This window comes from Dermacentor albipictus, chromosome 1 (assembly GCF_038994185.2).
Source record: "Dermacentor albipictus isolate Rhodes 1998 colony chromosome 1, USDA_Dalb.pri_finalv2, whole genome shotgun sequence".
In the NCBI taxonomy this organism is placed as follows: Eukaryota; Metazoa; Arthropoda; class Arachnida; order Ixodida; family Ixodidae; genus Dermacentor; species Dermacentor albipictus.
The window spans coordinates 509536696-509601690 of NC_091821.1; the positions used below are offsets into that span (position 1 = coordinate 509536696).

Below are 64995 nucleotides of genomic sequence, written 5' to 3' on the forward strand. Positions count from 1 at the left end.
TTAAGTCTGGAATTTAGAGGTTCGAATTGAGGTACATTTGAGAAGGCTCACGTGTGGTCGCCAGAATGGAAAAAGTGGTGCTTGAAGATATTAGTTTTTTCTGGACGCGTTCAATGAGGTCAGAATTAGATTTTCACGTGCACCCCTTCCTGTAGAGGCATACTCTAGTAATGGGAGGCGCACAGCAGAATTTGAGAAACACAACAGGTGTGTGGAAATCATGCAATATACGGCATGCAATTCCAAGAGCATGAATGGGATGTTGTGTAATTATCTATGTGAAGAGAAGCCTGGCATTTTGTCGAAGCACAGACCAAGATCTTTCATTTTATCGACCCTAAGGAGTGGAGCATCCCGTACGGTGTATGAAAATTTCACATGGTGTGTTTTCTGCATATAACTGAATGTACACATTTCAATACATTTCATAGTATTGGAAGCATTTAGGAGTACCTATTGTTTCTGCACCAGTTTGAAAGTGAAAAATGTCTTTTTGGAGGTTGATGCAGGGGTGAACACTGTTGACAGTCTCAAATAGTTTTAAGTCGTAGGCACACAAAGCCCTGCTGTTCATTTATTAAAATGCTCTTAGCACTAACAGAAGGCAAGGAATCCAGTACCCATTCAAACACTTTTGACCCACTGCAGAGGATAGATACAGGCCGGCAGTTATTAACTGCTCATCTAGCACTCGATTTGTGCACGGACAATGTCCATGCTACTCTCCGAGTGCTAGAAAACGTACTAGAATTCAGGGAACTTTTGAAGATGCTTGTGAGACGAGGGAACAAGCACGCTTCCATACGTCTTAAGCTCTGCGGAAGAAATAACATCACCACTACAAGAAAGGGAGGGTTTGAGGCACTTCATACATTTGAAAACAAGGTTTTCATTTACTTATAGTGTACATACCGTGCCAGACTGAGAAGCAAGGTTACTTGAAGCATATTTCGCACCTTATAGAGAACATAAATGCTCTGCAATGGCATCAGCAGTGTTCGAGATATCACGATTTTCACCAAGAAGACATACATCTGCTTTGGCACTCTTTTTAGAAGAGTGAGAGCCCACGAAGTTCCAGAAACATTGTCAATAATGTATGACGCCGGTGTCAACACAATCAATGTAGTAGTAGTAGTAGTAGTAGTAGTAGTAGTAGTAGTAGTAGTAGTAGTAGTAGTAGTAGTAGTAGTAGTAGTAGTAGTAGTAGTAGTAGTAGTAGTAATAATAATAATAATAATAATAATCTTTATTAGGCACACAAGAAAATCAGTAGAGCAAAACGGGCCCATCTGAGCATATGGTGACTTCTGTGACATGGCCCGGCATCGTCAGCTAAGTGATGTGGTGGCAGTATCAAGCACACATTTCAAACCAACAAAGAAAATGGAAACAAATGAGCGTGATAAACGTAGATCAGGTTTCCAAGGCATCGAGGCAAATCATTGAGTAATCACAACTGCGACAAACAAAAGGAAAATAAGTACATGCATCTGTATTACATGTGTAACAGACTCTTCAATTTAGACCGACACCCCACAGAAAAATAGTCGTCTGACCAATTATTAAATATCTTGGGGACATACACGCAGCGTCTTGCTGCTCCGTATCTAGTAGATACGTGCGGTACAACGAAGTGCTTTTCTTTGCGCAGTGGTAGCGGGGAGGCGTACAATTGCTTAAATTCATCCGTCCAGAAATGGCGCAGCACAACCGTAGAAATGAATAAAGATTGAAAGGACGGGAAACCGAGATCATGAAAAATATCTTTTTTTGATGGTGTCACGCGATTATACGCCACACGTTTTAATGTATTTTGTAAGAGGTTATCAAATCTGTCCTGCCAACGTTGGGAGCAGAAAGCGAAAATCCTTATACCATACCCTAAGGTGCTGTATGCAAGGGAATGTAATATCATTTTGTTTAGTCTGAAACGGCACCAAACTTTTAATGTTAAAAATCAAACATGCGACATATCTTAGTTTGGAGCATACATGCGCCCCATGATTATGCCATGACAAGTCACTATCGAAATGAATGCCGAGATATTTATTTGAGTTTGTATTTTCGACAGGAGTACACTTACAGGATAAGCAGTCTTGGGTATGAAGATACACTGGAGTTACCATGGTTCCAATCTTTAGGGGATGTTTGAGGCATGCAATTTTTGTCTTTTTTGATTGATTATAAGTTTGTTTTTAAAAAGCCAGACCATAGCGTCATGCACCGATTTCTGCAGATATTCAACAGCCTTTTTGTAATTAACATGCTTTGTTAGAAGGACGATATCGTCTCCATACTGATACACTTTACCATTTGGGATTACTGAAATGAAACGTTCACAAATATGTTAAACCGAAAGGCGATAAAATTGACCCTTGAGGGACACCAGCACCAAAGGGTAATTTGCTGATATATTATTTGGTACCTATAACAACCATTTGAGACCTGTCGGTGAGATAGTTTTGAAGTAGAGCATAGAAGGGGCCCCTAAAACCAGTAAGATATAGTTTTCGAAGTAATATGTCATGGCAAACTGAATCAAAGGCTTTGGATACGTCGAGAAACAAAGCACAGCCGAAGAGATTGAGTTCAAAAGCAAAATACAAATAGTCTGCAAATTCTTCCAGGTGCGATATTGTACCCCGGCCTTTCACGAAACCAAATTGTCGGTCCGACAAAATTGAAAACGTTTGAATGAAAGAAGTCATAAGCTCAAGCAAAAATGTTTCTATAACCTTAGATAATACGGGCAAAATGGATATAGGCCGGTAGTTTTCAATAATAAATTTCTTTTCTGCCTTATGAAGTGGTTTAACTAAAGCAGTTTTTAGATTTTGTGGCAAAGTTCCAGTATCTATGAAGGCATTTAAAATGAAAAGCACAATATCTGAAAGCGCCTCAAAGTTTCTTCTCAGCAAGCTTACAGATATTTCATCTACTCCAGGTGGTTTATTCGTTCGAAAACTGAAAATGATCCGGGCAAGGTCGGATTTCGAAAGCTGCGGTAACAATGCAGGTGCTGTCAAAGAATCACCAAGCGTCATATCTTGCCGAGGCTTAGATAACGGCTCTGTTGAAGTATGACTGAAGAAATGATTGTACAAGTCAGCTGTTTTCGACAGGGTTTCTAGCAAAATGTTCTATCACAGATTTTTACATTCTCGAATTACCCTCTAAGATGGTTTATCAGCGAGCAAGTTTTTTCTAGCGCTTTTGGACGATTGTATAAATTTGTGTAAGAAGAAGCGACGTTTTGCACCACGTAGAAGAGCAACTACTTTATTTCTTGCAATCTTATATTCTAATTGGAGGTCTTTATTGTCAGGGGTGCGTTTACTTTCTTTTCAAAGTCAATCCCTGTGAGATATGGCTTGCATAATATCGGAATTAATCCATGGATATCTTTTCCTGCACTTTTTATTCCTGAAAAATGTGCACTGCCAGTCGAAATGTGCTAGACGCTCACAAGAGCTATCGTACACTTCATTTGGGGGCCTACCGTCAATCAACGTAGACCAGGTAAAATTCACAATGAGACTGTCAAGTGTCTTTTGATTCACAAACTTAATCTGCAATTATGACGTGGTTCTGACCTTGTCACTTGTTTACTGCGTGCCAACGAACGATGCACTTAGGAATACACGGCAAGTGGCAGGATAGTGGTCAGATAATTTATGAGTGATAACACAAGAATTGAGCGAGTGATTAGGCGCTCGAACTGCAATATGGTTAAGCAAGACGTTACAAAATGGCCATTCAAAATTTCCTCTCTTGTCGGGGCAATCACTGTTGGCGTGAAACCATAAGATTCCTAAACGGATAAATAATCTGATACTAAGGTGTTTGTAGGAAACAGAATGGTAATATTGAAATCCCCTGCCAGGCAAATTTCATCTATTCATGACCAGCTCTTCAATGCTCCTTCTAGTTCCAACACAAAACGAGTAGCACTATTACTTGGGGGCCGGTACACCGCTAACCATAAGAGTTCATAATTTACACAATGAACATTTACGGCGACGCATTCCGCATGCCTGAAAATTATGGGGTTTTACGTGCCAAAGCCAGTTTCTGATTATGAGGCACGCCGTAGTGGAGGACTCCTAAAATTTTGACCACCTGGGGTTCTTTAACGTGCACCTAAATCTAAGCACACGGGTGTTTTCGAATTTCGCCCCCATCGAAAGGCGGGCGCCGTGGCCGGGATTCGATCCCGCGACCTCGTGCTCAGCAGCCTAACACCATAGCCACTGAGCAACCACAACGGGTATTCCGCATGCCTGAACGTAAAGTCTACCAGTGAAGTGTCATATACTGAATTTACAAATATAGCAATGCCGCCGCCTCTACGGTTAGTCCGTGTTGTACCGCAACACCTGTATCCATTTATCGAGAACATGTGTGGGAAATATTCTGACACGTTGATTTCTGTGACTACAACAGCATCTACAAAATAAAGCAAAGATTCAGCTAACACTTTTAATTCCTCCGCGTATTTACGTAGACTCCTAATGTTTATGCTCACATGTGTAAACTCGCGCGGTGACATGCGCCCAAACGATTTCTTGAAAGAGGTGGAATCGGATAACTCACTGAAAGTAGCTGCCATTCTGCTTAAGCAATATTTTTAATGTGAGCTTACCGGTTCACACGAATGAGAGAGGCATTTGAGTATTTTTATGCGTTAATTTTTCCACCTTTCACCCAGGAGTACTTGAATCCTTTTTCTTTCGTTGCCATGCGTGTGCGCTAGAACAGGTCCCGATTCATCTTGGTTAGATGGTCGTTGAAGAAAAGGTTCAAGTCTGAATCAGTAACACATAGCTGTCGCAGTTTCTACACGCGTCAAACCACGCCTCTTTCACTGATACTGTCGAGAAACAGATAAGCACAGTTTTGTTATCTTTTTTGCTAGGCAGCCGATGGGCTGCTTCTATGTTTGAGATCGAAAAGTTCAGCTGAAGCTTATTCGCATGGTCAACCAGTTTTTCCTTCAAGTTCTCATGTTTTTCTTGTTGCAGTCCTTCAATCTCCAGATTAGATTTTCTGCTATATTGCTCATTTTCGTTTTGAACTCCACGTAGAGCTTGTAGTTCCTCTGCCTGTGCTTGCACCGTCGCTTTCAATGCGCGAATTTCCGCCTCGTGTGCTGCCTTTACCGGCTCAAGTGCCGAGTCATATTGGTTTGACATAAACGCGACTGATTCATCCAGTTCTCTGACAGTTTTAGACAGCTTGGGGAATTCTGCCTTAAACAGCAAGAGCGAGTCAACTTTCTGGTGCAAAATTGGCAGTGATGCTGGGCTAGCTTTAATCTCCCGGATTTCGCGCAGCAGTACCTGTCCAGATTCAGTGATTTTCCCTGCAGGAGCCGCTTTTGACTGGGAAAAGGCACGTTTTTTTTTTCAGTTCGACACGTTTTACAAATCCATTAGACCTTTTTCGCTTGTCCCATGCCCATGTAGGTACTACTAACACCGGAACATGCCTGTCCTAGGTGGTAGCCGAGTTTACACTCGAAACAACACAGATACCGTCCATCGTTCGGTAGCACTTCTTGGCATGCAATGCAGTCGGCACAGTCTTCTAAATGTGACATAGTTCGAGACGATGCCGGGCCACGTCACACAAGTCACCATTGGCTTAGATGGGCCCGTTTTGCTGCACTGATTTTCTTGTGTGCGTAATAAAGATTATTATTATTGTTATTATTATTAGTAGTAGTAATATTATTATTATTATTATTTGACAGTATCGAAGTGTATGATATTTCAGTATGCAGATGACACTGTCCTTTTAACTAAACATATCTGTTACTCAAAAGCACTTGCGTTACTTCAAGAGAGTGCGTGCGATGAAGTGACCTGGTTTGCGAACAACTGTTTGTCAATAAACAAAGAAAAAACAAAAATGCTATGTTTGAAAGATCCACCTAAAAGAACGGTTACAAATTTAGCCTTGTTTCTGCACTCTCGTACTTGCCCGTCATGTCAGTGTGCCCCCTGTAGAATATGCAAACTCCATTCAATACCTTGGTGTTTTCTTTGACTGTGACTTCTCATGAAATGATCACAGGACATATCTTTGCGGCAGGCTCAGAAGTGTTTCCTCGCTGCTTTTTTAACATTAAATCCATTGTTCCGATGCCTGTAAAAATCACTGTCATGCACGACTTAGCATACAGTGTGTTACGTTATGGCGTTACATTGTTCGGGTTTTGCTCATCTCAATCGCTCTGTCGAATTGACAGAATTCTAAAAAATTATGTTGAAGTCCATTGCTTATAACTCTTCCGCGGCCAACGATGTGAACTTGTTTATACATCTGGGTCTTCCGTCATTTAAAACTTTGTGCACTCAAACGGTTGTGGTAACACATTTTTGGAACCCTGATTTCAAACAAGAATATATTGCTCCCTGTGCACTGCGGAAAACATTGCGTTATAGTACCGCACTGCAACACAAGATTTGGTAAAGCTAGTAGGTATGCTTATGTCCCAAGAATATTCAATGACCTACCTGATCATATATTTACTGCAACTTCGAAACGAAACTTGAAAAAAATGTTGAAAGCACTGTAAGATATGTATAATACCACACGTTCTTTTTTCTTGTTTTTTGTATTTCTTTTGTCACTGATTTCAACTGAGTTTCTGTTTCACTTTTGTGTGATAAACTTCACCAGTTTTTCATTTCTGTACATGTTGCCATTTTGACTTTGTTTGCCGACATGCCGGGCCAAGTCACGCAAGCCACTTCCTTGGCTTTGACGGGCCTGCCTTCCGATGCACGATAATTGTAAGATGGCAACAATAAATATCCTTCTTCTTCTTCCTTTTATTTTTATTCTTCTTCTTGTTATTATTATTATTATTATTATTATTATTATTATTATTATTATTATTATTATTATTATTATTATTATTATTATTAATATTATTATTATTATTATTATTATTATTATTATTATTATTATTATTATTATTATTATTATTATTATTATTATCATCACTACGATTACATTGATTGTGTTGACGCCAGCGTGACACATAATTGAAAATGCTTCTGGAGCTTCGTGCACTCTCTCTTCTACAAAGAGCTCCAAAGACGACGTATGTCTTCATGGGGAAAATGGTGACGTCTCGAGCAGTGCTGATGCCTTAGCAGAACATTTCTGTTCGCTATATGGTGTGAAATATGCTTCAAGTAACCTTGCTTCTTACATGAAACCTTACATGGAATGATCACATTGATGAAATAATTTCGAAAGCAAATAAAACACTTGGATTCATTAGGCGAAATTTGTATTTAGCAAATCAGTCAACTAAATTATTAGCTTACACAGCTCTAGTTCGCTCAAAGATTGAATACGCTTCCATAGTATGGAATCTAAATCAGACTTACCTAATAAACAAGCTGGAATCTTTACAAAATAAAGCAGCACGCTTCATCACTAAAACATACTCTAGAACATCCAGCATCACGGCTATCAAAGAGTCCCTCCAATTACCGTCTCTAGAAACACGACGACTGTTAGCATTACTTTTCCACTTCCACAGATTGTATCATACCCCGTCATCCTTTACAGCATCCCATATCAAACCCCCACAAAAGATTTTCGCCCGCCTCGACCATCCCTTCAAAGTGCGTCCCATGTTTGCGCGTACGAATCTCCTGCGACAATCACCGCTCTTCCTAGCTATTCATCACTGGAATAAGCTGCCGAAAGAAATTGCTTCTATACGTGATCATGACTCATTTGTAAGTAATTTGAAGCGTACTTTTACGCATGTTGGTAAAAGCAGAATTTTATGCCTTTGACGCATTGTAAGTGTATCTACATGCTTTGTACGGAGTGTTGTTGTTGTTGGGTTTTTTTTCATCAATGTATGCAATTCTCTCCTTTTTTTCTTTTTATATTTTCTTGTTGTATTCGGTGATCTTTACCACGTTGTTCTATATTGCCTTCCCCCCCTAATTGTGTTTGAAATATCCTGTTGTTAACCCCCCCCCCTCCCTATGTAATGCCCATAAGGGCCTTTAGGGTATCTGAATAAATAAAAAAACCTTGTTTTGAAGTGTATGAAGTACCTCAAACCTTTACTTTCTTGTGGTGCTGATAGTATTTCTTCCGCAGAGCTTAAGACGTATGGAAGCATACTTGTTCCCTGTTCTCACAAGCATCTTCAACAGTTCCCTGAAGCCTAGTACGTTTTCTAGCACTCGGAAAGTAGCATGGACATTGGTTGCCATGTTATGCTTCTTGGATGTGACGATCTGGTCAGCTGCATTGGGCAACAGTCTCGCGATGTAACCATCTGCTCCTGCAGTCGACACAGCGACAATGACTCCCAATTTACAGACACCGTAATTGGTGCTCCCCGTTCGACCTTTCATGCTGCAGCAGTGGGCAAATTGTGATTGTGGGCCTTCATCAGACGTGATGTGGCGTGAACGGAAACCAGCATACGTGATTACATAATCCGAAGTGTATGATGTTGATAGCAACACGGGTGGAAAGGCCTCTGCAAAAGTGTCTGCAAAATGGCCCACAAAACCGTAAAATTCAAACAGCGCTATACGACAGGACCAGAAAGAGGAGGAGACAAGAACCACCTCCTCTTTATGGTCCTCCTTTGCTCCTCCTCTTGTCTCCTCCTCTTTCTGGTCCTGTCGTCTAGTGCTGTTTGAATTTTATTGTTACCATGGAACACCAACTCGCCCAATCCGCTGCCCTTCCACAAAACTGACCATGCCCATATTGAGAACGTGAGGCACCAAGTGCGAGTTACACATTAGCGGCACGCAAAAGAAAAAAAAAAGAAACGTGCAGGTCGGACAGGAGATAAAGCTAAGATGCCGGGTAGTCCATGCCGCTTTTCTGGCTGCGGCAGCAGATTCCTGCGTCACCTGGTTGCTTCGCAATGCAAGTTGCGGTGACTGTCGATGCAAACAGGTGGGGCACTGTCCAATTTTCTTGCGCTGCTGATTGTCGCTCGTTACCAGACCGCCATGTGCGACGACTTAAGTGAGCTTCTCAGCGCATCTCGAGACGCAAATTTTATTTCTGCTGTTGTACGAGATGGTGCACTGCTTTTCTTCTGCCAATAAAGTCGCACGTCTTGTTCACTCACTTTTAGGTTGTTTGTATGGGCGTCAGTAGATGCTCTTTGGTCTCCTGGCCATTAGAACGCACCAGCTACGCGGCGGCCTTGGCAATGAGGCATGCTGCATAGGCAGCAAGGCGAGCACGGCGCGTACCAGCGCACGCGACCGGCGGAAAGCGGCCATATTGGATTTTGCTCTAAAAATACCACTTCCGCTTCCTGGTTGAGCATTTCCATCTGGCGTCCGGCCCACTAAGTTCCATGCGCTGCCACTGCTTATTTTCGTACCACTGCCGAAGGTACAGTTTCCCTTCTCTAAAATTGGTTTTTTATTCTATGGCTGCTGCGGCTCGAGGCTTACGTCGCAGACTATTGCGAGGACGCAATAGATTGAAGACCCGGCCGTGTTAGCTGAAGGACTAGCGGCACCTGTCGGCAAGCGGGAGAAGTACGGCGAGCGACTGGCAAGCGAGGCGGATGGAGACGTCGCGCTTCACGTGAGGACGAGCGTTCGGAGCAGGAGGACGCGCTCGCCGATAGCTGATCGCGCAATCTGCAGCCATCGGAAATAAATCCACTTGTTTTTTGATCATCGGTCGTCATTCGAATAGTTAACTCCCGTGTTTCTTTTATGCACTTAATTTAACCACCCCATTCGCGGCTATTCCGCAATAGTGGGTACGTGCCACAGCCACCTATGACAACAACTCTCGTGGTACTGCGCCATACGTATAGGGAAGAAGAAGAGGTTCCAACAAGGATCTACATCTACATCTAACGACATCTAGGTATCTACAACAACATCTAAGTATCGTTACATATTCAGCAACCAGAAGGCGCACCGGCAGCAGTTCACTGCCAAGTAAGCCTTTGTGACGTTATGTAAGACTTTTGTGACGTTATGTGTCGGCCTGCCATGCACGCTTCCTTTGCTCTGGAATTGCGAGAGAGACAAAGCACATTACGGCGGATATCCGACGCCACCAAATGTCTCTGGTGTTCGCTGTTTTATTTGAAGGAAGTATTCAACATACCTCAAGATTTATTTTTTTTTTTTCGTGTTTTAGACGGCCGCAACTTATAGAGAAGGCTGGTGTTCATGGCCCATGGAGCGAAGGATGCACAATTTGAACGCATGGCACGTCGCGTCGTTATGCTTTTCGCCATGAAAGGTTGAGTGTGCGCGGTTTGAGGATTGCACGACCTCCTGGTTTTTCTGAACTCTCTTGTGTTTGTCGTCTATCGAAGGTAGTGATGTTTCCTGCTGCCTGAGTAGCGCGATCAATACTGTTCGTTTGAGCGTTCCAGGAGTGCCAATCCCAAAAAGAAAGCTGACGAGAAAAAGAAACTGCGACCGACGGAAGTCAACGTCGCAATGCCGTTGAGCTGGTTAGGGAAAAGTTTTAACTGGGCTGCAAGCTTGCCGGCCAATCAATGATAAGAACAGCTTAATTAGCTTGGTTTTGTTGAGCTGCATTACCGGCTTGCACATTTTATAATACTGTTTCCAGTGCATTCGTACTGCTACTACCCATAAGAATCTGGCTATAACGACGTTGGAGGGGGAGCCACAGCTATTGTGTTGAATACATTACATTGTTATAACGATTTTCTTTCCTCTCGCGGCTGTCATCGCCCGAGAGGAAAGGCTGGGTTTACGGTTAGAAACCAGTAGGTAAGCCGACGGTAAGCCGAGCGAGATAACCGCTTTCACTAATGTAGTTGTCAATGATATTCTATATAACGGCGCCCGATGAAGCCTTGTGTACCGTGGCATTTGAACCCAGACTAAGAAGCGTGGCCCGTTTGGTGCGATTTAGGCTAGCCGACAGCTCACTGCAGTTTCGAACTGTTCATTAACACGCCTCGGGTTAGTGCTGACGTGGTATTTAGGCGTGCACGCGGTCACAACAAGGTGTTCAGCCAGGAGTTGAAGTGGCATCATCTACTATTACCTGTTTCAGCAGATTATGCGTCAAAAGGAAGCCCCGTTCTCGGCAATCCTTACGAAAATCGGGGCCCTCCAACCGTAAGAGCTGCGCGCATCGATACTCGGTTCGTCAGCGCTGATCAAGCCTTGGTTGTGGCGCCCGGTGCTGTGCGACACGTCTACTGCAATAAGGACGCCGATGCGTGCAACACCAATGTTGCCCTATAAGGTGTGGGAGACGTACACGAGGCTAGAGTAGTTCATGTGTACCTCGGATACAGCTCCGATGATAAGTGCCTTCGCGCACAGTTCAAGGTGGCCGGCAGCGCGCATGTCGAAATGGGCACTTTACCCCATACGATACGGTCGCTTTTTCCCCATAACTTTACCCCCCATAGTGTACCCCCCATACGATCGCTCAGTGCAAGCCCTACATGGTCACGTTCAACATCGACGTGAAGGATGGGCTGGTGAATGGTGCGGTCGGTGTACTTCGAGAGATCGCTTAAGGGAAGGCGACGCGCGTGATGCAGTGCGCATTTGGCTGAAATATTAAGTGCCACTCACTGGCCGTCTGGCTCAGATCCTCGCCAAGCCCCTCGCGCATGCTGTTTGCAGAAGGGGGATCAAGAACATGGCCGATCGGGTGTCCATCGAGTTGTGTACTTTCACCCACACCCTGGATAGAAAGACTGGACTGAGCTGCCGATGAAGGCAGTTTCCGGTGGTTCAAGCTAGTGCTTGAACCACCGGAAACCGTATAGACTGGGGACGGAATCGTTGTCGCCACCGTATACGTTCTTCACGGAACGTGAAAAAGGGACCTTGAAGAATTTATGAACAACACATTTGGGTGGATACTGCCGGTGGGCCCTCATCCTAACGTCATTGTGAGTGACTTTAGAGTCGATGTTTCTAGTCCCGAGGGAAATCGGTTCTTGGGGCTTCTCTTGGGATGGTTCGGCCTTCAATGTCACACCAAGACCAATGTCTCTATGACACGCTATCGGTCGCGCATAGACCTAACGTTCGCTAAGGAAATCTCTAGTGTCGTCACAGAGAGCATAGCCGTCTATTGTTGTGACCATAAAGCAATGATTACAGGTGTCACGAGGTAAACGTTAATATAAGTAAACAAAAGTGCATACTTGTGGAATATGCTTTCTTTCATTTTATTTTATAGTTATATACACCTCCGATGGTCACCTATCTTCAAAGAGTGGAATGGCTCTGAATTGTTTGGTGCAGCTTGATGCGACGTCGCACGTCGTTTCGTGGTATGCGGGATTCTAATGAATGTATGCGCTATGCGCATCACTTTGCTGAGTGCCTGTGGACTCTGCCTTGCATTTTTCCCTTGTCTAAGGGGGCTAGCAGTTATTTCGGATGATGATAGCTTTTGTACAATTGGACCGGACGACTATACTTTAAGGCGCAATCCTTTATTGGCTCTTTGCAATAGATTGTACTAGAAAAAAGCGCCGTCTAGTACACTGATGTAAAAATATCAGGAATGTTCGTACACCCGAAAGCAAGCAACGATTGGCCATCAGATATTACTAAACAAGATTAACAATTAATGGTTTAGGGGCACAATCCTGAACTTACTGAGAAGCCACCTTAGTAACCGCAAGCAGCATGTAAACTTATACGTCTACTTCACAAATCGTACTAACCGGCATGCCACAGGGTTCCGTTCTTGGGCCCATGCTCTTCTCACTCCACATAAATGATCTCCCTGCAGTGCTTAGGCATTCAGAGGTTTTGATGTATGCTTACGACACCACCCTTGTATTCACTGGAGACAGTCTGGGGACGTATTCTGAAACGTTCGCCGCCGCGAAAGTCACATTCGATAAGCCGACCGCCTGCTAACTCGTGACGTCAGCGTGCACTACCAGCGCGCGCTCTCGAACGCTCCACATCGCATGAGACATCGCGCCCGGCGAGTGTAGAACGACTCGGGTGTGTCGTAATCGAGTGCAGTGGCCGTCGCTCGGTTTTTGGCACTGGCCACGGTTGGCTCCGGTTGCTTTATGTAAAGGGGATGGGAGAAAAAAGTGAGAAATGTTATATTTCAATGAATAAATTGTGCTAGAACTGACATAGTTGCGAAGCAACATTTGGGTGATATCATAAACCGATGGTTTTTGTTTCTGCGTGTGTATGTCAATCATCAAGCACCGCCAGAGGGGCGTCATGTCAACATGGCGCCCTATATTGAATATGGGTAGAGCTGAGCAAACACGAAAGGAACCGGCGTAGCTTGTGTGCGAGTTTCATTGTGGCCGTTTCATTTTGAGAATGGGTGTGTGCAATGTTTTCGCGCACCGCCAAGGTCATGAAAAGAATGGCAAAGCTTTAGCGGAGCCCTCGAAGAAGACGAGCGGGACCCCACTGTATAGTCGTCTGCTGCCCTTCTGCTGCCGTTCAAAAATTTGGTAAGTGTGCGTTGCAAGCGTTGAGTTGTGAACAGACGGCAGTGTTCAAGAGCGTTGTTTTTCTACGAAATAGCAGGTTTAAAAAGAAGAAATAGCAGGAGGCTAATTATTTGGCGCAAATAAAGGCTACCATCCCAGAAAATGTGTTCATTTACTTGGCGGTCTTGCTCGCAGACGGCCAGTTTGCCTGTGTTTGTACATGGACGAAGATCATCACAGCACCATGCGTGCGCGTCAAATCACCATTCGGCAAGAAGAAATTGTGGTAAATTTTATGGAAAGTAACCCCCGGCTTGCTAGTAGGTCGGGGAAATTCGGTGGGGAATTTTCGGCCGCTAAAAGGCAGGATTTATGGAAACAACTGGCGGCACTTCTCAATGCAGAAGGGCCGCCAGTTAAGACAGAGCGAGAGTGGAGGCTGTGGTGCAAGTTCGTGTACAAATGCAGTCGTGACGCGGGCAATGTTTCGGCCGAGCAGAGGTGAGTGAAAAATAGGCTGTAGTGAATGCGGTTCGTATTCTTACGAGCGCACTGTTTCCTTGCAGGGCAACTGGCGGCGGCCGACTCGGGGGCATAAGGGGCCGCGTCCTGCAGCTTGTTGGGGGCGGCTGCGCAACAGGGCTTGGAGAGCCCTTTTTCGTATCGAGCAGCTCTGAGGTGAGGATACTATTTTGCAAGTGCACTCTTGCGTTTTGCTTTTCGATGCTGATGCCAGTGCCTAAGAAGGTCAGGGAAGTGCACTGTGGTTGCACACAGCAGGAAATACAGAGCAGCCTGAGGTGCGCACATTATGCCATCGTGGTGAACAACGCATGCCCTGCGTAGTGCCGTCTATCCTCTTAACTACTCGACTAAAGAAGTGGTAGTGCAGGGTGAAGCAATTCGACCTTGTGTTGAAATGTAAATTGTGTTGTCTGTAGCTGTACACTTTCCAAGAGAGGGTGCATGCAGGTGTGACACAGTGCAAAGTAGTAGCACATCGCATGTGGAATGCAATGTACAGGTGTTATAAAGGCTCCTTCTTTATGTTGGCATATTACTAGGCCAGCGATGCACCATCTGCGGCGCTGGACAACAGCATAGCCGAAGAGCCGCAGCCGGGCCCCAGTGCGGCAACAGGGAGGCGTCATGCGTCAAGACCCGCCCGGCCACGAAGGTCAAGGCCCAGCGAGGGTAAGCCACTATACGTATCACTTGTGGACACATACAATGAGCACAAGAAGTGTAGGTGTCGTATGCAATTTTTTTTCGCCAGGCCAAGCCGTAGGGTGCAGTTGCGCGAGAGGAGAGCTTATGGTGATGTCCACACAATGCGTTACACGAAATGTACGCACAGTGTCGTGCATGCTCCAGCAGTGCTTGATGCCGGCAGGTGCGACTAACAGCTGCATTGTTTGGAGGAAAAGCCTGAAAGGGTAGTGGTGTTGAGGAAGTTAAAATGATGCAAAAAGTTTTGCTTTAGCAATATGTCTAGTTGTTGTCCACTGTCCAAGTTGAGGTTGGCGCAAACCGAAGAGTGCACACAAAGTATAAATTAGAAACGTTTAAAAGAATGGACATGACAGCCAAAGTCTCATACTGCCGCCGCTCACATCGTGATAATCTGTTAAGTGCAAAAAATTAAGTCTTGTATAGTGTACATTGTTTTGCATGGAACTTGTTTCTTCAGAAATGCTTCAATATTATACAGTTTATTGCAACAACGCTGATAGCCTAGGGAGGAGTAACTGTCGGAGTAAACTGAGCCTCGTTAGCTTTGCACAACCACCACTTAATGAAAGAACCTGTGTAGCAGTGCAGATGACACAATTTTCTGGATACCGAGCAATGTGCACGAACTGCCGCTGTTGATTACATTTTCGCTTTCCGACCACCTTGACAGGCTAGAAAGAAGTTCAGCTATTGTATACACTCTTGTGCTAGGGAACTACACTGCCTACATATAGCAACGGACTACTGAGCCGAGGCACCAAATAATTCGCTTGGGTCGCGCTTGCAGTAGAAGTAATGCGCATCGACAGTTGGAAGGATTATATGTCCTATCACTGTGTGAGCCTCTGATGTGCCACGCATGCTCATTCTCCCTGTATTTGCAAGCATTCACCAAATGTTTCACCATTTTTTTAAAGCAGCTGGCGCACGGAGCAGCGGACCGACGTCAGAAGGAGAGCTGCTCCAGCAGGCAGTGCTGGATGAAGCGCGAACTGTGCAGGTTGCGCAAAGCCAAGCCACCATCCAGCGCGAATTGCTTGCGGAGTCAAGAAAGGTATGCACTTCTCATGAGTAATGGTTTATTCTGTACAGTCAGCCATCATAAGCAGTGCTTTCGTTAGGTGCCTGCCTTGGGCACAATTCTTTAAGGGAATGTGTGCTGGAAGGAGGATGGCAGTGACTGGCAGTGTAGTGGCTGATAATGAGCAGTAGTAGTGCCGTAAAAATTGGTAGGTGGTGCGACCAATAGGTTGTAGTGGCATTCGGCAAGTGAAAGACCACAGGGATAGCAGTAACATTTGCTCTCACCGTGCAGTGTTTAGCAGATCTGTGAGCTTAGTGAAATTGCAGGCACCGAAGTATGCTCGTGGATGAGAAGTTGCATGGCGGGATGTGCTGCAGTGTGAGGACGACACTGTTATTTTGCTGCATGGAATGAACGCATAAGGCGGTTAGTTGCACTGTACGAGGAGCTTGTATTGCTGTTTTATGCATCCTACAAGCCGTAAACTTGTAAGCACGTTATGTAGACTGCAGCATACATCTGAGGGCAGCGCCTCAATGAGTTTGTATTGTTGTGGTAGAGTGGGGTTCGTATGTGCTATTCACATTTGGACGAACGCTGCTGTTGCAAACGCGACAATAACATGAAATATAATTCTGTACTAGCGCTCCTTTGATATGCAGGTCCCCCATATAACCAGAACTACTGGCCGAAGTGTGCCAGACATGTTCAGCAACTTACATTGGCAGGTGTGGTCCTAGACGCAACTAGCTCAGTGAAATCTTGCGATGCGGGTCTGTAAATGTGACACGAATAAATTTTGTATTACACCTGCTACCTTAACCTGCGTACCGTTCAGGAGAACGCACTGATATCCATACAGCAAAAACGTGTCACTAAACGTTCACACTGGCATTTCCAGAAGTACACCCACTAGAACACGTCTAACATAACTGTGAGGCTCCAAGAGGGAACAGTGCAAGTTGGTTCAGTGTGAATGCAACAAATCGGACAAAGTAAACTTGTAAGTGCATGACGTAACATTACATAGGTTCTGCAAACCAAACGAACACAGCAGTGAACCCGCGTGAGGACACACCGTATGTGAAGTGCCTTTCTTTCCCCCTCCTCTCAGCAAACGGCCGCGATGGAGAGGACCGCCGACTCCTTAGAACGACTGGGCAACGTCATGGGGCGGCAGGAAAGCCAGCTGCAACTGCTCCAGGAGCAGTTAGCCCTAGTGTTGCATTGACAGTTTTCCTGCGGCAACAGAACCTGCCGCAGGAGAACCAGCCGCAGCAGCCCCAGTAATTTTTTTCCCGTTCATTCCTCCTGTGTCCACAGGACCTGACACAGGAGGCCATTCATTTGTATTTTATAATTATTGTTACTAATCAATCGCAGCACTTTGTTATGTATTTATTCATTGCTTATTGTTTCTTTTCGTTTTGTGTTACATGTTCCTTGTTCATTGCTTGCGTGTTCGTTCGTTCATGTATGACATCGAATAGGCCTGTATTGTTTGTATTGTTGGAAACATACGTTAGTGTTGGTTCTTTACTATAAAGTGCTTGGATGAGCCTTTTCGCTGCACAACAGCGGTGTGTGTACACAGCAGTGCAACACATAAAACCGATGATGCCCTGACCAACGAAAAATGCACTTGCCGAAACGTTGGTTTCCGCTTTCAACAAATGTGCACTGGAGAAAGACGAGACCACTTGCCAAAATGATGCCTCCTGTGCTCACCTTGTTCTCATTTTGCTCATTGAAATGAATGTCCATGTCTCGCGCTCACCCTGTTTTTGTCATGTTAGTGTGACAGCATTACGAGATTTCCGTATAGAGGTATGCAGATTCGCAATGAATTGTAAATGCACAGACACGGGCAAAGCATTTGATTCTGTCGAAACCTCAGCAGTCATGGAGGCATTACGGAATCAGGGTGTAGACGAGCCGTATGTAAAAATACTGAAAGATATCTATAGCGGCTCCACAGCCACCGTAGTCCTCCATAAAGAAAGCAACAAAATCCCAATAAAGAAAGGCGTCAGGCAGGGCGATACGATCTCTCCAATGCTATTCACAGCGTGTTTACAGGAGGTATTCAGAGACCTGGATTGGGAAGAAATGGGGATAAGAGTAAATGGAGAATACCTTAGTAACTTGCGATTCGCTGATGATATTGCCTTGCTTAGTAACTCAGGGGACCAACTGCAATGCATGCTCACTGACCTGGAGAGGCAAAGCAGAAGAGTGGGTCTAAAAATTAATCTGCAGAAAACTAAAGTAATGTTTAACAGTCTGGGAAGAGAACAGCAGTTTACGATAGGTAGTGAGGCACTGGAATTGGTAAGGGAATACATCTACTTAGGGCAGATAGTGACTGCGGATCCGGATCATGAGACTGAAATAATCAGAAGAATAAGAATGGGCTGGGGTGCGTTTGGCAGACATTCTCAGATCATGAACAGCAGATTGCCATTATCCCTCAAGAGGAAAGTTTATAACAGCTGTGTCTTACCAGTACTCACGTACGGGGTAGAAACCTGGAGGCTTACGAAAAGGGTTCTACTTAAATTGAGGACGACGCAACGAGCTATGGAAAGAAGAATGATAGGTGTAACGTTAAGGGATAAGAAAAGAGCAGATTGGGTGAGGGAACAAACGCGAGTTAATGACATCTTAGTTGAAATCAAGAAAAAGAAATGGGCATGGGCAGGACATGTAATGAGGAGGGAAGATAACCGATGGTCATTAAGGGTTACGGACTGGATTCCAAGGGAAGGGAAGCGTAGCAGGGGACGGCAGAAAGTTAGGTGGGCGGATGAGATTAAGAAGTTTGCAGGGACGGCATGGCCACAATTAGTACATGACCGGGGTTGTTGGAGAAATATGGGAGAGGCCTTTGCCCTGCAGTGGGCGTAACCAGGCTGATGATGATGATGATGATGAGACACGGGCCATATTCGCAGCAAAGAGGGTCTGCGAATCGCTTGGAGTGCGATGTGTCATGCCATATAACGCTTCGTTTATTGCGTGTGCACATTTTTTTTTTGGAGGCACAGCAGTGGAAAAGTTTCGTGCTGCAGGAACATGTCTTTCGTACCGTGCGCAACGTTTGGTGTGTTTTTTTTTTCAATGTACACATTGCTCAATGACATTGCATTACTGCACAACAAGAGCGTGTTATTGCTCAGCCGTCGGTATGACTGTGCAATGTTTGCATCGCTGGTAGGCGTTGTTCTGCAGTGCGCCGCAGTGTTGCAATTATTTCTTTGTGAATGGAATCAGTCTCCGCCTTACATGCATGAGTATGTGTAGCATCTACGCGGGACGCTTTGGAGCACTTCGTTGTACTTTGTAATTATTCCGTGAAATTTGCATCCATTAGCGCCCACTATTACTTACTGTACATACCGGTTTTAACCCTTGCATTTCTTATTGCCACTATGCATCAATGCAAACCACGGTGCCTATACTTGTGCAGCAGTGAACATGTATGCACACATATTCACATGTCGCGTGAGCTAGCAATTTTGCTTTGGCAGCATTTTGAAGTGAGTCGTTCGCTTACCACGTAAGTGTACGGATGCATGCAAGCAGTGGGGGCGGCACGATAAAAGCAGCGTAATGCCACTTTGATTGGTCGCACCTCCCCGTAAACAGCACGGCGAGGTGGGAGCAGTCATACATCATCTCCTTTGTGCGTTTCGCATGACTGGTGGCCGTTTCGGGTTGCATTAAGGACGTGTTTGCGTCTTGTTTTGCAATGACCAACAAACATAAAAATTTCCTTATCTCTCCTGCTTGAACAGCTGTATCCCGTTGCATGCACGTATTCAGGGAGCGCCATGGCCATGTGTGTTTACATGAAGCTGCACCTCCTCTGAACATGTTGATGATCGCTCTCCGTTAACACACACTAATGAGGTTTCATTGGCAATGTCATGCATCTTGACCATTGTTGTGTCCCGTTCGCATAACACATAACATCATGAAAGGTTAACCTTGTGTGATCCGTATGCATCGACACTGTACGGTTTTGCAATGAACGGGTGCTGGTCTCCGTTGCCAAGCAACGGTAACTGCATATCAGGTGAACTGATGTCGATAACTGTGTACATCTCTCTCAACTTCTTCAAGGCAGGTCTATTGTGGCTAAATGTGTAATGTGTATGTGCAATTGTGTTTTAGTTTTGTGAAGCGTTTCCTCAACAGCCGAGTTTGTGAGTTAGTGTGAGTACTGCAATCATTAACAGGGCGTTCCATATGTGCACAAGTTCGTGTAACTTGTGCCATGCTATTGTCCAATATGAATTGTTAGTCATGCAGACAATGCGAGGCATTATTTGGGATTATTGTGGGTGCATTGCGAACGCAGCCCGTATGATGCAGTGTGCATACACATCGATGTGGTGAACTGTTTTGTTCGAAATGTGCCTTATTTCTCGATCATTTGAACTAGTGCATATTGAGTTAGCGTGCTTACTATGACAATGTTGTGAACGACAACTCATGACTCGATTTAATTAAGCATTTGTACTCGAGTAACCACGTGTGCCCGAAGGAGGTGCTGCAAGCACAACTAAACTTGCATCATTTGAACACTGCGGTACATGATTACGTGCGGGAGGGAAGGGTAATTTATTGTGGTCGTGTAGGTATCAGCAGAACGAGTAACAGTTCTACAAGTGCGCGCATGCACAGGCCATAATAAAGAAGCAATAACGTAAAAGTCGCACCACAAACAGACACTTGCCACACGTACGAGTATAAGGGCAGAACACACGGCACTCCAGCAAACAGCACAGAAAACAGAAAAATCAGAAAAATACAATGCCTTGGCATTATCCTGAAATTAACACTTCTCAGCAGTGCATCGATGCTCAGCTTACCTGCGTGGCTTTACCACACGACAGATAGGATTGTGCGCCACTGTTGGAAGTGTACTAAATGAAATATAATGAATAGAAATGCCACAGTCCCAAGCAAAATATACGTGAACACAGAGAGGCACTGCACGTGTGATATTGAATTATATCGAGGTGAAAGTGACATTCTGCGAGACAATACGCAACATAGCCGGTACGAAATGCAATGTGGTCATTCGGAGTGTGCGAACCCCATTAATGACAAAGGTGTTTCGAGAAATGCGAAATCTTGCACACTGGCGAAAATACGAAGTGTGTTACGCTGCTGAACACTTGTAAACGGAAGGCATGTATCTGTGTCAATGTTTAACATTCCGCATCATTGCCACTCGAATGTGCCGAATGATGTGAGACTCTTTACAGGCTGTGCTGTAACTGCAGTGTGTAGCTGCGACATCAAAGGGATGCCTTTCGGCTTTCCATGTGCCGGGTAAGCGAGGTATTTGAGAACACTTACACCTATAGCCGCAGACCGCTGCATGCTCATGAAAACTATGTGTGCATGTGGCAATTCGTTGGTTGACCACCTATCAAGGAAAAGGAAGACACTGCTCAGAAATGGAAGAGTTTGGCGCAGAAAAGAAACGCCCTGCGGTCCTCCTCACCGTGGCTGCATACCACAGCAACTTGGAAATTGTTACCTTCCTGAATGAAGCGAAGTCTCGCTTGGAAAGTTCGGACAGAAGTGTTTGTCATTGCAGTGACGTGGCATTTGTGGCTAAAAGGAAAAACACAAAGAGTGGTCAGACCCTGCCAGAACCCCGGATTTCCACTGGCGGCTGCAAGTCATCGCGAGTGGCCACCCAGGGAAGTTGATGCAAGACACTGCAAAGAAACCCCAGGTGGCACAGTCGACTGCCAGGCTCACTGTGCACGACAGCATGCGGTACCATTTGTATGTGATGACAAGGGGCAACTTACGTCCGGTAAAACTCGGGAGGGTCACCTACTCGGTTGTGTTCATAGCGATTCCTGATTATGCTGGAGAGGCCCGAGGAGCCACAAATGCTGCGGTATTTATTTTCCGATGAAAAGAACTTTGAGCACGACCGAAAACTTTCCTGTCGTAATGGCAGGTCGCTTTGTGCAAGTTCCAATGAGTTAGCTGCAGTGTTCTACACAACATTTCTATCGTCAGCAACAACGCTAACACCATGCCGGCACGCTGATTTGCAGAAGGTGTCCGCATTAATGCTACCGCGTACGCAGAGGTGCACATCACTGCGACGCCCTGGACAGAGACTGTTTCTAGAGGAAAATGTTACGATGGTCAGCAACACCAAGCTCTCGCTCACGCCGCCTGCATTACACAGGAGTGGTTTGCTGACAGCTTCCATGACCCTGTCATTCCCAACTTGAGACCTCCTACCTCTCCACATTTAAATCCACTCGACTAGCTCATCTGGGGCGGCATTGCGAGAGGTGCCAAGAAACAGCCAAATAATACGAAACACTCGCTGAGGGCTGCCATAGTTGCGTGAATGCGAACATTTGTAATGGCCCTTTAACCCCTTCACGTTGCCTCGTGCGCAGTTGAATGTGTCTTTGCTGAGGATGGTGAATCTATTGAGCAATTGTGGGAATAAAGCATTACGGAAGTATTGCCCACAGTTTGGTTAGAAAAATCTGTGTTTTGCAATAGATGCTCTCCTGTGCGTGAAGGCAACAGTGTGCTCTCAGATACCTAGCGAACCCGGTACATATACATGCTGTTGAAAACGTTGCATACTTGAAGACGTGCATGCGCGGAAGGGTGGGACAATTGGGGAAAATAGTATGTTTTCATAGTGTAACACTCACATATGTTTTCAGGTGCTGCTCGTAAAATTAGCAAATTGTGAAGACTGCAATGTTGTGCATCACGTGCGTGCAGCAAATGTGAATGCGTAGAGCATGCAACACTACAACAGAGTATTTGCACATTGCCTGTAATTGGTGTTGTCCGATCTGAAAGACTGAAAATGGATAACAAAGTGCTATGGCCATTTCTTGTGCACGTGCTCATCGTGTGCACCTCATTATGGTCCCATCAGGTTCTTAGTCTTCATTGCATGTAGAGACCCATTATGAGACTGCTTTGTGCGTGCACTGTGATTGCAGCGCCACGTGTTTGGGGCGCATTTTAGGTTCCGTTAAGTGCTCCTCCACACGTGGTGTAGATGCTGGGTAGGAATGGAACCTGCCGATAAGTCAAGAGACTGCAGCTGTGGCGGTGTGATTCTGCGCTCCAGTGCGCGTGAAGAGGGGTTGGCTGTGGGTTCGCTTTCAAAGGTGTCCGGCGCCATTCGCAGAAATTCGTGATCGGCAAGGCGCTGGCACATACATATAATATCAGCAATGCAGGTGGGATCCTTGGTGGCCAACACATTCAAGGCTGCAGTCACAATGCCTTTGAGTACAAGGCGTACTCTGTCGCATTCCATCATCGAAGCGTTGACATGTCGACGAAATGAGAGGACATCATCAACATACAAGGTGTGGGACTTGCCAAGTTGCTGCTTTCGAGTGTGCAACAAACTGCCGGAGGACGAAAACCTTCTTCAAAGTATTCCACTCGGGGAAGTCAATCTTGTGGTTGAATGAAGAATCCTTCGCTGCGCCCTTGAGTTAGTTAGGCGTAGCCTAATAGCCTTGCCCCGCCGGTTGCGTGAACTTACCCGGGCGAAGTTGTCAAGCCAATCCTGCACATCTTCACTGTGAAGGCCAGCGAGCAGATGGGGATCGTGCGAGGGTCCAGAGATGATCCGAGGAGAGCATGTGGCAGACGTAGCCTAGATTGTAGATGTTGGTGTGTGTGATGGAGCGTCTTGCAGCTTGAGGGAGATTGGTTAATTGGCACTAACGGCTACCTGAGCGAAGCTCCAGGACGTAGAGCAGGCGAGAAGACGTTCAGGAACCTAGGAGCAACCTCCACCACGTGTGACGTAGCAGTTAACACGACCTTGAACACGGCCCGAACACGTTGCAGCACAATGAATGAATTGCCAAATTTGCATTGCGAAGTTTTCAGATGCGATATGAACTGGGATCATGAGCTGCCATGTGTGCTCGGCCCCAACGTTATGTTGGACTCCTACTGTGAGGTATGCAATGTGCAGCTCGGTGTGGTGGCCACTTTGTGTGGCTGCAACGCGCAACTTCATGCATCTTCTTAAATTGCAAACATGCAAGCTAAGTACCATTGATCTGTTCGCGTGACACATTCGTCTGCACCATAGAGTGCCTACTGGAAAATTGTGATCACAGACCAGGGCAAGTCTTGTCATGCATGCAAACTGAGAACTGTTCGATGCATGCTGACAAAGTGGCAGTGCTGCAGTGGGAAAGCTATTAAACATAATTTGTTACACATCAAAACAGCATGTGATCTACATGTGCAGCGTCTTTCACACAACATGTGTGTGATACATGGCGTGAAGTCGTTTTTGTATCACTGTACCTTCTGTTTACTCGTTAGAGAATTGGTGCACAAAGTGAACTTGATTGGGTCGTTTCATGTCGTATGCACGTGCATCACACCATCGACTCAGAGTCGTCAAGTTAGCTGCCAAGGGGGATGCAAAATGCGATGGTCCTCACGATGTCGCAATACATGTAGCATCACCGTTACACAAAGCAGGAAGTTTTGCTGTATGCGAACTGTATCGCTTCACCATGCACATGCTGACTGCTGCAATGATTCCTTCTGGGTAAAGCGGAACATACAATACAGTGCATTGCATGTAAATTCCTTGCTGGGATCACATTTGCAGCTGTCCTTGTGCTTCATGCTCTTCATCTTTGTATCTTGCAATCGAGCTTGTTGCAACATTTCTCATGCAGGCGTAGCCGGAGCTAAACATTTCTTTTCAATCGTCCTTGCTCTACATTGCACCACCTTCTCAAGTGAATCACTTCAGATGACCACTGTATGATACGTGTAGCGAATTGTCTGCAGTATAAGTTGCGGTCCGCTTGTAATGCCACATGCGTTGCCCTATCGGAGCTATGGCAAAATGGTTTGACCCCTGTTGCTTCTGTGATGTTATTGGGGCCGGATCACTCCAGAAAAGGGAGAAGCAGCACGTGAAAGCAAAAACATACATCAGACTTGTATTGACGTACACGACACAGATAACGGCACACACGCGTGACAATGTCCCAAAATGCCTCATAGGCGACATGCACTATATCTATGGATCGGTCGATTATGATTGGCCTGCAGTTCCGGCGGAAGCGTGTGTCGCCCTGTCTGAGACCTCGTTGAACCGATGCCGGCCAGCGGGGCCGGACAACAGTGTCGGCCGGCGGGTCGGACAGCCGTGTAGGACGGCCAGGTCGGACAGCTGGGTTGGACGGCCGGGACGGTCGGCTGGGTTGGACAGCCGGGTTGGACGGTCGGGTCGGACCGCCTCGCGGGGCTCAGGTAGCCGGCCGCAGTCGCCGGGTCGCGTCCACAGCTGGCGGGGTAGCCCTATGGCCGCTCACCCGAACGCTCGAGCGCCCCGGTTCCGGACCGCCAGCCCTCCTGGACGCGGCCCATAGGCGCGGTCGGCGATAGCTCCTATGGGCCAGTCGCCCAGCGAGGAAGCTGTTTTCCGTCGACCGCCGAACCTCGCGCACCGCTCACGCCACGGGCCACGGGCCACACTCTCGCGCCACCTTTTTTGAGGCGCCGCTGCCGCCGCTCCCAAATCGGCGTCGATGATGGTGATGGTTCTCTCGCGGGTATTTGCAAAGAGTCGGAGTCCTCTTCGCCCCCGCACGGCGCACTGCCTTCCTATGCTTATGCTTTCCACTCCCGCGTACCATATATTATGACAATACCCCCCTTTTCGAGAAAGTTGTTTGCAACTATTCTAACACATGGACGCGGGAAGGAAAAAAAAGGAAAATTGTCATGCCCGTTTGGCCGATTGTTCGTATGCGCACACAGCACATTGTTCACAGTCAAAGTGCTAACGCACAAGTCTGTACGTTTTCAAATAAACACTAAGCGCTTGAGTGATCGCATTGTCTAACCACATTTTGATATATGAACAGGTGATTACGCGCGACTCGACTCAAGTAGTCAGCTGCGACACTGTCACAACCTTTTATGCAGTTAACAGTAAAAGAATACTCCTGCAAAAGGAGACTCCAACGCAACACTCTCTTGTAGACGTGCTTGGGGTGCTCCTTGGTGGGCTTGTTTCCACTTGCCTGGTCCCCGGCGCTTTCTCGACTTCGAAGGGCCTTGTGTCGGCGCTTCTGAAACTTCAGGACCGAACGAACTTGTCGTATTCTTGCACGCACACACAAACACGCACTGACGAGGAAGGGGAGCGGCCTGTACTTTCCCTTTAGCGGTTTTCTTTTGGCACTTGTCGCACGACTTCACGAAGCGTTTTACGTCTCTGTGCACATCTGGCCAATAATATTCTTGTAGGACACAATCGGTTGTTCTTCTGATACCTTTATGTCCTGCCATGATGTTTTCATGAGCCATTTCAAATACGCCATGTCTAAATGCTTTTGGTATGACCACCTGGTTAAAGGTTCTGCCAGTGGCCCGGTGGTAAAGGCGATACAACAATCCCTTTTCTTCCACGAATTCGTAGCTGTGGCCCTTTCCCGAGTGAAACGACTTGCTTACTTTCGCAAAAATATGTTTCAGCGTCGGGTCTTTCCGCTGTTCTTCAATGAGTTGTCCTTTTGTCACGTCACGTAGGACGACTGTCGGAACGCACAAGGGACGAATCTTGCCTTGTTCTTCAGTTCTGGCTTCAGCCACGCTCGATACATGCTGAGGCTTCCTAGGCGCCTTATTCAGCTTTATTTCTCTCGGCGACGACTCAGCGTCGGGAGCAGCGGGGTGCTTCCAGTCCGAATCCGGATCGTATAGTCCTCTGACGCCTGGAAGGTTTCCCAGAATTACGTCGTAGAGGGGCTCGTCCATACATGCCACGGTTAATTCACCTGTAAAGTACGGCGTGTTCATTTGTACGACAGCTTCAGGTAGGTAGCTTGTTGAGCCGTCCAGAAGAACAACGTTGCTCGTTCTTCCCGTCATATACACCTCTGGAGCGAGTTCTCGTCTGACAATTGCGGTATTACAACCGGTGTCTCGTAATACACGAACACTTCTTCCCAGCAGCCGGCCTTCAACCACTGGCATCCCATCGATGAGGAAAGTAACAGCAGTCCCAGGGTTCTTGTCATCGCTGTCACTTGATCGGCGAGTCTTCTTTCCTGTCCGCTTTGATTCTTTCACTGGACGAGTCCAGACTGGTTGAGATTCGGTGAGTGCACATGCAGAACTTGGTTTGTTGTCCCCGTACCGAGTTCGACAATTTTCAGCTGTATGTCGTGTTCTGTCGCACAACTCACACTTCAGCATACGCTTAGGTGGGGCATAGCAGTCAGGAGCCAAATGTCCAAACCGATGACAAAGGGTGCACATAAGTTGCGGTTTCCTGGGAGCTTCAATGTTTTTTCCACCAGAATCCTTTGTGTTATCGGGACCCTTTCCTAGGTTTGTCCAGTTCTGCGCTTCAAGAAAGCGATCCGTCAAGCTAGCAAGTTCGTCAAGGGATTTGCACTCTCGCTTCTTCAAGAAAATGACTAGCTTTGGCTCACAGCAACGCAGAAACTGTTCAGATATCATGTGATCTCGTAGACCTTCATATGTTTTAGGCACATTAGCCATCTCAATCCAATGGTCAAAATAGGCTGAAATTCTTGCTGCTAACTGTCTTCCAGTTTCGCCCTCTACTGCTCGTGCTTTACGAAACTCCTCTTGGTAGCCTTGAGCCGTGAATTGAAACCTTTGTAGCAAAGCTTTCTTTACCTTCGCGTAATCTAATGAATCGGTGGCAGTCATCCGACCGATCACAGTTACCGCTTCCTCAGTCAGACACCTGCTCAAAGCAAAAGCCCATTTTTCTTGTGGCCAGTCCTGCCCTGTTGCTACGCGCTCAAATCGCTGTAAATACGCGTGTAAGTCATCGCGCTTCTCGTCGAACAAAGGAAGTAACTTCTGTGGATTTAGGGATGACGAGGAGGTGCTGGGCGCAGTCAAAATTTCAGAAGCCACTGCCGGCACATTCCGAGCTCCTTCCTGCAGCTGCAGCTTTAGCTGGAGGATCTCACGCTGCCTCTCGTCAGCTAAGCGCGCTAATTCAGCAGCTTCCTTCGTTGCCTCTCGCTCCGCAGCTCTCTCGTCCCTTTGTGTTGCCTGTTCGGCCTCAATCCATCTGCGAAGTTCTGCGCCTGACAATCCTATTTGGAGTCCTATAGCCGTGATTTTCTCTAAATCCATGATGCCGTCTACTAATGTGTGCCTGCGCTCAAGCGAAACTGCCCCTTTCACTGTATTTACGAGTGAATCCTGGCAGGAAGGAAGGAAATCAACTTTATTCACCTCCTGCAGGCCACGAGAGCTTTGGGCTCTCATGGAGTGGGCGTTTCCCACGACGGAACCGGGAGGCTGAGTTTCCTGGCTGCGTCGTGGACCTGCTGGACGGCCCAGAGTTGGGGAGCGAGTTCTTCGCTCCGAATTGCTTCTTCAAACTTGCGCTTGTCCTGTTCGTAGTTTACGTGAGCTTGCGAGCACGGCCAGAGTAAATGATATACGTTAAGGGATGTATTGCAATTGGTGCAATGAGACTTGTCGTAGAGCTCAGGCATGTAATGGTGTAATCTGTTTTGAGTTGGGTATGTGTCTGTTTGTAGCATTCTGAGTGTAACCCCTTGAGCTCGAGTGAGCGTGCGGTGAGGCGTGCTATACTGTCTGCGTTGTAGGTATTAGTGTTTAGTGATTTCATTGTATGTAGTGGGCGCGTCCTTATTCTCCGAGTGGTTTGGTGAAGCCGCGCGGTCTGTAAGCGCGCGCGTAGCCTCGTGTGCCGCCTCGTTAAGGTTGGGGACGTCGCCGATCTTTCGTCCTAAGTGTGCCGGGAACCAGTATATGAAGTGGTTCTTAATCTCTTTCTTTGAAACGATTCTGAGAGCCTGTGCGCAGACCGTGCCCTTTAGGAAAGCTCTGATAGCGGCTATAGAGTCGCTGTAGATATGGGAAAGATTGTCGTCGGTGAGTGCAACAGCGATCGCAACCTGTTCGGCCTGTTCAGGCTTCCTTGCAATTACCGTGGCTGCATATCTTGTGGATCCACGGCCGTCCACAACCGCCACTGTGAAAGCTTTGTTTCTCGTGTATGCCGCCGCGTCCACAAAAGCTGAGCATTCACGGTTCGCCAAGGCTTGGTTAAGAAGGAATTGTCCTCTCGCTTGTCGTCTGCCCCTGTTGTTTTCTGGGTGTACGTTTCTGGGTATAGGGCGGACCACGATCTTGGCGCGGATGTCCCGTGGGAGGTCCGCAAAGTCTTTTTCTATGTCTCCTTGTGCAAAGCCTAGCTTCTCTAGGATCGTGCGCCCCGGAGGCGTCGTCGAAAGCCTAGCAAGCTGGGCGCGCTGCTAGGCTTCGGCAATTTCTTCCAGGGTGTTGTGCATGCCCAAGTGCCCCAGCTTCTCGTCGCTGGTGCTGGTTGGAATGCCGAGGGCTTGCTTGTTGACCTTTCTGATTTGGGCATTCAGTCTGTCTCTTTCAGATCGTGTCCAATTGAGCATTGCCACAACGTATGCGAAGTGACAGGTGACGAACGCGTGTATGAGTTTGATGAGATTATGTTCCTTGAGGCCCCTTTGTCTATTGGCAATTCTTCTGATGAGCCCAATAGCGTTGTTGGTTTTGGTGATGAACTTCTGAATCGTAGAGGCATTGACGTCTTTAGTCTCTACGATCATACCCAGGACTCTGATTTTGTCGACGCACGGTATGGCGTGTCCCGAAGTGGTTCGTGCGGTAATTTCTTGATTATAATCGAAGTCTGACGAGTATCGCCTGTGGCCCTTCTGCGTGGGTCTGCGTACAAGCAGCTCCGACTTGGTAGGCGAGCATCTGAATCCTGTGGGAAGTAGAAATTCTTCTATGGCGTTCACTGCTTCTTGCAAGATGTCCTGCACCATGCCCGGGGTTCCTTTGGACACCCACATGGTGATGTCATCTGCGTATATGGTATGCTCGAGCCCGTGGATCTGCCCTAGTTTCTCAGCAAGTCTCGCCATGGCAAGGTTGAAAAGCATAGGGGAGAGGACCGAGCCTTGGGGAGTGCCCCTGCTCCCCAGCGAGAGAGTCTCCGTTGAGAGGTCGGCGAATCGGAGCGTAGCCGTCCTGTTATCCAAGAATGACTTGACGTACGAGTGGAACCTAGCTCCGAAGTTGAGTTTGGAAATGGTGTCCACAATGTATTGGTGAGAGAGGTTGTCGAACGCTTTCTCTAGGTCCAACCCAAGAATGGCCTTGGCGTTTCTGATGGGGTCATCAATGATTTGGTGCTTGATTAAAATCATGGTGTCTTGAGTTGATAGACCGGGTCTAAATCCGATGAGGGTGTGTTGTAACAGTCCCTTGGTTTCGAGGAATCTGGAGATTCTGTTCTGAATGGCGTGTTCCGCCGCTTTACCCACGCACAACGTGAGTGATATGGGTCTGAGGTTCTCGACGCCCGAGGGCTTGTTGGGCTTTGGAATGAGAACCGTGGTGGCGTTCTTCCATTCCAGTGGGACCCTGCCGGAAGCCCAGATCTGATTGATTTGATCCGCTAGGAACCGGACGGAGTCTTCGTCCAAGTTACGAAGGGCCTTGTTACTAACACCGTCCGGACCTGGGGCCGATGTGCCATTGAAGTTTTGAAGGACGGTCCTGATTTTTTCCAGGGTGAAGGGTTCATCGAGGTCGGGGTTGTCAGCTCCCGTGTACGGGGAACCGGATGCCTCGGCCTCGTTTTCGTGGCTGCTCGAGAGTGGCATGTATCTTTCGGCAAGTCTTGCCATAAATTCCTGCTCGTTGGAGTTTTTGAGTTCACGTTTCGCTATCTTGTCAGCCGCCTTGGTCTGGGAGCTCCTGGTTTGACCTTTGTTAAGAAGGTGTTTGAGTAGGTTCCAAGTTTTTCCATATGTCACGCTGCCATCGGCCCTTGCACATACTTCGTCCCATTGTTGGTTGGAGAGTACTACACACTGGTGCTCAATGTCCTTGTTCAGTAATGCAATCTTTTTCCTAAGTCTTCTATTGTGTCTCTGGGTACGCCATCTCTGCAGTATGGATCTTTTCGCTTCCAGCATGCGACGAGCTTAGCGTCCAACCCGATCGTCTGGACATCTGTTTCTATATCCTTGGTCGCGTTGCGGGCGTCCTCCTTTAGTTCTTGCGTCCACTGTTCTAGTGTAGCGGGGTTGTCGGTACGTTCCTTTCTTATCTGTCTAAACGCACCCCAATCCGTGTATCTCCACTTTCGTAGTGGTTTCAAGGCGATTGCTATTGACGTTTCCACAATGTAATGGTTGCTGCTGAGGTCGTCGCCGGTATTATGCCAGGTGGCCCCCTCGGTGTTGAGAACGAATGTGAGGTCTGGGGTGGTGTCCCTCGAGACCGGGTTGCCCATCCTGGTAGGGTAGAGCGCGGACGTGATAAGGTTGAGGCCCATCTCTTCCGCATCGGTGGCCAGATTTCTGCCTTTGGCGCTGGTGACGCCGTAGCCCCATTCTACGTTTGGGGCTTTGAAATCTCCGGCAATAATCAGTGGGTTGTCCCCGGCTTTGTCCCTGGCCTTCTTCAACAGTCTTCTGAAACTTTGCGTTCTGTGGTTCAGGCTGCTGTACATATTCAGTGCTAGTATGCTCTTAGCCTTCTTGCCTTTGGGAAAGATTTCGATGAACAAGTGCTCGCATTTGCTGTCCGGATTACTTCTATCAATTTCGGCCCACGCGAGCCTGTTACTGACAAACGTCGCTACGCCGCTGCAGGCTTTTGTTGGCGGAACGGCAATTGTTTCATATCCCGGAAGTGTTGGTGTGTCGGTGTAGGTCTCTTGAATGAGTATGATGTCCGGCTTGTCTGTAGTATGTCTGATGTGCTGTTGCAAGACCGATTTCTTGTTGCGGAACCCGCGACAATTCCATTGCCAGATTATAAGCTTGCCTTGATTGTTCGTTTGCGCTTGGTGCCTTTCGGCTGGTTCTCGCTTATTTGCCTTCTCCATTTTTACTTTCTACTATGGTTACGGACTTTACCGCCATTTTGGGTGTGACGATATCGCTTGTTGCAGTGTTCCTTCTGACCATGAGGGAGCTAGGGGAGTTAACCGGTGCCGTGGAGTGAGTAAAGACGGTCCTTTCGAGGCCCTCGATCCTGGCACCGAAGCCCTTCTCCATCACTTCTACGCTGCTCGTTAGGCCATCGACCGCCTCTACTAGCCTGTCGTGCCCCTTCTTTAGTGACTCGACATCGAATTGTAGTTGACCTAGGGTACTAAGGATCTTGTCCAATTTACCGTCTATCTCCTTGGCAGGCGTGCCGCATTCCGGGGTCTTGGCCTTGCGTTTCTTGGTGGCTGGTGTGCCCGCGGGTGGGCTTTGACTAGTCGTTTCTGATTCCGCTACGCTGGAGGGATTCGGACTGGGTGAAGTGTCCATGTGCATGTCCTGTGTCTGTGCACTTGGTGAGCTAATTTGCGTTTTAAGCAATCTATCCTCGTTAGCCAGTTCTGTCATTGTGCGTCTGAGTTCAGCGTTTTCGTGCTCGAGTGCTTTGATTCTCTCTAAGATGTCTTTGTGTACATTATTCTCTGGCCGCGCTTGCAAGCTCACCTGTGATTGATCCCTCAGTGGCCCGGAGTTAGTGGGCAGCGCCGCTGCCGTTGCCGAGGCCTGGCATCCCGTTGTCACCTTGACTCGCTGGGCCCAGCTGTCAGCTCCGGCCGCGGGTGCGAAGCGCACGCCCAAGGTGTTGCGGCCCCGGCTCCCGGGTGTGCGGGAGCGGCTCCTGTGACCTCTGCTGGCCGATCGGGATCCCGAGCTCCCTCTGGATCTGGAGCGTCCTCTGGGCTCGCGATGTCCGTATCGATGCTGCGCCGCACCTGCGCCGTTCTGCCTTAAGAGCCTCGTCGCTTTTTCTCGAAGTTTCTTGGACGCAATGGCTGCCTGGTTGTTCTCGATTCTTCGTTTGCGTACCACGTACGGGACCTGGTATCTGCTCTTGCATTCCCTGCTGGCCGTGGGGTGTTTCTCGCCGCACAGCGCGCAAGAGACTTCTTCACAAGCATGATGTTCTCCGGGGTCTGGAATGCCGCAATCCCTGCAAGTCTGCTTCTCCGGTGTGAGGCATAGGTCTGCTCGGTGTCCTAGTTTGCCGCAAGCCTGACATATGGCGATCTGCTTCCTGTAGAGCGAGCACTCTACCCATGCACATCCGCACATCACGTGGTTGGGAACTTTGTGTCCTTCGAAGACTACGATCGCCGTCCCGGTTTCCTTAATGCGCTTCGCCGCCAGTGCGAGTGGGTTTCTCGGGTTGACGATGGACCTGGTTATCGTTTCATGCGTGTGGTGGAGCGGAATGTTGCGAATGACTCCCTTGCACGTGTCGTCCGGTGCAGTCTGGTATCAGATCGGCTTTGCAACGCTAAATACTTCTCGTCGATGGACCTTAAGTCTGGCTGTTGGCAAATAGAAGTCGACGAAAGGGATCGCGAAAAGACCGCCTTCATCACCCCAGAAGGCCTCTACGAGTTCAAGGTTATGCCATTTGGACTGTGCTCGGCGCCTGCAACGTTCCATCGCGTGATGGACACGGTTTTAGCCGGATTGAAGGGGCAGACCTGTCTCGTTTACTTGGATGACATCGTTGTCTTCGCCGGAAATTTCGGCGATCACCTTAGGTCTTGCAACAGTACTAGAGGCTATCAAGTCATCAGGGCTCACTCTGAAGCCAGAAAAGTGCCGCTTCGCTTACGATGAGCTTCTGTTGCTAGGCCGCGTCATCAGCAAGTCTGGAGTCCGCCCCGAGCCGCAGATGACTGCTGCCATCGCAAAGTTCCCACAGCCTATCGACAAGGCAGTGCGTAGATTTCTTGGCATGTGTGCCTACTACAGGCGATTTGTCAAGAACTTTTCACGCATCGCTGACCCGCTGACACAGCTAACTAAATGTGACGTCGAGTTCAAGTGGGAAACGCCGCAGGCCGACGCATTTCAAGAACCCAAATGACGTATGTAGTCGCCGCCGGTACTTGTGCACTTCGACGAGGACGCCGATACCGAAATCCACACTGTCGCCAGTAGCCTAGGCCTCGGTGCCGTCCTAGTCCAGAGAAAAGATGGACATGAACGCGTGATAGCTTACGCTAGCCAGTCATTGTCAAAAGCGGAAGGCAATTATTCTGCAACCGAAAAGGAATGCCTCGCCATCGTTTGGGCGACAGCGAAATTTTGCCCTTACCTATATCGCAGGCCATTCAAAGTGGTCAGCGACCATCACGCGTTATGTTGGCTAGGTTAACAGGGTCCTTTAAGCTAGCTAGCTTAAAGGACCCTTCAGGACGGCTGGCATGGTGGAGCCCCAGATTACAAGAATACGACATCACTGTAACATAGAAGTCCGGAGGAAAACACTCAGATGCCGATTGCCTATCACGCGCCCCCATTGACTCGCCACCGCAAGATGACGAGGATGACGACGCGTTCCTTGGAATAATAAGCGCGGAAGACTTCGCCGAACATCATCGAGGAGACCTGGAGCTGAACGCCCTAGTCGAGTATACAAAAGGACACACCGACGTTGTCCCTAGAGCATTTAAGCGTGGATTGTCTTCGTTCACGCTTAAAAACAACCTACTCGTGAAGAAGAACTTATCACCAGTCCACGCCAACTACCTTCTTGTTGTTCCGTCGGCGCTGCGTCCAGAAATACTGGACGCCCTACATGACGATCCGACCGCTGGGCGCCTTGGTTTCTCCCGGACGCTATCGAGGATACAAGAAAGGTATTAATGGCCGCACCTAACCGCCGATGTCGCCCGTTACGTCAAGACATGCCGAGACTGTCAGCGACGCAAGACACCACCGAAGAGGCCAGAGGGATTACTACGGCCGATCAAGCCTCCTTACCGATCTTTTCAGCAGATTGGGATGGACTTGTTGGGACCGTTTCCGACATAACTTCCGGAAATAAGTGGTTCGTCGTGGCGACGGACTATCTCACCCGCTTCGCTGAAACTAAAGCTCTACTGAAAGGCAGCGCAGCAGAAGTTGCGAAATTTTTCGTTGAGAACATGCTGCTGCGACATGGTGCTCCAGAAGTCCTCGTCACCGACAGAGGAACGGCTTTTACAGCAGAGCTCACGCAAGCCATTCTGCAATGCAGCCAGACAAATCACAGGAGGACAACTGCCTCCCATCCGCAGAGGGATGGTCTCACGGAGCGCCTGAACAAGACCCTCGCCGATATGCTAGCAATGTACGTCGACGTCGAGCACAAGACGTGGGATGCAGTCCTGCCGTACGTAACATTCGCTTACAACACCGCGGTGGAAAAAACAACACAGATCACGCCATTTAAGCTCGTTCACGGCAGGAACCCGATGACGACGCTCGACGCCGTGCTGCCGCACGTCACTGACGAGGAAAATCTTGACATCGCTACCTATCTCCAGCGCGCCGAAGAAGCCCGACAGCTCGCCCGCCTACGGATCAAAAACCAGCAGCGTACCGACAGCCGACACTACAACCTGCGACGACGCTTCGTCGAGTACCAGCCTGGCGGCCGTGTTTGGGTATGGACCCCGATACGCCGACGAGGACTGAGTGAGAAACTATTGCGGCGCTATTTCGGACCCTACAAGGTCATCCGACTTATTGGTGCGCTGGACTATGAGGTCGTGCCAGACGGGATTTTGCATTCACAGCGGCGCCGCACACGATCTGAAGTGGTCCAAGCGGTGCACCTTAAACCCTTTTACGGACGCTGACGAACTTCCTTATTTTATTGTTTTCTTTGCTACGAGTGTTTTTCTCTTCGTTTCTTTCAAGCATCGCGTCGATGCATTTTAAGAGGGGGGTAATGAGACGTGTACTTATCTTTATAGGGTGAGCACGTTTCGCCGCCTAACAAATGTTATCGCACAGCGCGGGACGCGCCTGCATGTATCCGAAGTTTCTGGAACGTTATCGCGATGCTTCTATCCACTGCCTGTTGTCGCCGAACCTGATGTTATCTGATTTCATCCCCTGACGCGAATGGTGTAGAACTTTGTGGAAGGCACGCGGGTCCCAATGATTAGTCTGGAACGTTCGACGACTGCTGTATAAAAGCCGATGCGCTTGACCCGCTGATCAGTTTTGACGATCGCCGACCGTGTTCACCGCTATCGTTGTGCTATAAGTGTAGCCTGTTTCTGTGGGCACAGGTTCGCCCAATAAAAGTTAGTTTTGTCTCTCACAGTATTGCTACTGTGTTCTTCAACGTCTCCACCACGTGGCATTATCTAGACTACGGATTCTTTTTGTTAATATTCGTAGCCTTTTACCCCAAAAAGATTATCTCTGTAGCCTAATAAATGAGCGCGATGCAGACGTAATTGCATTCGCCGAAACATGGTTGACGAGTAAAGTAAAAAACTCTCAGTTATTACGCTGTAATAAAAAGTATATTTAGCGTAGCGACCGCGAGAACGCACTAGGCCGTGGTGTTTTAGTTGTTGTTAACGAATGATTTGACTGTTTCTCTGTAGCCATATCATGTAACATTGAATGTGTATGGCGCTGCGTTTCTGCAAATTTCAAAAACGTTCTGATGGGTGTTTGTTACCGAGCACCGTCAACAGCCCCGATGTTTTGCCATAGCGTGTATGATTGTTTGTGCGAGAGAAATGTTCGCTTTCCTGTAGCGCCAAATTTACTTATGGGCGATTTTAACTTCCACAACATTTCCTGCTCAGGCACGTGTCCTTTATTGAATACAACTTCCGCAGAATCAAAGCGTTTTGTGGAAATATGTGCTCATTTCAACTTGGCTCACGTTGTTACTTCCCCTACACGCCTAACAAACACCACGTCATCTCTTTTAATTTTTTTTTACCGTCTTAATCGAATATCATGTCTAATGTTACACACTCACACTGCTTGAGCGATCACGACGTCTTGCACTTTTTCATTGGGTTGGCAATTCAACCATCCGAAGGCAGCATTAAACCATTGGTGATTACAAAAACGGCAACTTCACCGCTATCAACTACGAAGTTGCACTTTTTCTTGATAATTTTCGCCCAATGTTGCAGATCGCTGAATGATTACCAACTGAAATATATTCCAATAAAAAATTCACAATCTCGTAGACAAGTTTATCCCGAAGAGGCGCGTTTTTTCGAATAAAGATGTTTCGTGGTATACTAAAACTTTCAACTCCTATCTGACACAAAAAGCGTCTTTGTCGCACAGCTAAGCTGACGCAAAACCAGGCTAAATGGTGTGCTTACGAAGAAGCTGCCTCGGACGACTCATCTGTGATAAAGAATGTTAAATTATCTTTTTCAATAGTACTCTTCCGATAATGCTTATAACTAATCGAAAAAGCTTCTGGAATGTAGTAAGGCCTAGTAAATCGAAAATGATATAACTTAGCACGTCTTCCAGTGAGCCTATACCTCGGCAGCACTGCGGTGCGCTTGTAACTAGTGTTTTTATAAAAGCTTTCGCACATTCAGGACATAAGAAACTTCCAAAGCTATCATGCTGTATTTTTCCCCTAGGGATCCTATGATTTTTACCTCTACTGACATAAAAAAAGTAATATACACTCTCAAGCTTACGTCTCATGTGGTACAGACGACGTCGCCATGAGATTTCAAGAAAAATCAAGTGAGCATCCCATTATCGTCTTAGAGAGCATTTTTTCACAGTGCTACCTGTCTTCATCCTTTCCTCATGACTGGAAAACTGCAAAGATTATTCCGATCCACAAATATGGCTAGACTCGCGATTCTTTTAACTAGAGGCCCATATAAATGATTTCAGTAGTGTGCAAAATAATGAAAAACATATTTTCTAACTCTGTCAACTTTCCTGAAGAAAATAATTTTTGATCTAACAGTCAGCATGGCTTTCGAAAATTGTTTTCTTGTGAGACTCAGTTGGCAACATTTATGGCACACATGTATATTTGATAGCGTTTAATTGACTGATTGCATATTTTTGTATTTTTCGAAAAATTTTGAGAAGGTTAAACATGTTTTGCTACTACACAAACTACACGCACAAAACCTTTGCCGGAAAGTACATCATCATAATCATCATCAGCTTCGCTGCACCCACTGCAGGTCAAAGGCCTCACCCCTACTTCTCCAACAAACCAAGGTCATGTGCTAATTGCGGCCATGTTGTCCCTGCAAACTACTTGATCTCATCTGCGCGCCTAACTTTCAGCCGCCCCCTGCTACGCTTCCTTTCTCTTGGAATCCAGTCCGTAACCCTTAATGACCATCGTTTATCTTCCTTCCTCCTTACATGCCCATGCCCAATTCTTTTTCTTGATTTCAACTAAGATGTCATAAACTGGCGCTTGTTCCCTCACCCAATCTACTCTCTTCTAATCCCCACCCCTTAATGTTAGACCCATCATTCTTCTTTCCATAGCTTGTTCCGTCGTCCTCAATTTAAGTAGAACCCTTTTCGTAAGCCTCCAGGTTTCTTCCCCATAGGTGAGTACTGGTAAGACACAGCTGTTTTGCACTTTTCTCTTGAGGGATAATGGCAAACTGCTGTTCATTAACTGAGAATGCCTGCCAAACGCACCCCAGCCCGTTTTCATTCTTACTATTTGAGTGTCTTGATCCGGATCCGCGGTCACTACCTGCCCTAAGTAGATGTATTCCCTTACCACTTCCAGTGCCTCGCTACCTATCGTACACTGTTGTTTTCTTACGAGATTGTTAAACATTAATTTAGCTTTCTGCAGATTAATTTCTGGACCCACCCTTCTACTTTGTCGGTCCAGGTCGGTGAGCATGCATTCCGATTTGTCCCCCAAGTTACTAAGCAAGGCAATATCATCCGCTAATCCCAAGCTACTAAGGTATTCTCCATTAACTCTTATCCCCAATTCTTCCTCCTAAACCTCCTCCTCTAAACACTCCGGGAATATTATTGGAGAGTTAGTATCTCTCTGACGGACGCCCTTCTTTATTGGGATTTTGTTGCTTTCTTTATAGAGGACTACGCTGTGGAACCGCTATAGATATCTTGCAGTATATTTACATACGGCTCGTTTACACGCTAATTCCGTAATGGCAGCATGACTGCTCAGGTTTCGACTAAACCAACCGCTTTCTCATAGTCAATGAAAGCTATATATAAGGGTTGGTGATATTGCACACATTTCTTTAACCCCTGATTGATAGTATGAATAGGTCCATTGTTGAGCAGCCTTTACGAAATCCTGCCTGGTCCTTTGGTTGACAGAAGACTAAGGTGTTCCTGATTCTATTTGCGATTAGCTTATTAAATACATTCTAGGCAGCGGACAGTAAGCTGATCAACATATAACGGTTTCCATCAAGTACGGACGTGAGCACAACTAAGTAGAAACGGACAGGACAACGCTGGACTTAGAACTGAAGTTTATTGTGAATACATTCCACAAATCTCCGCCACGCATGCGTGTACACCCAAGAACAATAACAATAAGTAAGCTGATCGGTCTATAATTTTTTTAAGTCTTTGCGGTCCCCTGTCTGGATTAAGAATATGCTAGCGTTATTTCAAGATTCCGGTACGCTCGAAGTCATGTGGCATTGCGTATACAGGGTCGCCAGTTTTTCTAGAGCAATCTGTCCACCATCTTTCACCTAATCTGCTGTTACCTGATCCTCTCCAGCTGCCTTCCCCCTTGGCACAGCTCCCAAGGCTTTCTTTACTTCTTCCGGCGTTACTTGTGGGATGTCAAATTCCTCAAGACTGCCCCCTGTTCTATTACCATCGTGGGTGCCACTGGTACTGTAGAAATGTCTATAGAACTCCTCAGGCACTTGAACTATCCTATTCATATGAGCAATTGTAATGCTGGCTTTGTCTCTTAGCGCATACATCTGTATCTCGCCTATTTAATGTTTCGTCTTCACTTCTTTTAGGCTTACTCCGTTCCTGAGAGCATGCTTAATCCTATGCATACTATGCTTCCTTATGTCAGCTATCTTAGGCTTGTTGATTCATTCGGAAATTTGTGCCAGTTCTTTTCTAGCTGTATGGGTAGAGGCTTTCATACACTGGCATTTCTTAATCAGATCTTTCGTCTCCTGCGATAGCTTACCGGTATCCTGTCTAACGAAGGTACCACAGACTTCTATAGCACACTCCTTAATGATGCCCACAAGATTGTCGTTCATTGCTCCAACACTGAGGTCCTCTTCCTGAGTTAAAGCCGAGTACCTGTTCTGTAGCTTGATACGGATTTCCTCTATTTTCTGTCTTACCGCTTACTCATTGATCGGCTTCTTATGTACCAGTTGATTCCGTTCCCTCCTCAAGTGTAGGCTGATTCGAAATCTTACCATCCTATGGTCACTGCAACGCACCTTGCCGAGCACGTCCACATACTGTATGATGCCAGGGCAAGCGCAGAGTATAAAGACTATTTCATTTCTAGTCTCGCCATTCATGCTCCTCCACGTCCACTTTCATTTATCCCGCTTGCGGAAGAAGGTATTCATTACCCACAAATTATTCTGCTCTGCGAACTCTATTAGTAACTCTCCCCGCTATTCCTATAACCTATGCCATATTCCCCCATTGACTTGTCTCCAGCCTGCTACTTGCCTACCCTGCCACTGAAGTCACCCATCAGTATAGTGTCTGTTGTTTTGACTTTACCCATCGCTGATTCCCCGTCTTCATAGAAGCTTTCAACTTGGTGGTCGTCATGACTGGATGTACGCGCGTAGACCTGTATGACCTTCAATTTGTACGTCTTATTAAGTTTCACAAGACCACAAGCTGGATCCAATAATTCCTTTCGTCTCGTTCCCAATTTGTTGTAGCTAACGACTCCTCATTTATCGCGACTTCTGTTGAATCCTGTGTTCCGCAAGGGTTTGTCCTTGACACTCTTTTATTGTTGATATATTATTACGTGTTTAAAAACACAGATGAAAGAGGCTATATACAGGGTATTTACACTGGAGCCAGGCCACCAGGCCGACACTCGCCCGCGCCAATGGCACTGACCTACTTCGTCGTCGTTCTCGCGGTGGCTCGTCCCTTGAGCATCGCTCGATGATATCGTAATACTACCCCCCGGCGGCAAAAGCGCCGTCACGGTGCTGTTAAATATTCAAGGCGCGTGGAGAGTTGTAGGGTTTGAGTCGGGCGACATGGACAATGTCACTGGCTTTCACAGCGGAGGACTTAGTGGGCGTGGCTAAAGCGATTTCGTAGGTGACATCGGTTACTTGGCGAAGCACGCGATATGGGCCTGTGTAACAGGAAAGCAGTTTTTCAGAAAGGCCAACTTTACGCAATGGTGACCAAAGGAACACGAGGGTGCCGGGCACAATATATTAAGAATTTACCTCTTAACATTTACTCAAAAATTTATTTATTCATTGTCGCCTGTGGTATATATGGAAAAATAACTAATGCCTCTGATACAACTACCTTTCAACCTGGTTTAAATAACATCTAATTCGCGCCTCATTTGCTGCATGCAGCTTAACATTAATAAATACAAATCTATGCAGATTTCTAATTCTAACCCAACTTGCCCTACCTACGCCCTCAATGATTGCCCTCTTCAATCCGTTACATGCTACCATTATCTTCGCGTTCATACAACTAGTGATCTTTCTTGGAAGCAACATGTACAATATGTAATATCTAAAGCTAACCGCTCCTTAGGATACTTGAAGCGAAATTTTTCATTTGCACCTGTTTCAGTAAAACGGCTGTTGTACAGAGCTTACACCCACCCCCAATTAGAATATGTCTCATCCGCTTGGGATCTTCATCAGATCACATTAACAAAATCTAATCAGTAAAAAATCACTCTGTTCGTTTCATCCTAGCTACTACCATCGCATACCAAGTGTTGCATTCATGAAGAGTACCCTTTAAATCCGATTATTATCTCTTGCAGAAAGGAATCACGCATTTCCCTTTTTCACGAAATCTACTACCACAACGCATCTTTTCGTCGCCCTTGAATTCACCCTGCGCATTATTATACAACTCGTCGTGATCACGTACATAAACTTAACGTACCCCGTCACAACACCGTTGCGTGCTCAAATCATTCCTTCCTAAGACGTCAATCGACTGGAATAACCTACCTACATCACTAGTAAGCATCAATTACCCCACTCGCTTTAAGAACACGCTAATCAACATGAAATAATATATGGTAGGAAATCGCATAATTACGTACTGATTCGTCGACATTTTCTATTTGATAAAGTGTACTCTTTCTGTATTTTCACATTACGTAAGTGTCCTTTTTCGATTGTTATGAATACATTACAACTTTTTTCATACCTCTTTTGTTCCCTGCACTTTGAATTCCTACAACCAATGCCGTATTTTTTACTCTTGCAACGTATTCTCGCCCCTCCCCTCTGCAATGTATAACTATGTACCTTGAGGGTCGCGCAAATGAAAAATAATAAAGTACCAGTCATGCTACCGAGTGACATGGTTTTCCAGCTGCAAGAGGCAGTTCTACCGACGTGACCCGAGGACAATATCCCAGCCCACGTCAGGGAAACTGAAGGCCGCGACCTCAGGGGGGAAAATCGCCACAAGTCGAAGTGCCGAAAATCTCCTATTGCCGTCGAACGAGAAGCCGATACAGCCAGTTGATTTGACGACAGACGAGATTGTTAGCGCCGATGTTACTGTATTAATTGACGACCACGACGTGCCGGCGCTGGTAGACACTGGCGCGGACTTTTCGATCATAAGTGAAAAACTGGTGGACAGACTTCGCAAAGTGAAATTTTAATGGTCAGAGCCGAACATTAGAGGTGCTGGAGGGCCAGCTACAGACGCCGACTGGCAAGTGTACTGCAAGGGTCAACATAGGGGATTCATCATTCATAGCAACTACTTTTATTCTTTGTGACTGCTGCAAAGATGTAATCTTAGGTATGGACTTCTTACGCGAGTTCGGCGCCGTCATCAACATACCATCAGGTATACTAATATCTTTCTGAGGACGGAAGGGCGGAACTACAACGCAAGTCCTCGCACATCATGGATGACGGGACCGTATCGCCGTTATCTTGCCGTCTTGTTTCCGTCTGGTGCGACACAGAGTACGATGGGGAAGGTCTTGCCGAGCATATAATTACGCTTTTGCTCACTCAAGGTGTTGCCCTACACAGTAGTCTCGTCAAAGTAATCCACAGGCAAACAGAATTACTGCTGAGAAACTTCAGCAAGGCATGACGACACATTGCAAAAGGCGCCGCCGTTGCTTACCTTGAAGAGATTGCGGAATTCGGCGGATGCTTTGCATTACAACAGGGAGAGCAAGACGCTGTTCTTGACGTGAGCGCGAGCTTATCACCAGCGGAAGGGCAGCGCCCTGTGGACCTGCTGCACCAGTTTCGCGATTGCTGCTCGTCGACCTCCAGAGTCAGTCAGACGTCACAGACGAAGCACAGGATTATTACGGAGGTGACAGCGAGACCAATCCGACAAAGCCCGTACGGTGCATCACCAAAGAACGCGAAGCGATCGAAGAGCACGTGAAGAAAATGCTCAATTACGACGTTATCCAACGATCAAAAAGCCCCACGAGCATCACCGGTAGTGATGCTCAAAAATAAAGACGGCACTCTACGTTTTTGTGCCGATTACCGCAAGCAAAACCGGGCCACAATGAAAGACGTATAATCATTACCGCGTATCGACGATCCTACAACATAGGGATTCATCATTCATAGCAACTATTTTTATTCTTTGTGACTGCTGCAAAGATGTAATCTTAGGTATGCACTTCTTACGCGAGTTCGGCGCCGTCGTCAACATACCATCAGGTGCACTAATATCTTTCTGAGGACAGAAGTGCGGAACTACAACGCAAGTCCTCGCACGTCATAGATGACGGCGCCAGTGTCTACCAGCGCCGGCACGTCATGGTCGTCAATTAATACAGTAACATCGGCGCTAACAATCTCGTCTGTCGTCAAATCAACCGGCTGTATCGGCTTCTCGTTCGACGGCAATAGGGGATTTTCGGCACTTCGACGTGTGGCGATTTTCCCCCCTGAGGTCGCGGCCTTCAGTTTCCCTGACGTGGGCTGGGAGATTGTCCTCGGGTCACGTCGGTAGAACTGCCTCTTGCAGCTGGAAAACGATGTCACGCGGTAGCGTGACTGGTACCTGGGAGAATCGGCTTGCCGGCTACTCAAATTCGCGTCGATGTTCGCTCGGCTGCCGTGAAGAGCACGACGAGAAGACGTGGATGGAAATAATTGGTTCCCTGCAACGTGATAAGGGCAGTGACGGCAGGTGCGGCCCGCTTCCCCACAGTGGAAGCTCAAGGGCCTGTAGCTAGCCGTACGCCAAATGTCACTTCTGCGAAAGGGTGGTTGCTTCGGTTGTTCCTTGTGACACCAAGGTAATGCCGGTGCTGACTGCTGGTGATACTGCGGCGTCGGCATTGAAGCTAGCAGTCAACGGACATCTGCGTAGCTGGGCTGCCACGGCTCGGAATGTGGCTCTGGAGCCGTAAACGCTTGCCTTATTCCTTGGCGCGCAACTTTAGCCACCGACACAGCTGTGCATTCACTTGGCGCGGCCAGAGAGCTTCTTAATCTCTTCGTGAACAATTTCGCGTATCCGCCGGCGCAAGGATGCCTCGTCTATGACCGTCCCTGTTGCGACGCTTGCCGGTCCAGTGCTGGTGAGGTGATCACACTGGTAGCTGCGTGGGTGTAACGCTCGCTCTATGGCTGTCGATTCTTTAATTCATGGACACTTGTCAGCGGGTTTGGCACAAGACCGGCAAGCAGCTTCTCCTTTACGCCGCGCATGAAGTGGCTGAGCTTTTTTTGCTTCTGACATATCGGGGTCTGAACGACGACAAAGACGAGCCTTATCCTCAGCGAACATGGCAACAGTTTCATTCGGCTTTTGAATCCACTGTGCGTGGTCTCGCCTTTCCGTGCTCCCGAACGTACGGGGGAACTGGCGGTGGGAACTACAAACCAATACATACCCACATTTAAGCAGACTACACGCAATCCACCCTACACTATATTCATGCAAATGTCCCCTTTGTAATGATTACGCCTCCCTATATCACACCACATGGGCGTGTCCCAACGTGAAGGCGGCCCCGCAAATACCCAACCCCACACCCGAGCAGAGGGAGGCCGTGCTGACTAGTTCGGACCATCGTAACCAGCAGCAACTGGTGCGGCGGGCCCGGGAGACAGCAAGAGCCGCAGGAGCCCTGGACTAAGGGCGCCTCCCGCACAAGCAGAAAGACACCTGCTTGTCCTTTCTTTTTTTAAAATAAATGTTTCTCCTCCTCCTCCTCATCCCAGCTTAGCCAGATTCCCTCGCGATTTACGAACCAAGTGCGGGTTCCGTCTTCAATAGAGAAATACCCACTGCATAGCTTCTGTCCTGCATGCCACACGTTATACTTGGCTACACGCTCCTACTCCTCAAGCCAGTCTTTAGCATCCTCGTAGGAGTTGCCGTGGAAGCTCATGCGAGATAGAAGTGTCAAAAAAGTGAACTGTGTGAGGCGTGGGTCTGCCTTGGCTTGCGCACTCGTTGTAACAGGCAGACTTCCTGGCAGGGGACTTAATTCTGCGCTTAGGCCTCGTAGGCGACGACTGGCGCGGTGAACGGGTGTTTCAACAGGCGGAAAACGTCTTAGGCTTGATGTGGGGCTGTTGACAGGCGTCCCAAACATTTATTCAGCACCTCCACCATTGTCACGTTTCACAAACAGCAGCAGCAGCTAATAAAACAGCGTAGGGAATTTTAATTACAGGCAAACTAAAACCATTACTCAAGGATCTCATTTTCTCTTCTGCAATGCGCGAGATCTTGGTCTTCCTCTATACGTGCCGCATATTGGGTGTGGCAATATAATGAAAATTCCGTAAAATGTAGTTGGCAGATATAGCAAATATGACTATACAAATGATGTATTAAATTTTTGTTTTCATATGCCATACGAGTTTTATTTATGCGCGGGAGGAAATGTCGCACAGTCAAGTCAGGACGAAGCATAGCCATAGAAAGGAAAGCTGGAAAGGTTGGGAAACAATGAAACGGCGCAGTTGTTTCGCTGTAGCAAAAGCTGTACGGCTCTATTTGTTAACAATAAATGGAACTGTATATAGAAGCATTTGCTTTTTCTATTTCCTGCAAAAACTGATGCATGGAGCGGTATTTCCTGCGTAGGTCATATTGTTCCTTGGGGTCACGTTCGAGCGGTAATATGGCGGATGAAGTAAAGTAAAACCATCGGAAGAGTCTAAAGTTGTATAAATGTTGGATTTTAATCATATCACACCCCTCAAACGCCCTTTGACTGAGGCTAACTGAAAGGTAAAAATAACAGTAAAATGTTAGTAAGGAAATTTTGTTAATACAAATATTTTCCACCACTTCGCGTAGCCCAGCTTAACGAGCATATTTGTGCTATGAGGCAAAGGCGATTTTGAAAAAAATTTAATCATAAAAAATAACACCTGGTATATACTTTCTCTAACTCCTAGAGTTTGCCCATGGCAACAGCATAAATTACAATATATACGCCTTGTTCAAGCCGCCCACGACAACGCACATCAGGAGAACCAGTTTCATATCTGCAGCTCTAAATATCAGAGCCGCGTCTAAAATTTAGGACAGTGCTTGCAAGATACGAGTTTATAGAACGCTAAGATCGCAAACACTATATGAAAAATTAAGATCAGACGCAGGCGTGTTCCTTCTGTCTCGTTCCACGCAGTTCTGTGATCTGAGGAACATCCTCAATGGTATCCCGTACGGCATCGCCGTCTTCGACGTCGACGAGGACGCTTGGGAGGAAAACCCGTGCGTCTATGGCCCAAAGAACTTCGAACGCTTGAACATGGTCCGCAAGCTGGTCGACCACGTCAGCAGGCCAGGAAATGATCACTTCCCCGTGGGCTGCTGGATGATCACATGAACAGTGTAATACGTAGTGCTCAGATCTACAAAGTTGTTTGCGGGACTATTCTGCCTCCTAATTTAATTTAGACTGATCCTTGGAGACACCTAAACTTCTACATGCTAAGCTAATCAGTTCATAACTGCTTAGTGGTAGTTATTTATTGTCGTTGTGTCTTTCAGCCACCCGCTCGATCATAGCTGGAAAAGAAGTTGTGTGGGGTCTTTCTTTTGTATTTTTGTGCGCGAGACACTGGACAGTGAAAAGACTATTGGCAATGCATTTCCTCCATACAAAACAAAAAAAAAATCATGAAAGAGTTTCGTTGTGTATGTTATTTGATATTTCATCAGTTGATTCCGTGCCTTCAACCAACAAAAATTTTAAACTAGAAAAACATATGGAAGTGTCAAAGAAACCTTCTTTCAGTAATTACCAATGCAGTCAGTATTGCTGAATGATTAGCTCATGGTTTCATACCCACAATACCACCCGCCAGTACCCATGTATCTTTTCCAGTGAACGTCCTTTTTCGGCTAACAATAAGTTTGCACCATTTTGTTCCGGAAGTTCCTCCAATGTTATTAATGGTTCTATCCGTTGCTATTGGACATGCAGGCGAGCATGGTGCAATCAAATTGTGTACGCGACGGGAATACGGGTGTGCATTTCTTTTGTGTTTTCTTCTAAGTGTTCACGAAAATCTTACTTTTATTTCATTTTCTTTCATTTTGAATATCTTAAGTGTATGCGTGAATGCACAACATGTCAAAAAAGGTGTTTTAAATAATTGTCTGAGTTATCTTCAGCGAAAATTAGTGTTCTGAGAATTGTAATGTATTAGAGTACATTTACACCATATACGTGAGTGTTGGTTTATATTTGTAAATTTTCACTAAAATAATTACTCACTTTATTTTCATTGCTTGTTTGTAGTTAATTGCGCAATTTGTGTATATATCTATGTTGGAATTACATCATATTTCATTTCATGTATTTGAGCTTTCTCCTCTTGAAATGCTATCTGGAGCAACAGCCTTTTTTAGGCTGCATGCCTTGAGCTCTTGCTTCACTTTCTTTTGTATTTTGAATGAAAGAATTAACTTCTTCATTCCAGAACTTGCGCGAGCACTAGAGATTACGCTGGAAGGTTTTGACTGATGTACAAATAGTCGACACGTCTGATCCGTTGATTAGATATTGGCGATAGCCTCCTGTACTTTTTTTGTGCTTGACTGCCAGCTGTTTTATGGGCACAAGTTCACCCAATAAGAAGTCAGTTTCGTGACCACCATTTGTGCCACCGACTTATTATTCAACACCCCTACAATTAGCGAATAGCAAATTTTCAGGTGTGGAATTTGGTACATCATAACTTCAAATGCTGCAAATACCGTGTTCCACACTACTATAAATAAATACTGGCATCTCACATGTACCCAAGTAGCGGTCGCTCCCTGTATTCTGGCGGCTGTACGCACCTGAAGTCTTATTTGACTACAGCCGAGAACCGAGAACCGCCCGTAAATACCACAGAGAGCAGTGACAGCAACGCTGACGACAGCAGTGTTTAGGGAGCATGCTGAATGAGTTGGCGAGCTGTACAATAGGCAAGACAAATAATTTGATTCTAGAGCGTGATCTATTGCTAGTTACAAGAAATTATACCCCAGAAAGCACAGAAAGAGTTCAATGCAATGCTTTTCTTTAATTGTCGAATAGATTACAGAAAGCTTGGGGAATGCAATTAGGTGAAAACACAACTTACCGCAAATGGGAACCGAATCCTCCACACTACTCTTGCGGCACTTTACCAATTAGGCTACTACTGCGACACATCTACTTTCTCGCACTTGTGTTTGTGTACGTGATTAGGCAAACTGCAAGAGTATAGCTTCAAGAATATTATGTTGAAGGTAAAGGCAATATTCAATGACAAAGGTAATGGCTGGCAGGCGAACAAAATTTCCCAATTGGTAGTCAGTCTTTAGAGTCTCCGTAGGAGTACGTTTATCTAGGTCAATTGCTCACAGAGACCTTAATCACGATAAGAACACCTACAGAAATATAATATTTGTTGTGTTGGGGTACATACGGCGAAGTATTACAACACCATGACCGGGAGCTTACTCCTTTAGTTGAGAAGTGTACAATTTCAGCATCGTACAGACACTAACATATGGGGCACAAACTCGGGGGTTGAGAAAGAAACTAAGGACCAGCGATTGAGCGAAAATTATTTTCTATCGTGGACGGGACTCTGCGACGATTCTATTACCACCGAATTCTTCATCAGAATGCGCTCTTGTGTGGTCCTGATGTGAATGCAAAAAAAAGAAGAGAATTGACGCGGCAAAAGAAAAGCTATTCAACTTTCAACTTCAAAATACAAGTAGACGACAGCAAGGAACATGCCCTCTCGGAATTCACTTATCCAGCGAGGACTTGTGTTGCTTCCATTGAAACCGCGGGAGCGGAAGCTTCTTTCCCCATCGTGGCGTCCCGACTACACGCCAGCCACGTCGAAACTTGATATCGTTGCCCAGTAATATTAATATTCATCTATTGTTTGTCAAAAATATGCGCACTGAACTTGACCCAGAGCTCATACGCAAGTGCTACATGGAAATGGTGCTACGTCGAAATGGTTATTTTTGCATTATATTTCGAGTGCTGAGCGTTGGACAGCGCACCTACTGTCAGTCGCAAACTAACTTGTATTGGACAAAAATGTGTTCCTCTTTGTAACTTTAACATGCATAAATATATGTTCTCATCTTATAAATCGGGATTGTATTACAAAAAATTAAATGACGGGGTCTTACTTGCCAAAACCATAATCTGATTCTGAGGCACGCCCTAGTGGCGGACTTCGGAAATTTCGACCACCTCGGTTTCGTTAACGTGCACCTAAATCGAAGCAGGCGGGAGTTTTCGCATTTCGCCCCCATCGAAATGCGGCCGCCGCTGCCGGGGTTCGAGCCCATGACCTCGTGCATAGCAGCACAGCACCACAGCCACTAAGCAACCACGGCGGGTTGTGATTGTATTGGCAGCATTAACACGAATAATATATTCGATCTTCATGCCCCACCTAACATAACGAGCAGCATAAGTCATCTTTCATTGTCTCACGTCCGCTGCAAAAATTTATGTGTAACGCTGCAGTTGGTGCGGACATTGATTTCAGAAGAAATTTAATATATGAAATGTCCCAACTTTGGCTATTTCACTGGCGTTTGAGGCATCATCAACTCCTATAGTAAGCAAATGTGGAATAAAAGCAACACACATAATTTGGGGCGCTGCGCCCATTAAAATACAGCAACAGCGTGTAGGGAATTAGAGAGCAAGCGCTGGTAGCCGACATTGCAGTCTGCATTAAGAGGAAAAGTTGGAGCTGGGCAGGCCAAGTATAGTCGGTGGTTCCTTAGAGTGGCTACTAAGGAAAAAGAAGCACTTGCCAGGATGGCTCAAAAAAAAAAGTGACACTTACTCGAGCATACGCCTAAGAGGGCGAAGGCGAACGTCTGTACACTCAAGAGACATTCATTAAATTACTCAACACTCTCATTCCAATGCGTTGGCACTTGTTACTTTATTTCTCCTCCAAAGGTCGTAGGTTCCACTGCATAATTTGACGCTACCTGAATTAACTGTGTAATAATTAACTTCGCCGTATTTAAGACGAATATGTATGGTTTCCACTTCCACCCAAGGCCTAGGGTGCGACTACTATAGGGCGTGGGTTAGAGTGCCTTGATTAACCTTGTAATAATTGTACCTTAAAAAAATTCACCTTGACACCAAAGGCCATGGCTTGGAGTGCCTGAATTAACCCTATCTTCATTAACTTTGCTTCTCTTGGCATGCTAGGCGGCATGGCAGCCAGCTGTGGACGAACACGACGATGAACGCGCGAGCAGAGGCACGAGGGCATGTCTGTGCGAGGCGACGTCGCACGACTTTTTAAAGCGGAGTTTTATATGGCTAGGTGAAATGAAACTTTCCGCACCTGTCTGCAGAAAGCCATAATCATCAGCAACGGCTCGAGCGTCGCGTTCTCCCTCCTGCGCCAGCGCGCGAACGCGCTCGTGCCACTGCTGCCGCGTTCGTCGTCTGCCTCCACGGTTGGATCCGCTGCCGCTCGTCGATCCAGCGTAGAATTTTAGTTCTCTATTGGGTCGTCGTAATGGGGAGGTCGCGTTTGATGAGGTGAGATCCATTGTTTAAGGAGGTATGAGCTACACATTGTGTTGCGTGACGGACAGATTTAATTTTAAACGACTTAATTTTGAAGGATCGCAAGCGGCAATGGCGGGCGGATGCTGCTAACCGCGCGGCCGAGTCAACTCGAGACATCGAAGGCAAGCGAGAACGACGGACTGCGGGCACACCGTCACTGATGTCCTTCTCTCCGTCGCAGCCGAACGTGTGTGTAGCCTCATTACGAAACACAAAGGCATCACCAATATTTGAGAAAGACTATATGAATCGTCGCGATTAACCCAGTGATAAACACCGGGCCGCACGTTTCAGCTCCGTTGGTTAAGCATGTGTACTCAGTGCTTGCGCGGTAATTTTTATGTGCCGCACGCCGCGTTTACCGTACCATCGAGGGTACGGTCAGGGGTATGATCCACTTCATTCTTTTATCTTAATAAGGTGGCACGCAGAAATGAGAGAATCTGCAAGTGCAAATTCAGATCGGCTAGCGCAGGACAAGGTTATTCGGAGATCGCTGAGAGAGACCTTCGTCCTGGCAGTGGGCATAAAGATCGGGTTATGATGATCATAATGACAACCACAACAAGATTAGCCATGGTAAAAGTTAGCCAGCACGTGTTCATTACAGTGGTGGGACGACCTCCGGAAATTGACTTAGTGTTATGTTTTATTTTGCCCACATAGCTAATAAATCATTTTTCAACCATGATCCCGACATTTTTTATTATTTCTGACGAACAAAGTTGTGTCAGATCTTCGCTTCTGCAGCTTGCCGCTCGGAGGTTGCCAAACAAACTGGACACACGCCTCCAATCCCCGCACGAGCCCTACTCCTCGTATACCTCGTGTATCTTCCGACTCTGAGCTGCCGCGTGAGCGTGACGGAGGCCGCACGCGTCCGACGTTAAGTTGAAGGGCCTTGGCTGTCGGGGTAGGCTTCAAGTGCCGTGGAGGACTCCCGGAAGAGAGCTGCAGCGTGCGCCACCGTTCATTCCAACAAGATGAAGTCCCTGCTACGCGCCTTCCATCACAGTACTTCGTTTTTAACGCGACAGCGTTAAGGAGCTCGTGTCGCCGAAAAGCCGGTGTCGTCGGTGTCGGCGTCAGTGGCGTTGGCCATGAGCGATAAATCCCAGAAGGCACTTCATAAATAAAAAACATCTTGCAAGATGGGCTGGTAGGAATCGAACCGGAGTGTGAGTCGGAGACGTTACCACTCAGCCACGACTTCATTTTTTTTCTTTATTGCATGGAATTATCGTTACTGTCAAACCGATACAGTTACATCACATATGATCATACAAGAGAAACAAATTCACAGAGAGTATACAGTCCAATGACAGTTCAAAATTCTGGTAAACAAACACAAGCGTCCAGACGCGAAATCCATTCAGGGACGGGATTATATGTAGCCACCACACTCCGGACTTGAGCAGTCTCTTCTCGGAGGATAGACCTTGTCGAGCGAGGTGGCTCGGCATGTCTGTCGATCATTCGACTTCTCCATAATGAATAAAGTCCTAATAACATAAACAAATCATATGGTGTATTACTGGCTGTCTTTTTGAAAGGAAGGAACCGAATACCATAACATGTGAGAGGAAAGTCTTTTTTGATAGCTCTTTGTAAAATGTCCCAAAAAAGAAATGCGTCACAACAAAGTATAAAGCAATGTTCTATTGTCTCGGGTTGATTGCAAAGCCTACAATTTGTATTCCAGGGTACATAGAGTCCTTTTTCCTGAAGCCACGTTTTAACTGGCAGTGTGGAGGTGTGCAGCTTAAAGAAAAACGTTTTCGCTGCTGGCGCAGTGCACATTCTACGGACACGGCAAAGAACATCTTGACCAAATAGAGACAGATACGGCTTTCGGTACAGCGGTTCAGGGAAAAGGTTATCTATAAGTGCTGCATTTAGCGACGTGCGATTAACGGTAAACAAATATTCAAGGTTGAATCTGGCTTTTAAGAATGAAATAGTGTCGACAAGTTCCTTTAAGAAGCCCCATAACGGTAGTTCTTGAGCAACGTTTGTCGTGACAAAAAGAAAAGGGAGGTGTGACGCAAGACGTGCTCGATTAACTGCGAGAAGGAATGGATGACGGACATTTTTAAGGTAAAATAAGCGCATGACCAATTGTCGCACAAAACAATGCACAAGCCCAAGTAACCACGGATATCCGGGCGACGTCCGACGGACGTCCTTTCTGGATATTCGGGATGTCCGTGGGATATCCATGAATGTCCGACGTACGTCCGAGGGACGTCCCTGGGAAATCCAAAGGTAATCGCTTTGGCATCCGTAGTACGTCCGACGCGGACATCCAGCATGGACAATCAGGGGACGTTCAGGATATATATATATATATATATATATATATATATATATATATATATATATATATATGTGTGTGTGTGTGTGTGTGTGTGTGTGTGTGTGTGTGTGTGTGTGTGTGTGTTTGTGTGTGTGTCTTCCCGGGGATATTCCAGATATACACATGCCTTGAAGCCACAATAGTGGCCGGGACACATTCAAGCACCGGACCATTATATATATTACATTGGCCTAATGCTTGAATGCATTCTTGTTTTAAATAAACGAGAAATGAACTTACACCAACTTCCAAATACAATTAAACGTTTATTGTCACCTTATACATATACATAAAAAGACCAATAAGCAGATATATGCGTACTGTTCAAAGAACAAATAAATACACGGATAAAGAAGAAAACTTGCAATTTCAATAGCACAACAACAAGGTAGAGAACAGCAGAACAAAAATACTTATTGCCCACCCTGCTTTGACATTTGAGTTTGCAGCATGGAATAAAAAGAAAGAGCAAAAACACATCAATTAGCATTATTAAGCAGCGAAAGCAACAGAAATGACATGAAGGAATTAATCTTGACTACATCACTTCACTAGCACTCTGCGACACGGGCACAAAAAATGACATTAACTGGCTAATGCCTTAAACTTTAATGTCATTCGCGGGGTGCCACACGGACATGCTTAATGGTATTGCAGCTTAAATGTTATTCGCGACGTAGTGCGTTCTCGTAAGTCAACTTGCCGTCAAATGCGTACTCTCGTTCCCAATGTCTCCACATTCTGACATGGCTAAACGAACTATTAGTGAAGAACAATCAATATATTCTTCACTTACTCTAAACAATAGCTCTTTCTCGTGGCGTAGTGCGTTCTTACAATTATTAAAACTCACTTGGCCATCGAATGCGTGCTCTCGTTTACAATGTCCCCGCCGTGGCCGTAGTGACCATATTCTCACGATATTAAACAAACTTGTAGATAAAAACAACTAATATATTCTTCACTTTTTTAAAAGGAGCTTTTTATTTTCGTAGAGATCAGCAGGCGATCTTGCCGCTACTGACGGCTACAGTTCTGATCATGAGCGCATTAGCCAGGAGAAGCTGTTTGCCAGGAGAATCAAAGGGCGCCGATGAAGAGTCCGCGGTAGCTAAAGCAAATGTAGAAGACTCCGGGGTCCTGCTTACCAGAAAACCCGCATTGACTTGTGCGTACACCTCTCCTAAGGGATCCTGTTCCGTTCTCACAGCGAAGTGAACCATCCGAAGCGTCACGTAGAGTATATCCATCAGGGAAGCAAGGCACATTGTCCTTAGTGCGCGTAGTGTCACAACCACCGTCCTGAACTTCCGATGTCGCCTCAGTCAGGCGTTGCCTCGGTGCAGCGACCAGCATCACAAGGCGTACAAATGTTTGCAGGGACAGCCCGAACGCACATGTTAATGCATGCGTGCGGGGTATGCGCGCCACTGCACAGTTCTAGACTTGCGAATTCTCGAGCTGTTGACTGCTGGCTGCCGGTGCGAGATCCGAAGTCCTCGAATATCGTCTTTGTTTCCAGCGACGCTCTTTTTCGCGCGTGCGGCTTCTCCCGCAGTCTAGGCATCCTGGCACCTGTGAAGAAAACACATTTCAATACCCAAACGAATTAAAAAAGAAATCGATGTAGCTGTCATACCTTGGTAGCTGAGTAGGAGACTTCGGCAGGCACGGAAGGTGACAAACGCTGCTCCGCTGCCCTTAAAACGATCGCAGAATGAAAAATGGCGTGGCGACGATGGCTAGAGCTTGGATTGGATTGGATGACTGCAGCGTTCTGCTTTGCCAAGGTTGTAACACTTCCACGTGCATCTACGCAAACATAAATAGGTTTTTAAAATATTCTATTATTACACAGTGAAATATTTACTTATTCTGGGAATATTCGGTATCTGATTTTCGAGTTTTTAGTTTCTGCTAAAGCTGTCGGCGACAGAAAAACATAGCCTTTGAGATTACTGTCAATGCATGGCGGCTCTGACGCATTATAGCTTTCGTAATCGCTTTCAACGCACGCAGCCACCAAAAGCGTAGCCTTTGAGATTTGTTTTTGTTACCTATAATGATATTATTGTATGCACAATTGAACACTGCAGACAACTGCAGGAACTTTTCATAATGAGGGATAACTTGAGTGCTTGGCTCTAGGTCGAATAAGTGGCTTCAAATGGGCGCTTATATATTCTGCTAGTCATCCACAAGCATTTTTTTTAAAGCAAACTACAAATTGTTTGTATGACCCACCGATATAAAAAAAATCGTATTTTAATACTGCGATGTTAAAGTGGGCAGAATTGATATCAAGTTGGAAATATATTTATTTTGCTTTGAAAAAAGAATGAACTGTGTCCGATAGAGAACAAAAATAAACAAATATAATATGAACAAACTAAAATTTCCGGCAATATATTTATGCTAGTTTATATATAACTCACTAGTGTATATCCTGGGCATGCCTATTTATGGACAGCCAGCGGACGTTCAAAATGGGATGTCCCATGGACATCCCGGTGGGATGTCCTTCGGACATCCAAATAGGATATGGACTTCTCCTGTACGTCCCACGGACGTCCGTGTTGGATATCCGGATGGATGGACGTTGGGATTTATGGTGGACGTCCCACGGATATCCGTGGTTACTTGGGAGACCCAGGCCTCCCTTTTCAAGCGGGAGAAAAAGGTTGTCCCTTCTCATGGCTTCACATGATGAATGCCAAATAAAACATGCAAATATTCTATGAAATGCCTGGACATGGACACGTGAGCAGTGCAAGACCTGCAGAACATAAAGAAGCTTAGAAGCGAGAAATGTATTGCATGCCTTAGCTCTCGCAAAAATGGAGAGATCACGACCTTGCCAGGTTGTCACCTTTCTACGAATAGTAGTTATCGTGGACGCCCAATGAGGTCCACTATTACGGAAGTTATCGAGGGGTACTCCAAGATGTCGCAACGGAGACTGATTCCAATGAATATTCGCGAATACAGAGGGAGTGAGCGCCCACATGCCTAGCCAAAAGCCTCTACTTTTGTCAAAATTTACAGTAGCTCCTGCAGTCTCACAGAAACGCAGGGTAGCGTTTATTGCCTTGGTAATGCTTGGCTTATCGACGCAAAAGAAGGCAATGTCATCTGCATAAGCTAGCACTTTAATTTCCTCATCGGCATACATATATCCTTTAATGCTCGAGTCACAAAGCACGCTTAAGCAAAGCGGTTCTAAGTATATAGCGAAGAGTAAAGGCGAGAGCGGACAACCTTGACGAACGGATGACTGTAGTTGTATTATATCTGAGAGGGTACGGTTCACAATTAACTTTGTAGTGCAGTGTTTATAACAAAGTGTTATACCATTGTATAATACATCCCCTAACTGAAGATGTCGCAGTAGTTCGAATAAAAATTCGTGTTGAACCTTATCAAAGGCTTTGGCGAGGTCAATCTGGAGAAGAGCTACTTGATCCGTACTACCTTCAATGCACTCAAGGACTGAACGTGCGATATGAACATTTGTCTGTATAGAGCGGCCTCGAATTCCGCATGTTTGATGATCACCTACTAATTTAGTAATGACTGTCTGCAATCACGACTTCATTCCTTCATTCCTTCCGTCCGTGACTGTCTGCAGCCACGACTTCATTCCTTCAAAACGGGACAAAATCGCCTCTACTGAATGCGGTGTTGCCTTAGAAACGTGCCGTAGAAAGTTATGCTGCGGTGTATATCGGTAATTAGGACCATGTAACTTACAGAAGTCGCAGTTTCACGAGTAGCGAAGTACGTTTCCGCGACATTTCTTCTGCGCTCTGCGCACACGCAGAGCTATCATGCGGCAAACACAGAAGACCCCCTCCTCGCAATGTACCGCGCTGCCCCGACACGTGGCGCGCCACTCGCCCCATGATCGCGTCCGCCTTCATAGCGCGTCGGGGCCCGGCGTGCCGATCGCGACGTTTAGCTTAGCGCGTTTGAGTAGGCGGTGGGAACGGGGTGCGATAACGCTGTCGCGTTCCACTCTTGAAGGCGAAGCTTAAGCGTCCTCCAATTTTTTTTCCCTTTGCGTGAGCTATTTCTTTGCTGTTATTAACACTGCCTGCCCACGAAGTGCTACTTGGGCATTTCTGGTTAGCACAAATGTTGTGTAGGCCACTTTGCCGTTTGAACGCTTTAGGGGACGTGCGTGCACGATTCCGCCATTTCCCCTAATGTTCTCCAAGCACGTGCGAGTTTGCGCCACCATGTGGGGATGGAGTCGTCGAACTATATATGCCAATAATCAGCAGTGCTGGTAATGTCGGACAATGACCAGGAATTAGGATGGATGGATGGATGGATGGACGTTATCAGCCTCCCCTTTATAACGGGGTTGTGGGTTGCGCCACCAAGCTCTTGTTATCTTGTTTCCTAATGTCCTACGAATGTCAAAAAAGAAAAAAAGAAAAAAAACACCACGATTAATTCTCACAACCAAAGTGATTGAACCCCTATTATGAACTATGATTTTGTACGCCTCAGTTGTTTGTCATTTCCCTACTTCTCTTCTACCAATCTTCCAATCGCCTTTTACTAATCTCTATTGCGGACATGTTTACTTTACACTGCTCTCGCCGAGCCCGAGAGCTTTAAGGAGGCCAATGATTCCTAATCCGACCACTAGGCAGATATCTTCCCATTCTAATACAAGATGCTCCTTCCCTACTTTTACCTCAGCAAGCGCATGCTTCTTCTTCGTTCTTATATCTCGCTTTGTAAAAGTGTGTTCTATGGCATCCTGATCTCGCTTCGAAAAGTAATGAGCTTCTCTCTGTGTTATTATAAATTGTTTTTCTCCTAATTTCGTTTTTTCCTTTTAAGTAGTTACTCATGGCAAGTTTCTTTACCATTGCTGTCACCCATGAGATTATCTCAGCCTCCATGACATTTTGCTTCACGCTTTGCTGCTCTGTATCTCACTATACAGGACGCGTACTTGCTGGTAAACTTCCTAGTTCTTTTCCTCCAATGTGAATCAATGTTAATCAACAGTGCCTCGATCGGCCGCTACTACAAACATGCGAGTTTTTTGTGGGAGAGCGCCATTTTTTGCGAATAACTAATAAAGACGTCATCTTTGAAAACATTCTCGTGGAAATAGGCTTTAGTCGCGTAGCCCGATATCTCTTACAAGCGGTACCATTACTTACGGCCGAAAACCATTTCCAGATGCGAGCAAAGTCTATAGTGAGCGGCTGTATGAAAAAGTTTATATTTCAGAGGCATTTTTGACCAGTAAAAAACTATTCGCGATTAAACTATTGCATTGATTGGTATATTCCCAGGGATTTAGCAACGTCGATGACTCAGTATTATGCTGGTTAGAGCAGGAGTTCTTGAAGTTGCAAGAAAGTCGTTGCAAAATAGCAGTTTTATTCACAAGGTCGCGAAATTTATAGTGCTAGATATATAGGCCCGGTTATTGGCCGCGGTAGTGCATCGAAGCGATAGCGAGCACTCTGAACGAAGACAGATCAAAATCACTTATACCCCGAGTGCCAGTTAGCTGGCTCGCAGCTGGCGATGCCTCGCTTGTTTATTTTATTTTATTTTTTGTTAATTTGTCGCTGCTTAGTCTGGCAGTTTGCCGCCAGATGGTATATTGCGAAATGCAGGTCATTATTTAATTTTTTTATTGATACTGCCAGCCTCGTTCAGGGGCTGTAACAGGAGTGGAAAAAACAAAACGATACTGAACAGCAAAATTGGTAGTACAGAACATATTGAAAACCATAGTTATACATTAGTCAATAAATCATCTCGTGAAATACACACACACACAAAACAAAAATGCATCACTCAGAAATCAGAGCAACAGCCATCTTATGCAGCAGCAATCTGACCTCATCGCCCTGTCCTAGTCCCATAGATGAAATTTTCTAAGTGGCGTAAAAATTCAGCTAATGATGTCGACCCAACAGCAGAATCTGGAGGAGAATTCCAGTCTTTAAAAGTTCGGGGAAAATACCTAAACTTGAAAATATTATTTTTTATAGTCGGTAATGGGATAAGCTTATTGTGACGATGCCTTGATGTTTCATTAGTTTTGATCTCAAAATAATCTGATTATTTATTTTAGGATAAATATTGATAATGAAGTAAAGAGCTTTAGTCTTTCATATCTGGTTCTGGTTTCTAGCATAGGTGGTTGGGCTTGTTGGCAGAGATCTGTTGAAGAATGGTATCGGCGGTATTTATTAAACATAAACCTCACAGCGAGTCGCTGAATCCTATCTAGCTTGTGACAATTAGTTGCTGTATGAGGATCCCATATTGCTTTAGCAAATTCGATTATCGGTCTGACTAGAGTTTTGTAAGCGAGGCACTTTACACCCGAAGCATTGTGCATAGTCCGTCGCAGGTACCATAGTGCTTTAAAAGCTTTGGAAATGACATCTTCAATTTGGGTATTCCATCGTAGATCTGATCTAAATGTTATGCCTCGGTATTGATACTGATCGATTCCTTCAAGCATATAACCGTTAATTTGATAATTGCAATGAAGGTTATTTTTCTGTCTAGTTACTGACAAGAACACAGACTTTTTAAAGTTTAACTCCATCTGCCAGTCGTTACACCATTTCACTATACTTTGCAGGTTTAAATTTAATTTAACCCGATAATGAACTGTATTTACAGTACTGTACATCACACAGTAGTCAGCAAAAAGTCTGAATGGAACATTAATGTTACTTTGTAAATCATTATTAAAGATCGAAAATAGGTGTGGGCCTCAGACGCTACCTTGCGGTACACCAGATGCGACGGGAAGAATTTCGGACCGACAAACTCTAACAGTTACATACTGTTCATGAGTAGATATATACGCAGAAAACCATTGTGTGGGTGTTTGATGTTTAAAGACCGCATTGACCTTATATAACAATTTTGGGTGTGAAACTTTATCAAATGCTTTCGCAAAGTCAAGGTATATAATGTCTGTTTGACCATGTGAATTTATTGTTTCTGCGAGGTTATGAACATTTTCTATCAGTTGGGTAATCGTAGACATACCCTTTCAAAGGCTGATGATAATACAGGATATCATGCTGGTCGAGATAGCTGAGCAGGTGTTTGGATATAAGGTGTTCAAGTAACGTCGAAACTGTACTAGTGAGCGAGATCGGGCGATAATTACTAACAGAATTATTTCCGCTTTTATGAACCGGTATAACTTTTGCTCGCTTCCAGTTAGTTAGAAAGCATCCGCTGCTAAACGAAGACTGAAAAGTTTTGGTCAAGCATTTATATACCCATTGAGCGTATATATATGAAAACTCATTCGGGATACTATCGGACCTTGGCTTTTCCTAATGTGAATATGTCATAGCAGATTTAGAACACCTTGCTCGTCAATCTGCAAATAAGTAATAGGAGGTCTTTTAGTTTCAACAATAAACGGAGGCAGTGCACCATTATCAGGCATGTAAACAGATGAAAAATATAAATTAGTATCTTCGACACGCTTATGGGCGTTCTCCTCGGTCTGAGCAGGGTGCAGAACTTTACACGGATTTATATAGCGCCAGAATTTGCCAGGTGACTCACGAAGAAATTTCGTGAGCGTCCCATTATGGAATTTCTCTTTTGATTCCTTAAGAAGTCTGTCTAAATGCTGACTCATGCGGCGAATGCATAGTTTATTTCCGGGGTTTGAGTTGGGTGAGTAAGCTTTACGTTTGAGTTCAAGTCTTCGTTTGAGATTAAGTATGTCTCTTGTTATCCAGGGATTCCTATTATTGGTGCGCTAAGTTTTCTTAGGAATAAAGTGATTAAGGCACCGTTCTGCTAATTCCGAAGAGAATTCCCATAGTTAGTCCGTACTAGCACCAAAGTCATACAGCTATATAATATCTGCATATGAATAATCGAGACAGTCTATCACAGCGGCGTCATCAGCGTCATAAAAATTAAAGAAAATTTTTTGGACGAAGTGCTTGTGACATCTGGTGATGCATATAACGAAAAAAAAAACGTCCTGCGATCTGACCAGCCATCCAGTGTTTCACATTCGCCGACAGAACTTTTTATACGTTCGGAAACAAAAATCAAATCAAGTATGGATGATGTTGTAGGACATATCCTTGTGTAATCAGATACAACTTGAACTAAATTAGGACAAAAGGCCAGTTCAAGTAACTGCTCACAACCAGGCACTTCCCGTGTTCCAGGTAATTGAAATTGAAATTGGCAAGCGGATTCTACCGTAAATCAAAGGGCTGGAAAAACCATGCATAGAGAAGAGTATGGAAGAAATACTACGATTTGTGAGGGTGTCTTGAAACAAGGAACTATTTTCTTTGCGTGTATTTTGGCTGGGTGCAATAAATTTCCTTTTTATGTTTCCCATACGCGCCGACTACGCGGGGCCACCAGGGCTCGAGCCCCACCCAAAGTTTTCCGGAGGGGGCAGAGCCCCCACCTCCGGCGACCTCGATTCTTCTCCTCTTCCCCAAAGTGTCACTACCAGAGTTCTGTTACCCACATCACTACATTACCTTTAGACTCAAAATTTTATTGTGGCTAAAAGCTGACTGCATCATGGTTGGCGCGTAGGTGCACGGCTTTCAATTCGTACTTTGATTTCTTTCTGCAAATTTCGACAACAGGAGGACAAGCACCTCAGAAGCACTGTGGTGGCTACCTCATCCATATTGTTTCTCTTCGACATAATCTGTATTAATTTCCGCTGTAAACATCAAGCACCGACAGTATATTTAAATTTATACACAGTACAAAATTTATTACATTTTTTTAAGTGAAAGAGGTAGCCAAGTAACATCATCATCATTAGCCTGTTTTTATGTCCACTGCAGGACGAAGGCCTCTCCCTACGATATCCAATTACCCCTTTCCTGCGCCAACCGATTCCAACTAGCGCCCGCGAATTTCCTATTTTCATCGCTCCAACTAGACTTCTGCCGTCTTCGACTGCGTTTCCCTTCTCTTGGTACCCATTCTGTAACCCTGATGGTCCAACGGTTATCTAACCGGCGCATTACATGAGACCTGCCCAGCTCCATTTTTTTCTATTGATGTCAATTAGAATATCGTCTATACATGTTTTCTCTCTGATCCAAACCGCTCTCTTTCTGTCTCTTAACGTTATGCCTAGTAATTTTCCTTCCAACACTCTTTGCGCGGTCCTTAACTTGATCTCAAGTTTCTCAGTTTCCAAGTATCTGTCACATATGTGAGCACTGGTAGATATGCACTATTATACACGTTCCTTTTCAATGATAATGGTAAGCTTCCAGTCAGGAGCTCACAATGTTTGTCGTATACGATCCAACCCATGTTTATTCTCCTATGAATTTCCTTCTCATGATCAGGGTTCCCTGTGAGTAATTCAACTAGGTAAACGTACTCCTTCATAGACTCTATAGGCTGACTGGCAATCCTGAACACTTGTTCCTTTGCCCGGCTATTCATCATTATCTTTGTCTTCCGCAAATTATTCTTCAACCCCACTCCTACACTCTCCCTCTTAAAATCCTCAATCATTTGTTGTAACTCGTCTGTATAGTTGCTGAATAGAACAATATCATCGGCAAACGGAAGGTTGCCGAGATATTCGCCGTCAATCCTTACTCCTAAGCCTTCCCAGTTTAATAGCTTGAATACTTCTTCCAAGAACGCAGTGAATAACATTGGAAAGATTGTGTCTCGCTGTCTGACTTTTCTTCATGAGTATCTTCCTGCTTTTCTTGCGTAGAATTAGGGTAGCTGTAGAACCTCTGTAGATATTCTGCAAGGTATTTACGTAAGTGTTCTGTACTCCTTGATTACGTAATGCCTCTATGACTGCTGGCATCTCAACTGAGTCAAATGCCTCTTCGTAGTCTACGAAAGCCATATAGAGAGGCTTATTGCACTCTGCGGATTTCTCCATAATCTTATTAATGACATGGATGTGATCTATTTTAGAGTATCCCTTTCTGAAGCCAGCTGGTTCCCTTGGTCGACAAAAGTCCGGTGTTGCCCTTATTTTATTGGAGATTATTTTTGTAAATGTTTTATATAATACTCGGAATAAGCTAATGGGCCGATAATTTTTCAAATCCTTAACGTCTCCCCATTTTTATATTGGTATAATGTTTGCATTCTTCCAGTTTTCTGGGACCCTTGCAGTCGATAAACACTTCATGTGAAGAGCCGCCAGTTTTCCAAGCTATATGTCTCTCCCATCTTTGATTAAATCGACTGTTATTCCATCTTCTCCTGCCACTCTTCCTCGTTTCATGTCTTGCGAGGCCCTTCTGACCTCATCACTAGTTATAAGAGTTTGTGTATCCTGTTCATTTCATTACTGTTTCTAATGGAGGTATCCCGACACCTCTGGTTACTGTACAGGTCAGTACAGAATTCTTACGCTTATTTTACTATATCTTCGAGATAGCTGATGATATTGCACTGCTTATTTTTCAGTGCATACATCTTGGTTTGGCCTATGCCAAGTTTCTCTCTCACTGATTTAAGGCTGCGTCCGTTTTCTACGGCTTCTTCAGTCTGTTTCACGTTTTGAATATCCCTTATTTTCGCCTTGTTGATTAGTTTTGACACTTCCGCGAATTCTATCTTATCTCTTGAGTTGGACACTTTCATTTTTTCTCGTTTCTTTATTACGTCCTTTGTTAAATAGGAGAGCTTGCCTACTGGTTGCCTTGGTGCCTTGACTGATCCCACTTAAAGTGCTGCTTCTGAAGCCAGCCTAGGCACGGTTTCATTCATTAGCTGTATGTCATCATCATCTCTGTTCTAAGGCTGCATATTTGTTTGCAAGTACCAGCCTGAATTTGTCTGCTTTTATCCTTACTGCCTCTAGGTTCACTTGTTTCTTCTTGACCAATGTTGCTCTTGCTCTCTTCAAATTGAGGTGAATGCTAGCCCTTACTAAACTATTATCACTGCTTTTACCCTACCTATAACTTCTACATCCTCCACTAAGCTCGAATCAGCAGAAGATATGAAGTCAATTTGATTTTTTTCTTTCACCATTAGGGTTTTTCCAGGACCACTTTCTGTTGCTACGCTTCCTGAAAACGGCGTTCATTATTCGAAGCGTATTCCTTTCAGCAAATTCTGCCAGCATCTCTCCTCTAGCCTTCCGGTTTCAACACCTTGCAACCCGTTTTACTCATAAAACTTCATTGCCAACTGAATTGAAACTTGACAATAAATAGTTGCAGCAAAGCAGGCATGTTTTCAGTTCAATAAAGAATTAGGCTTTGGCCATATCACTATAATAGGCGAGGCAAAACGTATAAAATTACGCGCTAATTTTATTTTTGTGGTAACCGCCTTATTTGGGTAACAGGAAAAGTTTGATGTACGAATTACTTGAAGCGTCGCAGAATAACAGTGGCTGGGTGTTATGGTAAGTTATGATAGGTATGATAAGGCCTTGATAAGTTGTATGAGGGCGTGGGCGGGACTGTTCACTGCGGGCAACTTGTACCCGACTATAGTAGCGTTTTTTTTTAATTAGCTCTGGAAGAATTTTAGAGTGATTTATATTTGCGGAACAATCACAGTTCTTTCGGATCCCTCGTTTATGCTCTACCAAGTGAAGTGCCACGACCAACTCGTATTGTTATTTGCTAAGTTACGTAACGATGCGTGGCTGCCAGTCCCGTACAACCGCGCAGGGCGCAGGACGCTGCGATTCTAGACGCACTACGCCTACCCCGGACGGTTAGAAAAACACCTACATAAGCACAGCAGAGAAGT

At 45.9% G+C, this 64995-nt stretch overlaps 1 protein-coding gene and 1 long non-coding RNA gene across 3 annotated transcripts; one reads left to right on the forward strand and one right to left on the reverse strand.

Moving 5' to 3' along the window:
- Nucleotides 1-9857: 9857 nt before the first annotated feature.
- On the forward strand, nucleotides 9858-47369 carry LOC135913378 (uncharacterized). 2 transcript variants are annotated; one of them, XR_010567983.1, is made up of 5 exons: nucleotides 9858-9971; nucleotides 14026-14137; nucleotides 14524-14653; nucleotides 15613-15746; nucleotides 46449-47369. XR_010567983.1 is itself a non-coding variant. In XM_070532608.1 (5 exons), exons 3-5 carry the CDS (start codon nucleotides 14609-14611, stop codon nucleotides 46647-46649), a joined length of 363 nt encoding a protein of 120 aa, XP_070388709.1. In that variant the 5' UTR covers nucleotides 9858-9971; nucleotides 14026-14137; nucleotides 14524-14608; the 3' UTR covers nucleotides 46650-47369. The 2 variants fall into 2 exon arrangements, 1 of the variants encoding a protein (XP_070388709.1); XM_070532608.1 differs by having other exon boundaries at nucleotides 14524-14636.
- A 6109-nt stretch (nucleotides 47370-53478) lies between these two features.
- On the reverse strand, nucleotides 53479-55157 carry LOC135913377 (uncharacterized). The gene is made up of 2 exons (XR_010567982.2): nucleotides 54872-55157; nucleotides 53479-54807 (listed from the first exon to the last, which is right to left on the reverse strand). It is a non-coding gene; the product is annotated as an uncharacterized lncRNA (long non-coding RNA).
- Nucleotides 55158-64995: the final 9838 nt, after the last annotated feature.

Coding starts and splice junctions, on each gene's coding strand:
- LOC135913378 (XM_070532608.1), top strand. CDS start 14,609: ATGCGTCAAGACCCGCCCGGCCACGAAG. Junction 14,637..15,612: donor AGACCCGCCCGGCCACGAAG/GTCAAGGCCCAG, acceptor TTTTTAAAGCAG/CTGGCGCACGGAGCAGCGGA. Junction 15,747..46,448: donor TGCTTGCGGAGTCAAGAAAG/GTATGCACTTCT, acceptor CGTTCCACGCAG/TTCTGTGATCTGAGGAACAT.